The sequence below is a fragment of the Achroia grisella genome, unplaced genomic scaffold, assembly GCF_030625045.1.
Source record: "Achroia grisella isolate CSIRO2021 unplaced genomic scaffold, CSIRO_AGI_Agris_v1 utg5633, whole genome shotgun sequence".
Classification (NCBI taxonomy): Eukaryota; Metazoa; Arthropoda; class Insecta; order Lepidoptera; family Pyralidae; genus Achroia; species Achroia grisella.
In genome coordinates, this window is record NW_026712943.1 from 25,558 (window position 1) to 97,646 (window position 72,089).

Sequence of the window (72,089 nt, forward strand, 5' to 3'; positions counted from 1 at the left end):
CTGCAATGAAAATGATGCAAAAACAGCGAAAATGTGACGCAGAGGAAGTTCAGCTGGTCAGCTTAGTTATAATAATATAAAATTCTCATTTAAGAAGTAAACACTACATATAAAAAATAGAACACGTAAGTATCTCTACTTATTAAACACTACAATAGACACATACAATCTTTTATCCAATACACATGTACACAATACAACGACAAACTTTATTCAGTCAAAATAGCTTCTCGTAAAATATTCGCTACTTTTTTTGTGTTAAACGGTTCTACAAATATTTATAGAAATAATCTTTGTACGTATTTAGATACAGGCTATTTATTATTAGAGGTAACGGTTATTTTAGTATATGTAACACGATTGGAAAATATTCTGCCAGCCCGTCTTATGGTGTAAATGGAAACCGAGATCTATACACATGAAGAGCACAATGGATATCAAGACATCACGTTCCACTTCGAACGACTAAAGTGTCTTGCCAACTATGTAATTTAATTGTCATTCAAAAGACGCTTTACAAAGTAAGCTGCTTAGGGTGCAAAATAGATGGGACGTAGATACCCATGGAGACGACTTTAAACAGTTGTTACAAAACAGTAAGCTGTGTTTTGTTGTGGGTTGAATCTCAATTAGGTTGTGAAATAACAGGATATACGATGACCACACTATTTGCTTTTGCAATAGCATATGCTAGTGGCCACTGTATTCACAAATTTGAATAAACATATTGTAAACATGTCCGACGTTTATTTGAGAAGAATACGTGCTGAGTTTCTTGTCAGTTCTTCTTTTATCCGAACTGACGGTAGATTTGACATATCATAAGCGTTTGTAATAGATCTATATGAATCAAGACATTTTGAATTTGATAAGAGGCATGATATTTTAGTTTTCCGAAATAGTAACGCTTGAGTGATATGGGCATCACATGTCATCATGATTTTCGTGGTACTGTTCATATAACCACCACAGGCCGTATGGTAAAAATGTATCACTAGTATATATACTGGTAGAACCGTAAACGGATTTTTATGTAATATCTAAGCAATATAAAGATTAATAACTAAAATAATTATTGGCACTTTATTTTCGTATATTTTGATTATTTCTGTATTATTAATCATTAATGATTCTTGAAAATTTTTAGAATTTAAGTGACCAATATAATATGATTAAAAAAATATGGCATCCAAATGAGAAAGAACTAATGGCATGGCTGGTATCCCAGCACAATTGAGATGGCACAGAACAAAGCATAATATTACAATTCCAAGATTTTCAATTAAAATTAAATAATAACCGATACTACTTTATATTTACAGAAACTATATATTACTACAAAACACAAATCTTTTTAATTTATAAAAGCTAACGTCTTACATACTCAATTAAAAGAATTAGAAAGTTAAAGTATAGAATTATAGAAAAAAAAATTTATGGGATTTGACAACTTTTTAAAATATGTGTAGGTACCGCTAAAGTATATACTCAATATGTACTCATAATTCATATTGAGTATATGGGTACTATAAACTATTTATTATTCGTAATAACAGTTATTGAAACAAATAGGGGAAAAAGTTATAGGTCGAAATGGAAAAAACTGTTATGCAATGTACAATATAAGACCCCGCTTAACGTTGTTTCGGTTTAGCGCTCCTTTATGTCAACCCAGGGATTCGGAATATAATGGAAAGACGTCAAAGAAATAGTTCAAGAAACAGTATCTAGTCTTTCTAATGAGCTCAAGGAATTAATTGAGCAAGAAGAAAGCAAACATATTGATAGTAGCCATTCCGAAGAAAAGAAATAAAGATTTAACGACGTTTCGTTTAGTGCTGGAACTTATTGGAACGTATTTACCGCGTTAAGTTGGGTCTTATTGTATTGTTAGATAGTCTGCCGCGCGCACCGATAGTATACCGACATCTAACGATTATAAAAACATGATTATTTCATACCTGTCTACCATTTAAGAGTTTAAGATACGCAAAGTTGCTCGGTTTGCGATTGTAATTGTGGTACTGACCCGTAAAAAATTGCAAAACGCGATAATTTAATACGTTCATAATCAAAATTGTGAGCAACAGGGAATAACGTTAGACAGATCGCCGCGAGCGCCGGTATTATACTGACATCTAATCATTAAAAAAACACGATTATTTTCTACCTATCTACAATTTGAGAGTAGTATATGCAAAGTTGTTTACAATTGCAATTGTGAGACTGATACGTACTAAATTTCAAATTAGTATAAGTTAATCTGTTTGTAATAAAAATTGTTAGCAACATGGAACATTGTTAGGTAATGCGCCGCGTACGCCCGTTATACACTGATTCTACAAAGAAATGATTATATCGTAATTTGATTGTACCAGACTAAATAGAGGTTTATATAGTACTATTAATAGTAATTCTTAAGCAAGAATATCTAATAAAAAATTATTAAACCATATCGAATCGAATGACTAAAATTATTTTATGTACAAGTTTTATTTCTAACTATAAATAAAATAGCATCTCAATTTTGCATATGATCTCTTTTCCTCTTTGGTCATCTCGCAACTGATGGGGAATAATTACTATGTACGTTCAGAAAAAAGAAGCAAAACATACAAATGTTACCCTATATGGAGTACTTATATGTATTATAAGCAAGCAGAATTTTATCGAAACGATATTTATCTACAAAATGCTGAAGTATACAGTTATTATTAGACAATTAAATCATCGTTTCTCAGTCTCTTCGAAGAAGCAAACTCATAACAATCTAAGGACTCTTCAGTAAGAGTAATAAAAGAATAAAATATTAGTAGGTAATTCGGAAAACCATATTTCTAATGTTTAAAATAATCTACAACGAAGCAGTCACGGTTACTCTGGATTTATATCACTTTGTTTAATTCCGCTACCATTAGCATGAGTGAGACCACAAGTATTCAGGTAATGGAATTAAATCAAATAATATAATCCACTAAGTAATGAATTGGATTGCCGCAAAATAACCCCTAATTCGATAAAATATAAACCGTGAGAGCTTTAGAAGCAAGTACTTTTGATTATTTAGAAACATTTGCTTTTCCCACATCTCACAGTTTGAAAAACACTGACTAAACAAATAAACCCAAACATTAAAAATACTCAGTCTTACGTTTTATATGAGAAATATATAATCTAGACATTCTGTAATTCCTAATAAAGATCAAAATGAAAGCTTGTTATTTTAGTACAATAGATACAGAACAATCAGAAAACTAGACAAGTAAATAAACTATAATGAAATAAAAAAAAAATTAAATCGAATAATAATATTCTAACTTTAGATTAGAGATTGATAACACAATATCATACAATGGATATATACATCGTATACTTGCAAAAGCAGCATTAGTATTTCATTTTTTTATAACATAACTAAAGTAAAGACTGATGGTTGGATTTTTAAAGTTATAAAAGGACAACTGATTTTTTAAATATCCTGTATTGTTATTTTATGAATTTAACAGATAGTTACAAAATATTAACAGTGAATATGGATTTGTATGTTTTAATTCCGCATGAAATAGCTATATAGATAATTAGATAGATAATTTTATCCTATAAAAATATATTATATTATAGGATAAAATTATCATAGCTACATCGTATCTAGTCTCTGCTCTAGTTATATTATAAAATAATTTTAGTATCTAAATTAAATTACGAAAATAATTTACAAGACTTAATCTTTAACTTCAATAGGATCTAGTCTTAATAGATTCGATCCTGATTTAGTGGTGTATTACACTATTAAATATACTGATTTCTAGAGAGGTCAATCTTTAATACAGATTAAGATAATAATTTTGTTGAATCAATACGGTTTATATAACTATTCAATTCCAAAAATATATTTACAACAAACAATTTTCAGTATATTTGATAATGTAATAATTATAATCTAAAGAATACCCCTTATCATAGAACAATACGTATGATTAAATATGAATATCATACAAGCATATATTAATTAGTAATAATTACATCAATAAAACATTAAAAACTACCAAATGTCAACATATGACATGACATTAAAATTTTACAGGCTACAGCTCTGTAGATAATAATGGCTGAAAGGGAATTTCCAAGGCCGTAAAACAACTCAATAAAAAAATGACTACGAGAACCCGTAATTTAGATAAATCTGTTTAACTTTATTAAAAATCAGTGCATCGACTCCTACCGTTTGATTGTTAGTATTGTGGCTTTTTAACTTTATGATTGGTAGATGAAATTTATTGTATTGGTAAATAATAGCAAAACGAAACTAGGTCTAATTATAGATGTATTATGTAATTAAGGAATTTATATTTTATAAATCTTACACAGTATAAAGCCACTGTTTTTAAACAATTTTAGGAGATTTTGATAATCAAATATAATGTTGCTTTTAAACAATTTTAACATACCTTTTGGAGATTTACGTTATTTAGAATATCTCCTTATTTGAAGTCGATGACAGTTATTCAATAATTCCCATTTTTAGTTGTTGCGACGAGATTCTTCGGGATGGTCGATTTCTCGAAGAATTTCTTGAACTTCGGTGGAGATCTGTAAATTATTATGACAATAAATATTACTAAGAAGCACAGTAATGTATATAAAGACTATGTAAAGTCATCTGCAGTGTCTCAATTATTTCTGTTTTTATTAAAAAAAAAAACACAAGTTTCTAGTACATTCTCCTTCTGATGATTCTGCGTTCCGAATGAGTAATAGAATAAAAAAAATGTGACTATTAATAGTACTTGCTTTACGATTATTTGAATAAATATTATTTCCATTTACTCTATCATCACTCATGAGTAGAATAAAAAAATATGACTATTAAAAGTGCTTACTTTACGTTTATTTAAATAAAGATAATTTCTATTTACTTTATCATCACTCATGAGTAGAACATAAAAATATGACTATTAAAATTCTTACTCTATCAGTTTGCTTTGAACACTGTGTTATTCAGTATAAAGTACTTATTACTCATGGCATGGCATAATTAATGGTAACACATAAATTTCTAAAGGCGTCACATCATACTTTGTGACCTCCGCAGGGTTGTTCATGTCATTTACTATTTCCATCGGCAACAGTTATCTTTTTATATAATGTGAATCAAACGCTTTTTGGCATTTTAGTTACATGAAAAACATACTATATTCGTATATATTCCTATTTCCATAAAAGTATACAACAACTTACCAGTAATTCTGGGAATGACGGATCAATTATAGAAGGCTCAAGCGAGTCGATGGCTGAGTCGATTTGAGAAAACGATGTATTCAGAACTGTAAATAAAACATAATATATTTCTACAGTTGCACTCCATAATAATCGAACGAACTGGCTTTAAAATATACTTACGGTCATCATCGAAGAAGTTATCGAACATGGGAGGCTCTGGGTCATAGTTCTGTTCAGTAAACTCCGGTTTCCTGGCAGCGACTTTCTTCCTCGACACGGTTTCTTGATCTCTACCATCGCTAGAACGCTTCACACCAGGTTGTGTAGCAATCTCTGATACGTTCGTGCCTGATTGATATTGGTTTATGTCATCTGGCGGAGCAACGTACACTTGGTACCTGATGCCTGATCCGTTGGCATTCCCTGAATAATCCGATTGGTTATTTGAACCAACATTGGTAAACGTTATTGAAGCTGTACCGCTGTAATGACCAGTTGGGTTTGTTATGTTGTGTGTCAATGAGTCTATTTCGGTTTCTGCAGTGTTGTAGTAATTATTATCATTGGAAATCATGTCAGTCGGGTGACGATAGTATATGTTGCTGAAGTTCGGTAACCTAGTCTCTGTTATATCTTGGTTCGATGAAGTGGCGATCATTGTAAGTGGTGGCAGCACATCGTCAGGTTCCAATTGAGGAGTCGGCATTACATCAGTTACTGTACTACAAAATGAGGTACTAGCTTCGTTTGTATCTTCATAACTGTATGTGCTGCTTCGGCTCTTCGGCAACGGCGATATAATGCTGTATATTTTCTCTATGGCCTTCACAATCCTCTCTTTCCTTGGTGGTATGATGGATAAACGGAAGGACGGCGAGTCAAAACGTTCCGGTGAAATACTGGGCGGAATGTCGTCTATATCTGGAGACGGTAAATTGGTCACAAGATGCAGTATGACTTTCTCCAACTGCCTGGGATCCTCTACAGGGACGACTTGACTGTCATTCGTCTGAAATATGAAATGTGAAAAAGTAATTAAAAATCGAGCATTTCTACGATCTGAAATCATTCAAATAAATTAAAATATTCATATAAAAACACCAAAATATCTCACAAGTCAATTTAATTCAATTTAATTGAATTAAATAATATCAAATAGTTAAATTTAATTAACTCTCATAGTCATGAGAACACCAATAGTAAACCAATTAATCTGATTGACGGCGACAGGCTCGTCTCCTGTTATATTCAATATACTCAGCAAAGTGTACCCTTGTTAAGACATCGACTATGGACTGATAGGGTATCAGAATAGTAGTGAAGGATTTTGTTTTCGGACTACTCTAATGCTGTTGGCCGCAGCTGGCCTTTACTGCTTCATAGAGACGATAGAGGGCGAATGCAGATGGGACTACCAACCAAGGAACGACTTACAGAGTGGCTGAAGGCCAACTCCCACCTGCCGTTCACGACTTTAGTCTGAGGGCACCGCTAGGGGTTCGAGCCTCAGCTCTGGCATTCGTAATTTCGATCCCCATTTCAATTGGACGGGGGATCGATCGAAGGGGCGACCGGGGGCACCGGTGTAGAGCGTTCGGGCGCACATATAGTGAAGGTATAAAGAAACAATTTACTCACATCTTTAATCTCTTCTTCTTCTGGAGGTTCTTCATTGTTATTTACCAACAGTGTAAATTTCTTCTTCATCATTTTAATCAGATATTGGCCTTCTTTTTCATCTACCACGGTGTTGGTACAAACAAAACTGGTCACAGCTCTAGACCCTTGGTCCACGTCTAGACGGCCTCTGGTTCTCATGTAGATGAACTGTCCGGTTTTAGTCATCAGACGATAGCAGGATTCACCGAATAGACGATGTTGATCGTACACTGGAATGAAAAATGACCATAAATTATAATTATAAGAAATACCCTTCGACAATTAACACAACGTCATATAGTCCCATGGTAAGCAGAGCTTGTGCTATGGGATAACTGATATAAATACTTAATTTTTTTTTACTAAATACAAATATAATATACAAACAATCACACTCATGAATACAATCGATTGCACCATGCAAGGAATCGAACCCACGATCATCGGAAGTAAAGCGGTGTGCTAAACCGCTAGACCATCGAGGCCATCAATTAAGTAATTAGGTGGGCAAAATTAGTAAAAATTACTTTTATCTCAAAGGTTATAAGTTCGAATTTAGCTGACAACAAAAACTGTGTGTCAACTTACATTTTCTACTAACTTTCCGGTGATGGAAAACATTAATAACACACTAAATATATCGCATCAAATAGTAGCACAGCGAGAATCAGGCGTTTGTTTATCTTATTTCCAATTTTTATTTGGCGGTCTTAAAACAAAACCGTTTATTAAATCGCATACAAGATACTATACGAGTTAGTATTCTGTATTCTGAAACTCATAGTGTAATATGAATTTTATTAGTTGTGTGTGCATTATTTGAGTGAGCATTATCTGTAAAAAGCTAAAATCGTCCTTTGCAATATTGGATTCGAATAAACTCAGCAAAAAAAATATATGTACGTTATTTAACACTTAGGGAAGTATGAAAGTGGCACCGGTGTCAGAGAGGTTGAAGAGTAATCGACTACCATGGTATGGACGTGTAATGCGTAGGAATTATAAGGGCAGAGGAAGGCCGAAAAAGAGATGGATGGACTGTGTAAAAGATGATATGGTACGAAAGGAAGTAAATAACGCGATGACTGCGAACAGGGATGAATGGAAGCGAAAAACATATTACGCCGACCCCAAATAAATGGGATAAGGAAGAAGCAGATGATGTTATTTAACACTTAGGATTTCCTTAACACATAGGAAATCCTAAGTGTATTATAACGTGTCTTTACTTATTTTCTATATTATTTACATTAGTAAATAATTATGGTTGCTATGTAAAGGCGTTACTTCTAACAAAATAATTTCTCTGTCAATCCGTATAACATTTGTTTAGTATATTGACAAGCAATTATTTGTATAAATTCTTTTTGAAGGCCACGTCCGCATATGCAAACCCGCTACAATTAAAACTAAATTGTAAAACTGTCATTTTTACATGTGTAAAACAAAACATGTGTACAATGTGTAGATTGTGGAATGAACTACGTGCCGAGGTTTTCTCGAGAGACTACAGCATGGGGTTTTTCAAGAAGGGTATATTAAGGTTTCTTAAGGGTCGGCAACGCGTATGTGACACCCCTGGTGTTTCAGGCGTCCATAGGCTACGGTAACCGTTTACCATCAGATGGGCCGTATGCTTGTTTGCCACCTAAGTGGTATAAAAAAAATGTACTCTGAAATTTACTATCAGTCTCATAAAGCTTGGGGTCTACTATTACAAAACATAGTATGCCTATACTTGTAAAACATCTGTTAACACTTGAGACTCTTAACTTCATGTAGCAATACCTCATCACATCATATATAACGCGCCAGTAGTGAGGTGATAATCACCGTGCTATTATAGTGTTACCAGTGTACAGCACTGTTAGGCAATTCATTATTTATTGTTAGATTCATGCGCAAGTGTTATGATAAGGACTTGTTATAAATGACTAAGTCACTACTAACCCTGGGTTGAGGGAATATAACGACAAGCATTATTATAATTTACGTAATGGGTCTAAAGAATTCTTATATATAAAATTATCGTGTCACAATGTTAGTTACCATACTCCTCGGAAACGGATTGACCGATTTCTATGAAATTTTTTATGCATATTCAGTGGGTCTGAGAATCTGCTCTGCCACCTCTAACATTATTTTTTGGGCAAAATTTTTATTTTAATTTTTTTATTATGTGTCATTAAAAATACATACAACTTTAGCTTCTATCACCAACCCCTATTTTTTATAGCGTTATTAATTTATATGGCAAAATAACGTTTGCCGGGATAGCTAGTTATTATATATTTACATACATTTGCATGAACTGAGTCTTGTTTATCATGTGAATTTATGTAACCACTTTCTACTATTTCATTTGTTTTGCCTATCGACGAGTACGTTTGATATAATATATGCTATATAGGTATATGTAGTAGATAGGTAAGTATATAATGATGTTATCGTTAGACTGTACTAACTCACCTATCTTGCCCCTGATATATTTACTTGAAATATATAACAATATTTCTTGTTGCTAATCAGTTCTTGCGTAGGTAAATATTTAATCTATGCATGTTAGAATCAATATTAATAACCTCAAAATATCTGCAAATAGTATATTATTTATAACAATTTCTTAAAAAAAAATATTTCAAACTAATGCAGAAAACCATCTGACTAAATAAGGTACCAATATATTTTTATTTTCCCGCGTAAAAGGTAATCGCCACAGATAATTAAAATAAAAGCGGTGAGCCGCTCGATAGCTGTATAACTACCCGAGACTACAACTTCAAGATGTATTTGATACATTTTAAAAACTTAGATCACGAATTTTATATATTGATTATCATATATGAATATGACTGTACATGTTATATTCATTTAGCAGTTTCAGCTTAATTAATCATCATCAAAATTTATTTTAATATCAAATTTTAATTTAATTATGTGTATGTCGCAAAATAATACAATAAAGCATAGTAATGCTCTCTTATTTCATTAATATCGATTACACTAATTAATATAAATAGGTAGAAATTCAAAACTAGATTACGAAATGCGCAGAAGCAGAGTATAGAATTATGCCTATTTCTGTACAATTATAAGTTTTTAATACCTATACATAATTTTAATTGCAACATGATCGCATTATTTTTTGTTAGTATACACAAAAATTAAAGTCGCTTAAGCATTTCGTAACTGAGTGAGGGTTCAAAAACCTTTATACAAAAATGGATATCACGTTTAATTTGACGCCTGTGATAATTTCTTAACATCACGCATAGAAAAAATAATTAAATAAAAAATGGCCGACATCAATTATTTTAATTTGTACATTTAATTATTAAATTTAAGTAGGTACAATAGAAGCATTGTAATGCATATTAAAAATACGAGTGTCTGTCTGTTTGTTTGCTTTTCACAACTAAACGGTTGAATAGATATTTTGTTTTATCTCAAAAAATATTGACGAGCAATAGTACTAAGTAAAGGATATACCTATATATGTATAAGAGGATAAATGTTAAACGAGCAATATTTTGCATTCAGTTTTGCGGTCATTTTAATATTCGCACTGCTATTTTATGTAGAAAATGAGACCAAATCTTTTCTTTACTCAATAAAAAGAAACTAAACAATTGAAAGTTTAGGTATATTTTATTACCAAACCTTTTCATTTTTTCGTTAACATTAACGTTTTTTTGAAAAATCATACATTTTTCAAAACCTTGTACTGATAGTTAAAAATACAACAAAACCGAAATATCCTTATAGGTCACGTCAGGTCGACTTCTACGCGGTTGCCCCTGGAAACTATCATGGTAACAGGCTAACTGACGTGACTCCATCCTGCATTATATCGCCAGCATATAATACTATATTCATGCATTTAAAAATATAGATGTACCTACGCCAGCTGTCCCTAATATAAATCGCAATGCAGTTTGGTTATATTTATCATTAATAAAATTATTTATTCGCGTAAATAGACGCCATAGGAAATGATGGAGAGAATAGGATACCTACCGATGGCGCGTTTAGACACGTATGTTTCTACACAATTTCCATAGTGGATTTTGCACCAAGAAAAGTCTTACGATCAACCTCCTCACTGTGGATTTCACTTAAAGTTATTACATATACCTACGCTATCTTCACCCGGTGCGATGCTTTTGAATAATATTAAAAACTATTATTGTTCTTCAAAAACATATGTAAAAAGGTATTTTTACATTCGTTCGTCTTGCGTCTATCTATATTAATTAAATTTCACGTTGAAAAACAAACAAACAAACATTAGATACTATTATATTAATAATATGTGATTATGATAATATTATTATAGGTGATGATATGACAATCGTTTGTTTATATTCTGATCATAAATTCCCGTGTGACTGAACTATTCCCATCGGCAAGTTTATCAATACTGATTGTAGAAAATATATATAATAAAATGCAATGTTTTTATTTTTTTTGATACATCGATGTTAAAATTGTACAATGGCGGAATTATCCCAAATGAAGGATTTCTTCCACTTTACTACTCTTTCTTACAGAAGAGCATAGCCTATATGGAAGAAACCACTAACAAGTACGTTCCCAGTTCTCTGGGAATACTTTAAACCGAAACTCAACGTATTATGGATAGACAGGCCACATTGATCACTACCCTCAAATCGATTGAAACTGAAAATCAGTACAGTCAAGTAATGATTAAAAAATAAGTTCCATACACGATTTGTACTATCAATCAGTCCATCTTAAGTTACATCTAATTTCATAAAGTTGTATATATTACAGAAGTGTAATTTGTAAAAAAAAAACAATTAAACGATTTATCCATCATATTCTTATAAAATAAAATACAATTTAATTTACAATCATGCATCGCCTCGTATTTCTATATTTTTCATTCATTCTGTTCTATTATTTCGGTTCTGAGTAACAGTTGTTTAGTAGAGACTGTCATCCCAACAATGTGCATATAATTCTCTGTGTGTAGTAGTATTGTTACAAATTTGTATAATACTATAATACATATATCAGTCAATCTTAAGTTAAATCTAATTTTCTAAGTAATTTGTAACAAAATAATCAAAAATAATAAATAATCTACAATAAATCTACAATCATGCATTTCTATATTTTTTATTCGTTCTGTTCTGTTATATCGGTTCTGAGTAACAGTTGTTTGGTAGAGAATATAAATTTTCTATACATAGTAAAAAATGATAACTGCTTACTCTCTCTGAGTGCGATGATCACCCAGCGGACGTCATCCCGATGCATGAAGTTCATTGCATTCACGCCGTACACTTCGTGCGTCATGTACCCTGTCACGAGGGCAATGCGCTGCTCACATTGTATTATCTGCCCGTCGATCGAATGTCTGGTACGGTACTCCATACTGAACGATTCCATTTCACTCTCGGTTATAAAAGTGTCGCTCGCCGGACGCACGACACCTACGAACACCTGCGAATGATTACATAAAGATTTTAATACATTAAAATAAATTCAAAATGTATGGACATATTGCATTAGAATAGTGCTTTTAGGGACTGGTCTGCTCTAATCACTATGACTGATTTCCTCTTATTAATTGTTTAACCAGTTGGTTATATATTCAATATTTTTTCTATTTGAGTATTTAATTGAATTAGTGCTAATTGGTGGTTTGTATTCACACACTTCAACTTAAAAATGTAAAGTAATAATGAAATTATTTAAAAGAGCAACACGCAAGTTTCTTGCTCGTTCTTCTTGTGATGAGACAGCTTTCCGAACGAGCGGTAGATTAAAAAATGTAATGACTATTCAAAAGTGCTTCAATGTAAGTTTATTTGAATAAATGATTTTCTATTCTATTCTAATACAAAAGAATAATACAGATCATCAGTAAGGGTATGTAATACCACACACTTCACATAGGCGGCCGCTGTGGTCTAGCGGTTTAGCACACCGTTTTGCTTTCGATGGTCACGACTTCTATTCCTCGCACGGCACTAAAATTTAGTATACACGAGTATGATTGTTTGTATCGGCCAGGGTTTTCTACGTACATTAAGTATGTATTTACAAAAAAAATATCTATGTATTTGTATCAGTTGTCCCTTAACATAAGCTCTGCTTACCGTGGGACTAGATGGCGCTGGGGTGTTAATAGCCAGGGTTATTTATTTTGTAATTTTCTGTCATGTCGTTTTCTTGCCACAACTCACATAAAAAACATTGCGTGCAGTATTATTTGTTTCGTACCTTTGGATATTGATAGGAATAAAATAATCACAATTACTATAGGACGATCATTGATGACAAATGATTTCGTCAATGTTTTGAACTGGTGACTGCAGTTCTGTTTGTGTGATTTAAATAAAGAATATTAAGTATATGACAAACAGAATACGAGATGGCAAGTATCCGGCGTTGTTTTATTTTTCAGAAGCGTGAAATTTATATTTGCTCGTTTTTGTTAACTTCTGATATAAATATTACATTTACAAGCTTCAAACTTACTGATAAAATATTTAGGTATAACAGTAGCATTATTTATGTATGGAAAGTAAAGAAGAAAACCTGCGATTCGGTTAGTTTTAAAGTTATAAAAAAATCTAATTTCCTTTGTTTACCTTACCCTTTGCGTTAGTGGAATGGTAAACAAGCTGACGGTCCACCTGATGGTAAGTGGTCGCCGTCGCCTATATAAATGTACAATACAGTCATCACGTTATCATATGGCATCGGCGTTACCACTTCTGTATTACTATTCCTGAGATCTAAGATGTCATGCCGTTTATCCTATCCTTTCAACTGTTTATTCGTTGATATGTACCATACATCAACATCTGTAAATGACTCATAATTTAAGAGCCGCGCTTTTGTTGGTGAAGCACTTGCCATTTTCCATTAATCTCTTTAGTTGTTGATACGACAAGACTACAACTTTTCCTTAATCTGATTGATGCGTTTTTTTATGGATGATTATATAATGATACACCCGCCTGTGCTAACGGTTACGCTGGCAGTACCAGTGGAGATTGATAAGCATAAATTCAGATCAATTAGCCCATCTTGACAATTACTCCAAGAATTTGTCATGATTCCACTTCCACTGCTTGATACAGTCGTATCCAGTATTCTCTTTCTTCTCTTGCCTATTTTTGCTACATCGTATATCAATAATTATTATGGGTAACGATTACTTACTACGTCATTGCCACTGGAGCCAGAGTTGTCACATCGAGAACGTGCACGCCGGACCATTTGACAACAGCGATTGTATCCACGACACGCTGAATCTGCCTTCCGGAGTGAACCTTCCACGTGACACGTTATGTACTGGCTCGGCTCAGAACGCTGGCTTAATTTCTTGAATCTACAGAATTATAAAAAACAAACATAAAGTTGCGCAATTGGGATTATCTTTACAGTTCAGAAATCGTAAAATTATTAGCACCGGTACTAATACCCATTTTCGAATTGTGTATACACCTGGATGTTTTTTGTTAGGCTATTTGGGCTATTGCAGGTGCTTGGACCTGTAGCACTACGACATACTATCTATAGATCTATCGTGCTCGCCCTATTTCAGAGTACGCTACCTAGACCCATCAGTGACAAGAATTGAAGGATATTCTTAAGAGCGACGGTTTTTATCTCCTCAGGATAGAGTGTAAACTTTCCATAGGAGATATTACGTTTATGCATGAGTGGGCTACAACCACATAGGATATGTAAATATTTTATTATTTTCTTTCAAATTGATTGTCGATTGTCAAAAGAATCATGATCATCAGGAGCAACTGCTGTATATTTTCTTTAAATTATATTATTTATTTTAGGCACACTTTTGTTGTTTCCCTTGTTTTAAAGGTATTTTTACTAGCTTTCATATTGACTGTGTTTTTTTAATTACATCTATATAATATTTACCTGACCATGAATCTTCTCTTATCGCTAGCCAGTGCTTCAGCAATCTTTTGACTTGCGTTCGGCTCGTTTGGCACCAGCAGTTCTCCATTGATGCCCAGCATATGAGGCTGAGGCATAATCTGTTCCTTCATCAATTCACGATCATCTTCGTGTACGATGTTTAAAATATTGTGGCCCAATAACTCGAGCTGCATAAAATTAGAAGTAAAATAAAGTTTATTATCAAATCAAATAAAAATCAAAATATCTTGTAAGTATCTATTCTAAGGTCTATGACAGGTTCTATGATATGTCAAATGTTTATAAAATAATATATTACATCATGTACCCACATATAGGATCATTTTTGTTATTACCAATTTGATCACGGGTATATCAGTAAAGTTAAATACAATACCATGATTCTAAGTAAGTATTCAATATAAGGTGTAAGGGCATAAATAATTCTAAAAAAAAGTTTAAAATAACATTGATGTACAAGCAGATTGTTCTGGTATGGTAAATAAATATAACAAACTAGCTATCTGCCCGCGGCTTCGCCTGCCTGGTCATAGAATATATAGGTAATCGCGCGTTTAAAGATCCGTGTTCAGTAGTGGGACGTTATATATCCTAAACATTACTGACATTACAAACATTATAAACAAACTGGATATAACATGAAGATTGTTGCTCAAGATTTACGGATAGCGGAAGTTTATATGCAGAATGATCAGTTTTTCCATCCTTTAAGAGAGTTGCAGCAATTCCTGACGATGCAACTGCTAACACAATCTTCCCTGATTGTATTATCTTAGCAAGTATACACCTACCTGTGTACCCATACCCCAGTAACGCCCCTACGTCGCATTTGATTTATAGCTCCAATTTTTTTAAAATTACATGGTTTTAATTGGTATAATATTTTGTCATTTCATATACTTCTTCTCTCATGTCTATGGTAATCTAAATATAAACTACTATCACTCCTGTTTTGACGTGGCCAATTTATACGTAATTATACATTTGTAGATCGTCTAGGGGTCAACTAGGTCGATTGAGCTCATAAATTCGTAATCAAAGTTCCTAATAGAGCGCAGACTAGATTGATACGCCAGACGTTGTGATGAGCTCCCAATAAAACCATTAGGTAGATACCTACGTATATTACGAGGACTTCAGTGGCCTGGTAGTGGTTTAGTACAACGCGTCACTTCCGATAGTCGAGGCTTTGATTCAACGCAAATTTAATAATATGACTGATTGTACTCATAAAAGGATGTTAGTAGATATTTCTATATGTTGTCTTGTACCCATAAAATAAGCTCTGTTTGGCATGGGACTAGAAGGCTCTGCGTCAGTTATACAGGGTCTTTAACTTAATATTAGAAACGCGAAAGTTTGTGACTATGGATGGGTGGATGTTTGTTACACTTTTACGCAAAAACTACGGAATGGATTTTAATCAAAATTTTACAATAATATAGCTTATATATCAGAATAACACATAGGCTAACTGTAATAAGCAAACGGAGATTTAGTCCTCGCTCCCAACATTGGTATATGCAACCACGGAGACTTGGCACCTTCAATAGCAAAATTCCAAAAAATAACCTCAAAATTTAAACATATTTATTATCTGCAACCTATAGTCCGCTCCTAATACTATATACATTTAGTATCTGCAACCTACAGAGCATGCTCCTAACATTTTATGGGTACTTTTTTTACTAGTTTCTTACCTCAGTATATCCGAGATAGCGTTGCACGTTCTTTGAGGCAACAACCACTATGCCTTTGTAGGTAGTGGTGATAAGGAATCCATTCAGGTGAGCCAAAAGTGCTTGCACACAGGACGGCTTGAACTCCTTATTTGACTTATTGATAGAATCTCCAAACACTGCAACAGAAAACATATGTATGATCATGGATTTACATATACAATTGACACTCACTAATTTGTATGCAAAAGGCTCTTAGTACATGATCTGTCAATGAATTATAATAATAAAATCATTATTTTTGAAAATTAAATGTATAATATTTGTAGAGCTCACTATATACCTAAAGATCATTCAATAAAAACGAATAGATATTTATAAATATTACGAACTAATGAACGAATTCTTTCAAAATGGAAGTGTGGTTAATTTAAATGCGGTCGAAGTGGACTCAAGAGGTATATCTGAAAGGTCTTACCCTGTTAATAACTGCAGTAAGTTCTATACTAGGACGTGTCTCTAGAGTTGCACTAGCAGGCTTAGTAATTGTGTTGGACAGGGAGAGGAACACAAGCAAGAGACACCTTAAACCTACACTCTAGTCACAAGGCCCGGGAACTGCTCGGAGTTTCTCTCTTTGCTACACGATAGAATAGATAGAAGCTGCCTGTTTACCGCATACTGAATCCATGGAATGCTAAGAAGTTCGTATCTAATTGGGAAGTTCAAAATCCCGACCATTTCATATTTCGTGTTCAATTAAAGATCAAACCTACATTATTATGGATTTATACGATTTAGTCTAAATTTCATTCTGAATGGATATTACTAAATTCGATAGGATTAAAATTAAATTGAATTGAAAGAAAAAGATTGGAATACAGAAGAGACTCTGAACTTTCACAACAAAAAAAAAATTGTGTCAGTTTATACTTCTGATTAACTATCAGCTATGAACCAATTTTATCCAAGAGACGGTGATAGGTTCGCCCCTACGGTGATTGGTAAATTGCACGACTGTTTATAAAAGTTTCGTAACATTCTATCGCGTATGTTAGTATTATTTAATTTCATTAGATTTGTTAAATAGATATCTATTTTCTCGAAAATAATCTTATAAGGAGTGTTACACGGGATGGAAATTTGTGCAGACGAAGTTACGAGTAAGATCTAGTGAAAAATAACGTTATATTATTGTTAAACGTAATACAGTAACGTAGAACGAGACCTGATTAAATACATCTTAATCCTTTATCGACATTTCAGATCATTTTGTAAACTAGTACTTAAATTGTCGTAATCAACGTAGATTGTGAAGAAATGGCAATGAAATTATATCTTTGTTTATTTATACTAATTTAATGTCAATTTACGTTCTCTGGCCTCAAGCCAAAGAAAACTAATTGCTCGTATCACTTCGCTGTTCATAATTTATGTTCAAATGTGAAAATCATCCATACTAACACTATAAACACGACAGTAAACATCAGTCTGTTTGTTACCTTTTACGGCGTAAAGTACTAAGTATCAATTTTGACCTATTATAAAATAGAAATATATCGGATCATAACTAAGGATATTATATACTATTTTTATCGCGAAAACGAAAGAGAATTTTAAGTAAAATAGATGATGAAAGTTTGTATGGCCAATTGATTAAAAATAGACTTCTCGATATATAATTCTACGTAGACGAAATAGCGGGCATCGGCTAGTATCTACAAATTACGCACCAGGGTGGAAAATTATACTTCTGCTCTGTGCCGTTTCTTGTCTATGATTTTAAAATAGCTCATTTATATATAATTTCATACACATATAACTGATAATAAAAGTTATTATGTATATATTTTTATTATATCTGATTTACATTCTTTAATATAAAATGCTGTAATAAAGTAAATCTTAAAAATTAAATAACAAAAAGTTTGTAAGTAAAGATAGTATTTGTTCTATCTATTATTTTTAGTTTTTTTTTAATACATAATTTAATCGGAACGACTAAAAAACTACTGAGCCATCTGATAGCAAGTATGGACATGAATAAATGGACAGTACTACGAATATCACGTTATCATGTGATGCTTACGATACCACTCATGTGTAGCAATACCAGACAATATTTTTTTACAGCGCCATCTAGTCTCACGGTAAGCTGAGCTTGTGTTATGGGTACTAGACAACTGATATAAATACTTTAATATCGATTTTTTTTTGTAAGTATATACATAATATACATAGAAAATACCCAGACCGATACAAACAATCATACTCATGAATACAATTTCCACCCTGCGAGGAATCGCACCCCCAACCATCGGAAGTAAAGCGATGTGCTAAACCGCTAGACAACCGTGCCTGTCAGAATGTTTAAAATTTTTAAACAATAATTCATATTTGAGTTCTTATTAAAGCAATCAAGTATTGCTTTATAGTGTTCATTATTAATATATATAAATGATAAATTATAATAAAATATATTCTAGGTGATACGAAGTTCGCCGGGTCATCTAGTATCTGTACAGACTATCTATATTCTAAATTCAAAACTAGAACATGGTAGCTAGCATTGTAGTTAACCTCTTTAACCCACAGTGTTAAATATATCACTGGCCATTAAAAGCTTTAATATTCTAATCGACTATAGAATTTAAATAAAAAAAAAATAGTGTACTATTTGCATAATTGAGAACAAAAATATTTTACATACTACCTATAAATCATTAAATTAAAACAGCATATTTTAATACATGTGTATATTTTGAAATGCAACGTCACATAATTTAGGTGAGTCCTAAATTATGTGACCAACCCTTTGTCACAGAATGTCTCACTTTCTCAACCCTCTCCCTTCCCTAAAAAATGTGACGGAATTTATGGAATACTAACATATAAAACGTATATTTGCTATGTGGCGGTGTGTGAAAACCCTTACAACAAAAAGCATGGCATCACACGTGCCTACACACTGTAAGCCGGCACTCACGTTACATCGCATATACATATCACATATATGCTGTCAACAGCGATTAGCCAATTGTAAACATATTCATATTTTAAAATATTCTATTACATTATTAAACTGAATTTTCCATAAACTTGCAGAAAATGATATACTAGCGTTGGATGTCCGTAATATGTATCAGCAATTCTAATGTTATACAACTGAAGCGGAGGGTTCTGTAGAAAACTCGATTGGGTTCCGAGAAGCGGTGACGTGATTCTGCGTATAATGAAATTGTAAAGTCGTGATTAAGGAAGGAATGAACCCTATCTTTTTATGTATATATATATATATACACACTAGAATGACGACTCTTGTGATAAGCGGTAACCATTAATTTATATATATATATATATACTAGCTGTTCCCGTAGCTCCGTCCGCGTGGAATTTAACTTTATTTTTCTAAAATAAAAGTAGCCTGAGTTACTCCTTATTACACAGCTACCTGCCAAAAAAGTCCCGGCAAAATCGGTCCAGCCATTTCAGCAATTAGCCGGAACAAACAAACAGACAGACAGACAAAAATAGTAAAAAATATTATTTTGGTGTATGTACCGTATTTATATTCATATGCATGTAGTAAAAAACGGTTATTTCAATATTACAAACAGACACTCCAATTTTATTTATATGCATAGATAATGCTGTGCGCGCGACTTCGTCCGCGTAGAATAGTGACCTTGACCATACGAAGAAAATCTAAGAAGACAAAATTGTAATTAAGGAATTATGTAAATTGTACTAATTTTACATAATTTCAGCTTCATAAATGACGAATTTTCATACAGTATGTACATATGAAAATCCATCCCCTAGTTTGTTTTACTACCCTTAAGGGTAATATTATAACAAACTTTGATTATTATATTAATTTATATTTGATCAACAGTCTGAAAAATAAGTTTCAAGCTTATGGCTTTAGAAATGACGATAATTCCATATAACTTGTCATCACCCCTTTCAACCCTTTTATCAAATTTCATTTAAATCGGTTCAGTACTTTTGGCGTGAAAGCAATACAGACAGAGTTACTTTCGCATTTATAGTACTGTAAGGATATATATAATATAATATTGTATGTATACAGGGACATCATTAAAACATCACACTATCATATGACTTTCGTGATATCACTCATACGTTGCCATTCTATCGAACGTCATGCCTCTTATAATGTACATAATTTCAGTTTCACTTCAATACAGTTACATATGGGTCAACATTCAGGTTAAGAAAACTGAGAAATGAAAATATTTCTTTTTATTTTATTTTTTCGAAAATAATTAATTCTATAAACTATATCAACTATTTTATTAGCTGACTCGTGCCTACTTCGCTAAGTAATAAACATCAAGTAGCATGAAAGTCTTATGTTAATGTATAGCCTATGACACAAATACCGTAGCTTTCTATTTGTAAAATTATTTTCAAAATCTGTTCAGCAAATCCAGATATTAACCCCTACCATCTGACAAACTCACAAACTTTTCCATTTCTATTTATATTCTATTTATAATATAATAGTTTATATAAAAAACTAGGACTCGCATAGATATATCTTATTTATTGTTATCATTTAATCAATAGATGTCGATCTACAACTACACGCAGACAAAGTCGCAGGAATGACTAGTTAAATCTTTTAGTATTCTCAAGGGAATGTGTGCTTTTAAATCAAAAGAATTGCAGCATTTTATTTACGAGTTTCTCTGAAAGCAATTTAAGATACATCAATTTCTTATACAAATTATGTAGACTGATTATGTAATATTGCAGGGAATTTATTAATTAATAGTTTGTTATATTGTAAACATGTTTTTAAATATTTTATTGGCATTTACAGTAAGTTTTGTTACAAATAATATAATATTATTTTATGAAACGAATGAATCCCTTAATAATACATATAAAATTTTACATTAAATTGCAAGAAATGTTTAAAAATGGGCGTAGATAACTGAGTAAGCTATTGAGTATACAAAACATCCTTCCTAATCAATTATTGTTGCATGGGCGAAATCGAAGACAAAAAGTATTGTGAAATAGTAAGTTAAATTTATGTTATACGATAAAAGTGTTAAATATCTATGACTTCACTAAATATGTCTAATTAGCTATTATTAATTGATTTGTAAATTAATAATAGCTAATTAGTCTTCACATTTAGTGAAGTCATGGATATTTAACACTTTTATCAAATAACATAAATGAACGAATCATTGCTTAATGTAAACTTACACTAAGCAACTGTTCGCAGTTTTTTCGCACGATTGCATTCCCGCAAGTAACATTCGCCGGGACTAGAACAATGACCTGTGTCTAGATTTTAATAATTATCTAGATCACAAGAATAGACCACACCTACGCGCGAATGACTATCAATTCAATTCGCAACCCGACAGACAGATATAAACTGCATAAACTATTGTTTATGCTGGGTGAACCACACAATTTTATACTAGCTGAGACGACGACTGTGCACGTATTACGCTTATGTATATACACGTTTATATTTCAACGTTTTTGATGTTTAAGATCGCCATATCGTTCCCATATCGATTGAGGTGTTTCTTAGATTATCGAGAACAAACTTACAGACAAACAAGCAAAATTTCTAAAAAGCATTGTTCTATAACGTTAATAATGTACAGACAGCGTTTAGTTCCTTTTTTGTAATACAAAATGAATATATGTATGTGACTTAAAGCGCATAAAATATATGGTAGCTATTGAAATAAACATTACGATATATATAAATTTGTATTAATAGAATTTCAACAATGATAATAAAAATAATAATTTATTTGCATAGAAATATTTATAGAAAATATTCTAATTACTATTTAAGTGTATTTCATATTTAGTAATTTTTAATTTTATGACGACCATTTACATTTTTTTATAATTTTTATTGCCTTTGCGTGTGTTTTTCTTTTTTGCTAAGCTTCTAAAAGTAATAGCGTATGTTTAATGATGAACTCTTTCCCAAATGTTACATTATCAAAATGTGAACGGTTTTTTCAAAATTTCCGGTTATCCACTCTATATAGATATTACTTTCTATCTGTTGTATATAATAAAGACAGCTATTGCTATGTAACATAAAAAATAATATTTTCTGTTGCACTTACGGCTATTTTTCTACTATGTGAACATATACTAATTTCTCTCATATCGGTTGCAATATTACAAAGCAAGAGAGCGGATTTTGTTATGAGATTAATAAACTTCGGAACATCTGCACTGATTTTAGAATATCTTTCACTTCTAGAAAACCTTTAGTTTGAGATACATTATGCCACAGTGACATATATTCCAAAGGTTATTATGTTAATAAATACAAGAGACACAAGTTATAAACACACATGCAGACCCATAGAAGACAATTCGTTTTTTAAAGTTACAAATGTTTAATAGATTTACGATTTGTTTTGATTTCGATAAATTTACAAGCATCCAAATATAGATTTACACTTCTCTTTTCTTTTATACTTGTCTATTCCATCATAGTGTGTATTATTTATACATATAAATAAAATTGGAGTGTGTGTTTGTAACATTGAAATAACCATTTTTTACTACATGCCTATGAATATAAATTCGAAACATACACCGAAATACAAGTTTTTGAAATTTTTTATGTCTGTTTGTTACGCCTAATCCCTGAAAGGGCTGGACCTATTTTGACGGGTCTCTTTTTGGCAGGTAGCTGATGTAATAAAGAGTAACTTAGGCTACTTTTATTTTAGCCACGCGGACGAAGTCGCGGTTACAGCTAGTTATTGTTATAAAAATGACGCGACTGTATCATATTAGTATACGCCTCACTTTCCGAGCCGTGTCGCCAGCCAATACAAACATTTGTATTCATGACTATATCTGTTTGTTTGATGTTTTTCTATGTACATTATGAATGTATTTATGCAAGTCTATAAGTTGTCTACCCATACTTATATAGTTTGGGAATAGATGGCGCTGTGTAAGTTGCCCAGGGTAAAGTTGGTTGACATTTAAAGTTTTATGAAAATATTTCTGCCAGCTTGATATCTACTTAATTTGCTAGATGGTTAAGAAGATAAATTAAATGAGGTTCTTGGGAAAATAAATTTAAAAAGAATTGAAGGCCAAAAATTGGTTTATCTAGAGTTTTCTTAATCATAACTGCTTTCAGTCATACGACTGAGTGCTTGGATCATTTGTCCTCGTGTTTCTTTATTTACAGTTATAAATTCCCATACGCATAGTATTGATTTAAAAAAATATATATAGTAAATAAATAAAAACCCTGGACAATTAATACAGTGCCGTGCAACGGTAATCAGAGCTCGTGTTATGGGTGAAGAGAAGAACTGATATAAATACTTAGCTATTTTTTATAATACATACATAATATACATAGAATTTATATTCACACACTTAAACTTAAAATTCAAAATTCAAAATTAAAATATCATCTATTCATGGACATTTGGGAGGACATTTTAGCCGCTTATGAACGTCAAGTTTTTACATTATATTTTTTTCCCTACCGTCCAGTTCAGTATATAGATCCAATTAATAATCCAAAAAATAGAGAAGAACTGGCAAGAAATATAATTGAATTACTTTTTTTTTAAATCTATTTTATTTACAATGCATAGGTATTTATATAGGTGTCTATGTCTAACATTAAATGAAAATCGCGTACATGAAAACTATTGCTATGCACGCTCGTCATTCTAGTAATCGTTTAGTGAGTAATCGTAAGTTTAGTGTTTTGAATTTATTTAAGGGTAATTCCAATATATCCTTTGGTATCTTATTGTAAATTTTTATACCTATTCCCATAAAAATGTAAAGTAAGAATAAAATTATTTAAAAGAACAACACGCAAGTTTCTTGCTCTTGCTTGCTGCTTGTGCTTTTTTTAGCTTTCCGAATGAGAGGCAAGAAAGTGCGGAGCGATTAAAAAATAATGTGATGACTATTCAAAAGTGTTTCAATGTAAGTTTATTTGAATAAATGATTTCCTACTCTTTTTTTACTTTGGTCTTAAAAAAGACCCGTCAAAATCGATTTTGACGGGCCTTTTTTGCAGGTAGCTGATATAATAAGTAGTAACTTAGGCTTCTTTAATTTTAGAAAAATTTGTTTTAGAAAAATAAAAGAACATGGTCGGTATATAGTTCAGGCCGTGGGAATCTAGCTTTAGATGATCATATATAATGTAATGAATTAATATTCCAATTAAATGAGTCACACGTACTGTTCTCATCGCTACGTAAACATCGTTCAACATCATAACTTATATTTACAACAATGTTACGCTACTAATATAATAGAGATTAATAAATTAACACCCGTGCGTTAGAAGTGTGCTATAAAGTAGTGCTCCTATTAAATGATTATAGACTTATCATAAATGTATTCAAGTATAGTGTAAAAATAATGCATTAGTAATTATAATAGATATATATGTATATACCAATTGGAATGATTCACTTTATTTAAACGACTTTGAAGGATAAATTACTAGGTATATAGTTAATGTATAAATAATTTCTCGTTTGTAACATTTACAAATTGACAAATCCTTCGTTTTTTCTTTTATATATGAAAGTTAGCATATATGCTAACTAAACTATTAATTATTATTAATTAAACTATTATTATATATATATAGAAAATTGCAATGAATATTAATCGACCTGAATTTTAGGAAATTAGGTACAACAAAAAAGTTTCAACCTCTACATTCTGTATAGCGTGATGTAAATGCGTACCTACTTGCACTGCTCTACAGATTTATGTACTGGTAAATTATTTTGTTTATAGATTAATAACAACTGCCAAATACCTCTGTGTTAATTGTTAAAATTGTACTGTATTTAAATATTTAAATAAATAAAATGCTAAATTGCGCTTCACATTTAATTAGGCCGTTCCCGCCATTTTTACAATCAGGCTCTGTCAACTGCACAGAGTACGTTATGAACAATATTAATTATGCCACAGACTATATATACTACAATCCCTCCCCCAATTATTTTAAAAATTATACAAAATGTCTTTTTTTTTTTTTTTACAACAAATTACATTTTAAAACTAATACTTATAATTAACTTTTTTGTTTCTCGTGGATCTTATTGGATTACGGCCTCTATTTATAACATTGGGCACTGCTTCTGTAACTAACATATCATCAGCTCGAGTATCCTCCGCTATTTTCGTTATAGTTGTTGAATCTGATAGACCAGATATTCCTTCTCCTGGGTCTATATCTATGAGCGGTGATATTATTGTTCCCATGATTCCTTCATTGGCTACTTTTGTAGAACTCTCTTCTGGTAGGAATGATTCAACATGTGATGCTTGCGATGGATGTGTGATATGTGACGGTTTTGATGACTGTGGATTGCAGATATTTGGATCTGTTATTATCTCCTCCGGAACTACTGATTGATATACTGTCTCTGGAACTGTCTCCTCGTTTCCATTTCTGTTTGTTCCTTCTGTACTAGAGTATTCTCCATTTAAACTAACCTCGTCTGAACTTTTACGTGAAATTGGCCCTTTGTATGACAATAACTGATCCACATGTTTTCTTACATAACAATTTAAATCATGCACAAAAATAACATACATCCTAGAACCGATTTTTCGTTGTACAGTTCCCAATTTCCAAATATATTTCATACCATTTTTAAATACATGTTTCACCAATACCTTACTTCCTATCGAAAAATCTGTTCTGCGATGTCCCCCATACTGCTTACTCTGTGAGATCTGTTTAACAAAAACATTATTTTGAGCTGTGGATGCTAACGACACTACTGGAGTATTTTCAGGTAGAATAACACGTAATAAATCAAACCGACAGCGCAGTGGCCGCCCTAATAATAATTTAGCAGGTGAAAATCCGGTGGTACAGTGTGTTGAATTGCGATAATTGAACAAAAAATTGTTTAATTTTTTTACAATATCTCTTACATGCGTATTTTCTTTTAATATATTCCGTACTGCCCTTTTTATTGTTTTTACGCTATTTTCAGCCTGACCATTAGACTCTGGGTGGTATGGTGATATTGTAATATGTTTTATACCATTCAATTCACAAAAATCTTTGAACTGACTAGAACAAAAATTCATTGCATTGTCTGTCACTAACGTATGAACTAATCCGAACCTGCTAAACATCTCATCTAATTTATTTATAACTGACAAAGTGTCAGTTCCCGACATCAAAAAACACTCAATCCATTTTGAATGGGCATCGACAGCTATCAAAAATTGGTACTTATCAATTGAAAACATGTCCAAGTGAATACGTTTCCAAGGTTCTGTCGGAAATGACCACGGTGCGAGAGGCGAACGGGGAGGTGAACTACGAAAAGAGTTGCATAAGCTGCACGAACCTATTTTCTCTTCAATGTGTCTGTCAATATTAGGCCACCAAAATCTAGCCCTCGCCTCAGTTTTCGTTCGAACTACGCCGAAATGTGAACTATGCAATTCATTTAATATGCGCTCTCTAAACTTATGCGGTATTACTACTTTGTGACCTCGTAAAATACACTTATTTTCAAACGATAATTCAAAACGACACATAAAGTATGGTTTAACATCCATGTCCGACATCTTAGGAGGCCAACCCGTATTAATATAATAAGCTACTTTCTTTAAAATTACATCTAATCCCGTTTCCTTTTTTATATCCTCTACTGTTATTGGTTTTAAAATAGAATCGTCAATAAAGTTTATATAAGTCGTACGATCAATATCAAAATCTTTTTCTAAATAGTTACAGTTGTGTAATTGACTACACAACTTTAAATTAAATATGCTTATAAAATCCCGACCTAACAATGTTGGTTGATTTCCGTCAGTAGCAATAATAAATAATTTAATCAACTTAGTACACCTCTCAAAAGTGATCGGCAGAGATACGTATCCCAACGGCGATATTTTACTTCCATTATAGCAATTCAACACCACATTACACGACTTAAGGTTATATTTACTTTTAAAACACAACTCGTATATGTGAGCCGGCAGGACTGACACCGCGCTGCCGCTATCTATCTCGCATAGAACGTCGCTATGGCCTATAGACATCACCTGGCGCATCGGTTTTCCGTCCACACATTCTATACTAAATAAATCAAAATTACCTTCAACCATGTCGTCGTGATCATCCACAGTCAAGTATTTACAATTTTTAACCTTAGATTTACACATTCGTTGTAAATGACCTTTGTTATTACACTTTCGACATATGAACTCAGCATAACGACACTTTTCTTTTGTATGGTTTTTATACCCACACACTTCACAGAACACATTTTGATTAACACTATGACGAGCAGTTAAATGTAACCGGCGAAGCTCCGCCGCCGCCGCCGCTTCGGTGCGGGCGGTGCGCAGCGCGTAAACCGGTTCCTCCTGGAGCTGAGGACGCCGCCAGCCAGCCGCGCCGCCCGCGCTCTCTTCTGTCTGCGATGCTTGCAATGCGATCCGGGCACACCGTACATTCTGCGCTATTTCTAACGCCCTACTAAACGTTAGCGTATCAATGGATTCTGCAAATAATTTCTCTTTCTCTCTTGCGTTTTCCAATCCCAGTACAAAACGATCTCTCAAAGCGGTCTCCAGCTCTGTTTTAAATCCACAATACTGCGCTAAATGTCGCACTCGTGCCGCCCATTCAGCCAAATCTTCTCCTAACCGTTGTTTTGCCTTATAAAATTGATAACGTTCTGCAAATGTACTCTTTCTTGAAGAAAAATGAGTATCTAATTTCTCCAAGAGATATTTATATTCTTCACTTTCTAATGGCGTAGGAAAAATGATATCCCGCGCTACGCGGTATGTGTCTTCCACCAAAGCCGTTAATAATAATGCTCGCCGTTTTATTCCACTTTTATCATTCTCTTCATTAATATCATTTGCGGTGCAGTACTGAATAAAACGACTTTTGAATATGCTCCATTCCTGAGAGCGGTGGTCAAAGGTGAGGCTACCGCCGAACATTATGTTTCCGTAACCAGCCATCACATACATTAACAATATAATTTTATTAATGCAGACTAAATTACACACGTGAATTATTACTCGTCGCCAATTTGTACTGTATTTAAATATTTAAATAAATAAAATGCTAAATTGCGCTTCACATTTAATTAGGCCGTTCCCGCCATTTTTACAATCAGGCTCTGTCAACTGCACAGAGTACGTTATGAACAATATTAATTATGCCACAGACTATATATACTACAAAAATATAATAAAATATAATAGTTACTAATAGTAATTTAACAAAAACTAATTCTAACTGTTTAAACAAGGAAGTCGCTGCTTCTTTCTTTATTTACTTACTTACAGTCTTATCTTTTTTATTTATGAATTTAGGAAGTGCCTCAAATTCTTAAATGATGTAATATTTATTACGCTACATACTTTTTCAACATAGTAAACAAAGTCATCCTAAAACTGAGTCTGAAACTCTAATTTGTTTAATAGACAAACAAAATAAACAAGAAAATCCATTTAGGTACTATTATTATTATAGTAACGTTTCATATAATATCATTTCGTTCACACATATCCATGTTACGAAAGAATCTCAGTTCAGTCATCAGTTCTTCAGTTATTATGACGCCTATTTGTCACGTCAAGTCTCCGACTAAAGGTGACTTCGATAAAAGGAATGTGGATAGAGGACGACAAGAATATAGGTAGTACAAATGTCTGGAAGGATTTATGAGGAGTAGGGTTACTGCAGTAACGGGATTAGGACGTGAACAGTAACCGTTAATCCAACCCCGTAACTGTAGTATCCAATAACTGTAACAACTCGGGAGGGATTAATGACCTTGTGTTCCGACTCTACCGCAACTCGCTAAATGGAGGGACACCCCTGAAAAAATTAACGTAACAAGAATAGGTATAAAAATATTGGATGTGCAAGTGACTTCATTACAATTATAATATATGTAAAGATTATGGATGCATTTGAATCATCGTTACTAGATTCTATAAACATAATATTAAATGAATGTGTAACAACATATTGAAGTATGCTAATTAGAATGCAAAGCAATCAGCACCTGCATCCTATAACGAACGTTACCAATCATGTTGAAGAGAGTGATACGTGGTTTACAATCATCTTATTTAGTCATGTATGATTTACGTTGGTAATTGATATATGCTTGTACGCATTACAATACATAACAATTAAGTAGGTACACACTAAGGAATGTGGGAATACTAGAAAATTATCGGCAAATTGAAACGCAAAGGTAAGTAGAAGTGGTATGACGGGATATAGTGTATGATGTATTGCGCAGTTGATGTGTTGTATGCACCGGGTGCAACTCTTCTACTCTTTGAGTATAAGAGTAGGTAGTACATATTTATGACTGGATGGTAGATGTTTAGAAGTATTTAATCTACTTTCACGATAATGACAACTATTGACGTCGCTGTTGACATATGAAATGCTCATATTGCTTATTCATTTGAATCCAACATGTCTGGGAACAAGCCTACCTTTTGCGAAGTTCTCATGTTTTTGGTGCCAGCTAAATTTGTACTCGCAAAGTTATAGAGTGTAATAAAGTACTAAGCCACCAGCCAGTACTAGTTTTCTATAAATATTGTCATCATAAGAAGTTTTCCTATGAAATAAATAAGATTTTTAACTAATCAAATAATAATTAATACACTGCTTTAATTCTATTATAAAAAAATTAAGACATGAAATGTTCAGTAGTAACGAGCATTATTTGTAGTTGGGATTTTTCTATGTATATTACGTATAAAAAAGTATTTCTATCAGTTATCTAGTACACATAATATTATTATTATAGTCTTTTTATCTTTTCTTTCTTTTCTTTTATTAATTTAAAAGAAGGTAATACCCATACGGGCCTTAGCCATGTCTGGGAGAGGTTGTGCTGTGTGAAGATATTATTGAGGAGGTCAAGAATTTTCGAGTTACGCGACAGGTATTTAGTACTGTGGCTTTTAGTAAGAGATGTGTTTTACATGGGTGAATATTTAATGTTTGCAAACTATTTTATTATTATTATTATGTAACGTAAACATAGGCGAATAAACCATTTGATATTAATAAAAAAGTAGTTTTAAACAAAGTATTACATATAAGTGAAGACAGTAATGTACTGTGTGAATGACAAGATAGGGAGTAAATAATGATTACGAACACGGATGAATAGAAGAGAAAAACACATTTGGCCAACCTCAAATGAATGGGATAAGTGAATAGTAGACGATGAGCTGGAAATCTATATTATCATGTTGATAACAATGCGATTTCACCTGGCATAAGGAAGAAGCAAATAATGAGTATCACAAAGCAGGACTTACCGTACTGATGAGCACGTAAATAATGTGCAGTCAATCTGAGGACGCCGGTTTTCTCAATCTTGCGACTGGCAGCGACTACCGGGGGCACCATCGACGCCAACTCCGATATTGACTGGTTGAGTTTGTCGCGTCTCTGCTTCTCAGCTTTGTTGCGAATCTCCCTCGGGTTATCTCTGAAATGGAATTGCAATGTTAGTTTGTACATTTAATTAAACGGTCTCAGTGGTCTAGTTTAACACATCGTCTTACTTCCGATGGTCGCTGGTTCGATTACTCGTATAAAAATTTTAATTCATGACTTGTTGGTATCAGTCTGTTTGTTTACTATATTTGTATTTACATGGTGGTTTGAATTGTCCAGGGTTTATTATTTATTATATTTTCGTGATAATGGAATAGCGCTCCCGCTTGCGGTAACGAATCATGAGGTCCGATCAGAACCCATGGTGATAATTTCACCAAGAATCATCATCATATGTATAATATATATAACGTTCCATCATTATATATATATAATGAAGGTTTTCATCTATGCCAGGAAGAATATAGACAGTTTCAAAAGAGTTAGTGATTGCACCAATAAAAGCTTACGTAACAATAACAAACTGATTTTACCTAAATGTCGTTTGGCTAAAGTTAGTAATTCGTTTTATGGTAATTGCGTAAGGTTTTACAATAAAATACCAGAGTCTGTAATAAATCTGCCAGAAAAAAGATTTAAATGTCAAATAAAACAGTTCCTATGCAAAAAAGCTTACTATAAAATTGAAGAATTAATGTTTTTATAGAAAAACTTTAAATCCATAACACTGACAATATTATCTGGTTACAATAATAATGAGTGCGTAGCGATTTCTATGTTGATTATCGCATGCCTCTTACTTGTTAATACTGTAGTTATTTATATAAAAAAATCTATTGAAAAGAGCAACACACAATTTCTTGCTCATTCTTCTTGTGATGAATCTGCATTCCGAATAAGCGGAAAAACTCGACTATTCAAAAGTGATTATATTAAGTTATTTGAATAAAGATTATTTCTATTTATATTTCTTTCATTAGAATGAAGTGGGCATCAAGACTAGAAGAATAACAATTTTTTTTTAGATCAAATATAGGATAAGTCCGTCTTATTTATAACGTTACGTCTTATCTATTTAATCTAAAAAAACTCATTCGAAGTAGCGGGTAACAATAAATGTTTCATACCACTATATAACATATCCGTATGTGTAGACAATATTGAAACACGTCTATTGAATCGCAGACAATATGACGTCCATCTCATCAAGGGTTGCCAAGTTACCACAGCTGGGGATACGCATCTAAATAGTTGCAGATATTATTTCAATTGTATATTAAACATTTAGCTTCAATGGTGTCATTGTATACATAATTCTTTATTGTACTTCGTTTCATTGAAAACCTGAAATGATTTCGATTCTGCTAAGAATTTGTAGTATGGGGTGCAAATATTGTAGCATTTGTAATAATAATGATTTCAGGTTGACCTCCATGCGATTCCCCCCGGGAAATTGATAAATTCTTGGTGAATTTATCACGATAAGCTAACTGACCTGACTTTATGTTTTGTTAGCGCAGGCGAATATCGATATCGATTAAAAATATATATATGAAATCCCTGGACAATTCACACAGCATCCAGGCTCTGCACTATGGGTACTAGACAAATGATACAAATACTGGGTCCGCAACAGTGCAACGATATCTAGTGCCTCAGGAGCCGACAATCTGACATATTTGCAATAGTTGTTAGGATGCTCTTTGCGCTAAACATCAGTGATGCAGCTCTTTTGCGCATTATGGCTTGAAAACCATAGCTAGCCACAATACGCTACAGAACCAAGGGAGCCCCAACAACATCCTAAACCTATTATTATATTGCACGCGAAAATTAATGCTCTATCCAAACTGAGTAATCCTATTTCAATATAGAGTCAATTCCAAAGCATTATCTTACAGCCAAATAGCCTTCGACAATTCATCAATATGGTTCTGGCAGCCAGTAGTAGCTCCTAAGATTTTAAACCTCTTGGCTTCCAACATTGTAAAGTTTAGGGAATTGGAAAATTGCACCATTCGAAAATAGAATTATTGAATGTTTATAAATAATTGCTTTTATGTAATCAAACATCTCAAACGAAGTAATTACATTGTAACCGAGTATTAAATGGCGAAACATGCCTTTTTAATCAACATAAACCTCAAATATTTGAAGTGCAAACGAATGTTGTAGCTGTGTAATATCCGTATCATTTCCGCACGATAGAGTACTACATTAAATAGAGGTGTAAATTTCAGTAGGTACCCTACTAGTTTAATTTCGAGAATTGTATTACTCAAACAAAAGTATGACTACTTTGTTTTGTTACTAAATTCCAAATCTTAGATTGTAGTGTAGCTAATTGCAATTTTTCACACGAAATCAGAATCTTATATAACTACACATCAGTTTGAAAAGTTACAGCTGAGGTTCTTGTATATTATTATAAGCATGATTTGCATTACGTAAGTGCCATGGCCGTAGTATTATAAAAATACTATTAAATAATGCTTATTCAAACATTAAATTTATTGGTATAAAGATTATATCTACTATATATATATTACATTCTATAAATTATAAAAAAAATTTGGAAACTCACATAGCGCAATCTAGTCTCATATTGAAAAGGTCAATTGCTATACATTGGAAGTAATTATTATAATCTTATGAATAATTAACATTCGGCGTCCGTCTGCTCTGGTATACGTTGGCGGTCCACCATTGAAAGATGTGAGATAAGGACAAAATCATGGGGTTTTTCAAGAAGAGTATATTAAGTTTTCTTAAGGGTCGGCAACGCGCACGTGATACCTCTGGTGTTTCAGGCGTCCATAGGCTACGGTAACCATTTACCATCAAAGTAGTAAAAAAAAATTACTCGAAAATCTTAGTTTCCATTTTCCTTACGCTGCTAGTAATTAGTTTAGCAGTTGCCATAAATAACGAATGTTTTAATTTAAATTTTATTACAGAGAATAGAATAGAACATCCTTTATTCAAATAAACTTAATGTAAGCACTTATGAATAGTCATAACAATTTTTTAATCTACTGTATACATTACGCAGTGGCGCTGCATACACTTTAGGGCGAAACAATGAACATCTATGACCATTTTGTGTTGCAGTGCATTGCAGGTAATTACAATTTTATTACTCATTCAACATACTTTATTTTTGTTGTTATTACTTTTTTGTTGCTATCTGTATGCTAAAATTACAAATTAATGATTTATTGTACTATCAATGTAGTTATATACTTTTTGTGTTCGTAATACGAAGTAAATAATGGTGCTTCTTATTGACTTGACTTTCGTTAATATCTGTACATACATAGAATATTTCGTATATATAAAACTTCTATAAAACAATTTCTAAATACGTAAGATATTTAAATCTATTGTATGTAAAAGATCTAACACTATAGACAAATAATACCTCATTAAGACAGTCTCGGTAGTCTAGTCGTTCTACACACCATCATACACCGATGACGGGTTCGATGTCGAACGATGCAAATATGTAATACTTTTAGTATATCTTACTAATATTAGAAACTCTTTCGCGCAAAAACTACTCAACGGATTTTGATGAAACTTTACAATAATATAGCTTCAGATATCTTGTAAATTGGGCGAAATATAATGAAAATGATAAGTAAGTGCGATGCAAGTGAGGTTGCGTATTGAATAATTCTATCTAATGTATTTACTTAGATTGGGACTAGATGGAGGTACGCAATATATATGAATTGCAAGCTCTGTTGTCCCGTGTACTATAAAAATATTGATGCTGCGATAGCGTATACCGTCCACCACCTCATCATAATCCATTATGTACAATATCCACATCACATATCACACATCCAAGTATCAACAATTCATATGAATTATATTGCGTAAAAAAATAAAATAAATATTACATTAATAAATACTACTAATTACTAGTATAAACTATATTTTTATAAGTAAAATGATATATGACATGAATAGATCTTATCTAATATTGTAAGTGCCAAAGTACTTTGTTACTGGTTCCTCATTTTTTTATACCAACCGTCTATTTAAATCGCGTATAATATTGGTTACTCTATACTGGTCAATCACGGTCAAAGTCGAGGACATAAACAAGCTGTTATAACGTAAACTTAAAAATTTTGTCTTTCATATAGTTAGTTTCAGTATTCTTATACTTATGTGTAGGGATCTCATTTAAACCGATGCCCTATAGTTATATTTATAGCATGTGCAGCGTAGGTTAAGACTGCAATAAATCCATGACTCATTGTACTGCGCTAAAATGATTAGTTGATCTTCTTGTTTGCTCTCAGAAGTTAATTCACGATTGTTTGAAAATGAACTCTATTAATGGAATAAGATTAGTCACATATTTATAACCTATCGGAACAAGTATTGAATGATGAAGTATTTTGTTATTGCAAACACCGAGCTGTGCTATTAGCAATTATAATAACAACTTTGGACAATTAACACAGCGTCATCTAGTTTCAAGCTAAGTAGAGCTTGTCCTATGGATTTCACGACCCGTTACATAGAATCCGATTTCCTAAATTTGATTACCATATGTGAGATGTGGATAAGGTTATGTGTAATAACTGGTAAAAATCCTTATTACATTTTTACAATACATACACACTATATACGGATGCAAATGGTTGATCCTGCGAGGAATGGAATCCGTGATCATTGGAAGGTACTGAGCTGAACCGCTAGACCATCTAGGCCAGCTGACAACTAATTTATACATCAATTCCTATAAGTTATTAAAATTAATTACTATAGGTATAACGAAACGGGAATAATTTAATTAAGCCCCCAGAACTACGAAACAATGTCTTTGTATACAGGATAGTATTGTTTGATAGACTGACGACGGAGTTGCGAGTTAGAAGTCCTAACTAACTGTTCACAATTGTTACAGGAATTCCGCTGCAGTAACCTATGTAATGAATCTGTGTTTTAACTTGTACATTTGTACATAGTTCCAATGAGCACTGACTTTGACAAAGCCTCATCTCTATTTCATATATTTCTTTACAGCAAAGGTATTTTCAACGACATATATATATTGTCCTTGGATAAGTGTGATATTGGACAACTGATATGAACATACATAATATACATAGAAAACATCCAGACCGATGCAAACAATAATACTCATGAGTAATCTACGTGCAAGGAATCGAACCCGCGGCCATCGGAAGTAGAGCGGAGTGCTAAACCACTGGTACCACCATATGGTATTAAAATGAATAGTGGTGAAATTATAGGGTACAGGGGCTCAGCTAAGTTCTATGGAATGGTACGGCATGACCACTGTCATCCATAATGTAGAACCCCTACCATAAGCATCAAGAGATGATGTGACACCCATGATGATGTTCATGTTAACGTCAGGTGGTCCATTTTAGTAGTTTGCTATTTCACATATATAAAAAAAAAGGTGACAGATCAAAAGACAAAACCATAAAAGCTTGTTTACTTAAAGTACTTTTTCCCCATAATTATTTTTAGATTAAAGTAACATAACCAATAAACTTGATGTTTCAATTAAGGAACGCTGTAAGACATACAAAAATACTAATGCATTCTATTTTCGGATCATAATTAAGTTAACCTTTGAGTAACGGCACTTGCTTATCTTAATGAAATTATCTTTCAATTGGTATAGTCCAAACTTCTAAATAAATATACAGTCTTTAATTTTAGAAAAGTAAGCAAGAACTGAGTTCTGTTGCTAATGTCACGTATTTACTCGTATTTCTCAATAACGTCGGGTTGTAATTTCGTCCATAATCTCAAATCCAAATAGAACGTATATCCTTTTTTATACTACTAATTTGCCTAACAATCAAACAGCTCATTTGATGGTAAACGGTTACCATAACATTATTCTAATTCATGACAATACCCGTACCATAAATATTAACTCAATTTAGGATTTATAAAATTAGTATAGTGTCCAAAATTGAAATCCAAAATATTGCTGTACTCCCATATAGTATTTGAGGATACTTTTTATTGGATTATGATGAGTATACGCTGTCGCAGCAACAATTTTTTATAGTACAGAGGACAACAGAGCGTGCGGCTTACCCTATAGTAAGTGATTACCGCCGCCCATATGCACCCGCTACACCAGGGGAATTAGGGTGGTGCTCCCGGCCAGAGGTGAAAACAAATGTTACCTCAATTTACCAATTATTACCTCAATTTACCAAGACTATTGAGATCTACTAAATACTCTATAATATGGTAAATTACTAGCAATACGACAATATAATAAGAATTACCCTCCTCAGCTGCAATAGTTACGGAAGAACAAGAATTATATCTTCATCTGTTAAGCCATTTACTTTGATCATAGCATAAATCAGGCATTTGCCCTATTATTATTAAAGGGACGATATTAGTCCATTGTACGCTGTCGTTTATAATACCTACATTAGCTTACTCAATTGTAATAATTATTATTTCAATAATGTTGCCAATCTTATACAAGTCATAACGATGTACTATAAAACCTATCTATTATGTTATAAACTGAGAATTTTTTTTTCTTATTAATGGGATTGCGATTGGTCTTACCTCATCTGATGGTAAATGATGGCAAGATCTAGGATGTAGCGCGCTTACTCAGAAGATATCTATTCACCATAGACTTGAAGAATCCGAAATATAAATAACATTCATTCAAATAACTTAATAAGGACACGTTGAGACAGTCATGTTTTTTATCCTACCGTTCGTTTCTAACTAAAACTCATTGGTCATCATAACAAGTCATCATCATCATTACAAGAAGAGTGAACAAGAAACTTGCGTATTGCTCTTTTAAATAAGAGTCATAGTAAATATATTCAATCAATAATGTTGCCAACCTTATACAAGTCATAACGATGTACTATAATATAAAACCTATCTATTATGTTATAAACTGAGAATTTTTTTTTCTTATTAATGGGATTGCGATTAGTCTTACCTCATCTGATGGTAAATGATGGCAAGATCTAGGATGTAGCGCGCTTACTCAGAAGATATCTATTCACCATAGACTTGAAGAATCCGAAATATAAATAACATTCATTCAAATAACTTAATAAGGACACGTTGAGACAGTCATGGTTTTTATCCTACCGTTCGTTTCTAACTAAAACTCATTGGTCATCATAACAAGTCATCATCATCATTACAAGAAGAGTGAACAAGAAACTTGAGTATTGCTCTTTTAAATAAGAGTCACAGTAAATATATTCAATAGGTTACGAGAAATATTTATCTATACGGATTCATTTCTACTATTATTATGAAGCTGTTGAGTTTTTGAGAGATGAAGAGTTTGATTAAACACGGTAATATCAGGAATTACTATTGCAAATTCAAAATGGTTTGTTCATTGCTGAATAAATCATTTATTGAGGAAGATATGGACTATATAATGTCACGTTACAACCAATAGAAGTTAAGTATTAATTAAAATAATTTAAAAAGATGGAAATTTTATTCCTTATTAATGTTTCATCTCTTAAGTGAGCAGACGAAGTTGCTCAGACCAAGTAGTCACCTTATTATCCTTTTTTTTTAAGTATTGCATGTGTGTATCGAATTGTATATTTTCCTTTCTTTATTATATAATCTGTAGTGACTGTATTCTCAGATGGAGCAGTCAGATGCATTGTCAACTGTCTGCATTGTGGTGAATACAACGTTTGACATTTCGCTGAACACAGCGTGGCAGGTGGCGAATTGACTGCAGTCTGTCGGATTAATTTAATCTGTTTTGGATGTGTTCACTGCAAGACAATTGGTAATAATAAATTGACATTTTTGTGTCGACTATATATGTTTATTATCTCGCAACGCATCTTCATTATGATCGGTTCAGGATTTTATACGCAAAAACTACTGAACCGATTATCATGAAATTTTTTACACATGTTACCAATAACATGTGTACAAAATTTGATGATGATAATATGTCCAAACGTATTAGAATGAATATAGAATATAGAACATACTTTTTATTATTTTCAGTTAGTGCTAATTGGTGGTTTGTATATTGTACACACTTAAACTTAAAAATGTAAAGTAATAATAAAATTATTTAAAAGAGCAACACGCAAGTTTCTTGCTCGTTCTTCTTGTGATGAGACAGCTTTCCGAATGAGCGGTAGATTAAAAAAATGTAATGACTATTCAAAAGTGCTTCAATGTAGTTTATTTGAATAAATGATTTTCTATTCTATTCTATTCTATTAAAATATATATTTTTTTTTTTATTCAATGCGATTGAAGCCGCGGGTCGTGCTAGTACTTTCTATAGAGAAGGATTGTAGAAAACTAATATTTTTTTTTATTTATGCACTAAAGATACGTTAAGTCAATTAAAAAACTTTATACAAACATGAGTATATACTCTATAATTATTACCTGTGCGACTGCCAGTGCCTGAAATTATAGAAGTATAGTCTTTGCAAAAGACCTTTAATAATGTTCAAACTTATAATTTCAATTAATTATGGTAGAATCTCGACCATGGACGACCACTAGGAATAAAAGAGTAAACTGTACAAAAGAAACCGGCCACCCTACTGTATAAAGTAATTTCTATACGATGACATTGAGTTCCCGCGTTCCCCACGGTTTTATAGTCTACAATTATAAACTTGCAACGTTTTAATTTCACATTTCGTTGCTAAGGAATGAATCAACGAACATTATTATCGATATAGATTTAAAAAAGATCATAAATGGCTACATGATTAAACCAATCTTTCTAGTGTTTAGAAGTATTTACTAAATTAAAATAATTGACTTGTATAATATATACATTTTTTCTTAATAAATAATTTACATAGTCATTTTGTAAATAATCTAAATTCCCCATATTGATCATAGAAAGAATGGCAGTTTAATTATAAGAATACCTTAAATTGACATTTGTTTTGTCTGTGCTGTTAGAAATGTGTGAAACAAATAATAAAGACTTAAAAAGACACATACATTTTAAGCAATTCATTTCATTTCATATATTTAATTAAGCATTAAAATCTTCAAACCATTATTGTAGTATTTTTTTAAAGTACTCAAAAAATGGAAATTCAAGTCGAGATTACAGTCCGTAGTAGATTCAAGCACTTATAGAAGTTTAATATAGAGATAAGTATGCTTACAGGTAACTAATGAAAGTACAGTACAGAGAATCGCATTGCCGGCGATGCCAAGATTTAAATATAGCATGCAATCGCCATGTTGCAGGTCAGTGGAGTCTTCAGCCAAGTCACATGGAAAAATGTTTGATCTTATTGAACGACTTATTAGCATTATCTACGACATGAAATCAATTCTTACAATGTATCATACAAGTACGAAATGCAATATCGTTTATAAATTTTATTTATCTCTACCAATATAAAGAGGTTAACAGTCTGTGATTTTGTATATTCGGGGTAAACTTAGGTATTACAGATCCGATTTTGTAAATATTTTCAGTCAGTTCAGACCATTTATTGAGGAAGGCTATAGGGTATGTAACATTGCGTTACGATCAATAGGAGTGGAGCTGCATTCAGAAATGTTGCAAAACGTGAAAAATGGGACGCAGACGAAGTTGCGAGTGTCTTAAGTGCCGTATGTTTTTGTTGAGGGGTTTGGGCTATTGTAAGTCATTTTAGACCTGTAGCACTGCGACGTACATAGGTCTATTGTGCTCGCCCTTTTTCAATGTTTGCTACACAATCCCGTCAAGGACATGATTTAAGGATATTTTTAGGAGCAATGGTTTTTATCTCATCAGGATAGAGTCTATACTTTCCAAAGATGATATTTCGTTTATGCACGAGTTACAACCACATACGTGTTTCCTCTTCAGCCTGGGAAAATCTGCCGCTTTTTGTTGAGCACAGGACCAGTTTTGCCATGTGTTTAAGTGCGCTAAAATTATACGATTTATACGCATAATTTTAGAATACTTATAAAACTACAATTACTTAAAATATATCTATTTATTTATTATTGAAAAACAGGGGCACAGTTGAAATAATAATAAATTGTATGAAATAACATTGCAGGTACCAACTAGTTAAATATAGATATATATCTAGCTAGACTTTATTTGGTTTATATAAGATAATATTAATATCATCATAAACCGGTCAAATGTTTTCATTGGTTGCATTTTACAAACTTATACATAATCAAATATTTCTCCTGTACTATATTAGTATTTAAAAAATAGATAATACTATTTTATAATTCGCAATATGGCATTTTCTACTTTGATCGACAAAAAACGAAGTTATTTTGACGGCCAAGATCTATCGGTTTAGCCATCACTTACTTCCGTTGCACTTGGTTCGATGCAAACATTTGTATTCATAATTATAATTGTTTACTAACAATTACAATTATGAATACAAATGTTTGACAGTCTGAAGGTTTTCTATGTATTAAAAATAATGTATTTCAGTATTTCTTTTAGTTGTCTGGTACCTATAAAACAAGCTCTGTAGAATTCATAAGTAACGATTATTTTAGCTTGGGACTAGAAAGCACTGTGTGAATTGTTATTATTATTAATGAATATAATAAAAAAGGAAATCAATTTAGTAGCTAATTGGTATTAAAACTACCACATGCATTCTACGAATGTATTGCACTATACTGCATTCGTAGAATGCAGACCTGTAAACGCCCAAACATAAACTTCACACGTTCAGGAAATACAACTCCACAGTGCTGCCATGAACAACGTGGGAAATGCAACACGATACAGCTAACGATTTGAATTTACAATTTCAGCAACAACTTCAATTTCATCAGAATATTATCAATATGGCAATACCAAGCTTATAACATTTTGACTGACTGAGCCACTCAGTCAAATTGTAACACCGAAATAAAGCTATTAAAATTAAACCAGTAGATTTTCGTCACATTTATATAAAATAAATCATATTATATTCTTTGCCCGCATAGTGTCAGAAATAGTTTCTTTATCTTTATTACTCAATTATTTTTACCTGATTACGAAATAAAGGTACATGTTATTTTTGTATAATACCTACATTCCATTTTATTCTTTAAAATAAAATAAATATTCAACTCACTAATATTAGAAACGCGAAAGTTTCTTCGCACCTCAGCTTCGCACGGGTGTACATGTATTATATATATAAACCTTCCTCTAGAATTCTTTGAATCTATCTATTAATCAAACCGCTTCAAAATCCATTGCGTAGTTTTAAAGATTTAAGCTTACATAGGGACGGACAGACAGTGACAGCGACTTTATTTTATACTATGTAATAACAATGATTAATCACACATAAATAGTGGACAATATGCAGATAATGCACCCGTTGCATTACTACGTCGTCGCTTCTCTTATAAAAGTTCTAAGCGTATTTATATACTATTATGTTGTACATGTAAAATGTAACAATGCCTTATGAATGCATGAATGAGAACAGATATTAAATTTAAAACTTTCATTAAAACATACCAACTGCACATTCATAAATTCTGACTTACTTAAATAATAAACGCGCCTACTGTTTTCAGCTTATTTTCAGTATATAGGACTATGTCTAGTATGTCTACATAATATAAAACGAAGTGGCTGCTGCTATCTGTTTACTTATATCTTTTACATTACTTTACAGATTGTAATTCAATTTTCAGCAATAGATAGACTGATTAAAGCTATTGGTTATAATTTAAAAAGATATGTAAATCATTAAGTGTAATGTAGACAAAGTTGCGCGAGTTAGCTAGTATATTCATTGTACACTAATATTAGATGCATCATCAATAGTAGCATCAAAAAAAGTCGTAAAACTATTTTTTAATTATTTTAATAGTTGAAGTAAAGGTAAATTTATGCTAGACCACATTTCAATTAACTTTAATTATCCCCTCATTATGTATAATTGGCCTCTAATAGGTCGCAATTAGAGTGTCTGTTAGAAAAAATACATGAAAGCTTACAATAGACTCAATTGTATTACCATTGAGAAGTAATGTAAATAAACAGTCTAACAGAAAATAAACAAGTCTATATAAGTGGAAATACTCTTGTAGAAATTGAATAAAAACGCAGTAAGTAAAGTCAAGTTAATATTAAAAATTGTTGTTGTAGAAAAGTATTAAATTGCATTTGCGAAGCGTATTTCAATATAGGCAAGGGTCGGATTTAATAAAGTATTGCGTTATTGCAAAACTGCTGTGCTGTTTATAAAATATATTGCCGTATTGATAATATTAATATAATAGTATATTTTATACTAGTATTCCAACCCGGCTGCGCTCGAGTTTTCATGATTTATAAGTTAAATAACACCTGGACAATTAAAATAGCGCCATCTAGCTCCGCGGTAAGCTAAGCAAGTGTTATGGGTACTAGACAACAGATATAAATTCTTAGATTTTTTTTTGTAAATACATAATATATATAGAAAATACCCAGATCGATACAAACAAGAATACAAATGATTGCACCGTGCGAGGAATCGAACCCGTGGCCATCGGAATTAAAGCAGTGTGCTAAACCGCAAGACCACGGAGGTCATCGTGTGTTTTTATTTTTATTTCTATGCAATACTCAAGCGAACAAGGAAGAACAAGTCCTTTGTACTGTTTATATGATAAATATAAATCCATTAGTCTTTATAGTATTATATGTTTATATAGAAGGTACTAATCGAGTGGAAATTAGATTGACGTAGTATTTATATACGACTATATACTTACTATTAAATATTGTATATGCGAAATGGCAAGGTTAGATCGTAAATACTTAAATATATATAATACTAGCTGTTCCCGCAAACGTTGTTTTGCCATACATTAAAATCTCTACTAAAAGTAGTGGTTGATGATAAAAAGGTGATAATTTCAGGTTATATGTATTTTTAATGACATTATAAAATAACACACACACACTAAAAATGAAAATAAAATAAAATAAAGTCCATAAAAAATGTTAATAGTGAACAACCCTATCGATTAGGGGTATGAAAAATAGATAGTAGCCGATGCTCAAACCAACTGAATATGAAGTTTGATAAAAATCGGTCAATTACAAAGGCGAAATAAGTAATAGTTACGGTAAATAACTATACTATTATATAATAAGCTAAAAGTTTTTGAATGTGGATGGATGTTTGTTACTTTTTCACGCAAAAACTACTGAACGTATCTTGATGAAATTTTTACAGTATATCCAATACTTCAGAAAAGGACAGACTGAACTTTAAAAATATATTATCTAAGTTTGTGAAATTTTGTTATAAATGACAAAAATGAGTGTAATGCAGACGAAGTTGGGCGGTGAGTCAATAAAAAATATAGCACTTAAATAAGTGATCATAAAAAAGGTAAATAAAATACATCTAAATAATAAATAATAAAAATAAATAAAAAATCGATAAACCAAATAAATACATCTTATCGAGATGTATTTGTTTACCGGTTCCTAAAATTGTAACGAATCGCAGAAAAAAGTTGAAAACAATAATTATACCCTACTATTTGCTTTCTTAAGCGAACAGATAGTCAAACTTCATTCTCGTGCTACAATCAGTCTTAACGACAAAATTTATTAAGACTAGTTCAGCAGTTTAGTCCTGAAAAGGTACAAAACATACAGATACTCCCTCATTTATACTATTAATTATTATAATATGGAAATTGCCCAATACGACTAAAGTAGGTACGATGCAGTAAAAGTTTGAAATATTTTGCAAAGTTTTGTAATATGATGACTTTATGCAAATAATTTGTAATTTCCAGCGACGGTGCATTTAGTGGAAACAATGTAATTATACACTTCCGTTCGTTACAAAGTACAAATGCAATTCTTGCAATTAAATGTTTATACACTTCTAGCATTGCGAAAGTATCACCTTTCATTCTGTTATTTGTAGGTAATTATAAATTACTAGCTGCGCCCGCGACTTCGTCCGCGTATAACACGCGGTCAAAGTGAAAAAATATTCAATAATCTAAACAAATGAAACCAAATAAAAAGGTTTCGTCGCTCTTATTTAAAAAATGACGATATTCCACACAAACTTATTGACTTATTTGACGACCTCGGTGGTCTAGTGGTCTAGCACACCGCTTTACGACCGATGGTCGCGGGTTCGATTCCTCGCTCGGCACAAACATTTGTATTCATGAGTATGATTGTTTGTATCGGTCTGGGTGTTTTCTATGTATAATATGTAGGTATTTAAAAAAAAAAAATCTATGTATTCGTATCAGTTATCTAGTACCCATAACACAAGCTTTAGCTAGCTTAACTTGGATCTAGATGGCGCTGTGTGAATTGTCCTGAGATTATTATTATTATTATTACTTATCTTAACTTAACTTAATCCCCAATTTTATTTTAAGGGTAACCCTTAAGGGTACAAATCTTGAAAGTCATATCAATATTTAATCAACATCTAAGTAGAGCTTGTTATATAGGTATTTGACAACTGATATATGTATATAGAACTTTTTTATTAAATACATACATAATATACATAGACAACACCCAGATAGATACATACAATCTTATTCGTGCCTGCCTGTCGATTTATATATATATAAGAGAACTAACTTTAAGACAGGCTAAGGAAACTGCAGACCTGGCTTCTAAAACTTAACTACTCGCAAACGGAGAATTTTATTGAGTCACAAAACTAAACATCCCCATTCTCACAAAATAAATAACTCCAAAGACATAAACAAACACATACAAACATGCACATACACACTTAATCTTTATTTTAATTACTGAATTACCACTAAATGCAAAAGTTTTAAATTTTGGCACTTAGATTAAAATGTAAAATTTTATATACGAGTAGATACTGTATTAGAACCGACTGCCCTAAAACATAAACTAAATAGGTAAAACATAGTCTGGCCCCTGCGATACAAGCTACGCTTAGTGCAGAGATAGTTGTAAATAAACACAACTGATCACTTTGTTTTATTGTCATAGATTAAGTTAAGATCTATATTTGTAAAGTTTTGTCCCATGTGAAATGTCTTTTTTTTTAATATATATTACTATTATGTATATTTATTATTTCTCAGCATAGCTGGTTTTGTAGAGACAAGGACGGGTTTTTTACAGTCACTTGTTCTCGTATTTTATGTTATTCAGTAGGAATGTTAGGAATTGGACTATTTAAAAATTTTCTAACTATAGAGCATGTATCTAATACTGTAGATTTCTGGAGTTCAATGAAGAATGTTTTATTAAGGTGCAATTTATTTATTTATTATTATTATCATCGTCTCACTCTCTCAGCTTTTGCTGGTTTTTCAATGTGTTTATTATTATTATTTCGTTATATATATATTATATATCTCCCTTTGATGGGGTAATAGACTGATCATTGCGGGTAAAAATCACCAAACAATGACAGTATAAATGATGAATGATGAGGATGGATAATTTTTAAGTGGAAAACAAAAATTTGCGGACTATTCTACAAGTGTTTAATGTTACAGCTTTTTGGAGAAGGATGAAAGCAAGTAGGTGAAGTTGTAATATCTTGAGGCTAGTGTGTAGGGATGCTGGGATGACACCTGTAGACGAGATAATAATTGGGACAGTTTTCACTGTTTCTACCTGCCATTGTATTTTTAGTTCTATAGCCAAATCAGTATATTTAGCAATTTTTTCGGTATGTGTTTCTAAAAGATTATGTGTATTTGGTATTGCAATATCTATAATATAAACTTTTTTATTTTTCTAATCATGTAGCGTTATATCTGGTCTGTTGTGATGTGCAGTTTTGTCTGTTATTACAGTCCTGTCCCAATACAACCTGTACCCGGGAGAGTCAAGTACTATCTGCGGGGTGTATTTATAGGAGGCTATTTTTTTTATTATTATTATTATTCATATCATAATCGAATAGGAATGTTCAGATATGACGACCGATAGAGAGCAGTGGAAGAGAATGATATACTGCGCCGATTCCAAAATAATGGGATAAAGGAAAGGCAATGATGATGATGATGAATCGAATAAGAATGTTACCATGCGAGAAATAGAACCCGCGACCATCGGAAGTAAGGCGGTGTGATAAACAGTTAGACCCAGAGGTCGTTTTATCGTATCGTCTTATCATGTACATATAGTAAGTAGGTACTTGTATCCTTGCGCTTCCGTATTACATATAACCCCTATACCCGGGGGGAAAAGGGGATTGTTAGTAATGTGGATCTTATTGCTAGCAATGTACCATGTCAGGTTGACCTCCACGCGGTTCCCCCTGGAAACCATTGTGATAAATTCTTGGTGAATTTGTCACGATGGGCTAACTGACCTGACCTCATGCTCATCTTATCATCCTCCACTCTTATTAAGTTCAAATTTAATTCTGCTCGCTTGAAATATTTTATACACTCACCTCACATAGATTTAAAGAGACGTAAATACGCTATTGTTTCTCTTGTACCTAACAATATCCTTATTCTAAATTTCTATGGCCATTATAACTAACATTTTTTTTTAAAACACAGAGGACAAACGAGCGCTCACCTCATGGTTAGTGATTACCGCCGCCCATTAGCACCCGCAACACCAGGGGAATTGCAAGTACGTTGTCGGCCTTTTAAAAAGGAATAAGCTCTTTTCTTGAAGGTTTTAATATCGTATCGGTTCGGAAATACCATTGCTGGAAGGTGATTTCACAATGTGGTTGTGCGTGGCAAAAAGTTTCTAGAAAACCGTACTGTGGAGGACGGCCATTCATCCAGATTATCAGGATGGTATTTTAGTTTCTGGTTTTCTACATTTTTATTCATATAATTGTATCAAATACGTTTCGGTACCATAAACTCTTTTTTTTAGTGGATGATAATGGAATATGAAGAACGCGTCTGCGCTAACGGTTTACGCTGGCTGGGCACCAGTGGAGAATGACAGGGTGAGGTCATGTCAGTTAGCCCATCGGGACAAATTCACCAGGAATTTATCAGGATGGCTTCCAGGGGAACCGCGTGGAGGTCAACATTACATGGTACATTGCTTGCAAATGGGGTCATCAATCATATACTAACAAACTAACTAACTGTAACTATAACTGTATTGACTCTTTGTAGCAAAATAAAACAAAATAAAAATAACTTTGCGACTGTAATCCAAGGTTGGGTAGACAGAGGTATTTCTAATCATCCTCTCCGATCGATCCCCCGTCCAATTCAAACGGGGATCGATATTACAACGGCCTGAGCCAAGGTTCGAACCCCTAGTGGTGGCCTCAGACTAAAGTCGTATCCGTCAGGCAGGAGTTGGCCTTCAGCCGCTCCATAAGTCCTTCCGCGGGTTTGGAGTGCCATCTGCACTCGCCCCTAACGTCCGGTGAAGCTGTAAAGGCCAGCTACGGCCAACAGCATTATAGTACGAAAAAAAAAATCAGTTACATTTGTGGTGTCAGCTATATGAATCATTTTTCTGAAGAGAATGTATAAATCTAATTTGACTATTGCATTAATTTGATTTGCAAAAGAGAGATATAAGTTACTTCGTTTAGAGAGGTTGGAGTGCGTCGCTAACTTACCACAGCCCTTAAATAAAATACCGTGAAATCAAATCACAAACAAAACAGTCATTTTTATATTTACTGACTTTGGTGTTAAAATCGCCGACGACAGCACTCTGTTTTTCAAAACTGTATAATGTATTTTAGTCATATTGATTTGGAAATAAAAGCCGTAGCAGTCAGATTCACAGGCTATATTTTATATACGGATATGCTTGGTGGCTCACCGCTTACTTCCGCTAGTACTGGGTTCGATTCCTTACACGGTACAAACATTTGTATTTACCTGTACAAGTGTTTGTATTGGTCTGAATGTTTTCTATGTATAATATGTATGCTTTTACATAAAAAATCTATTTGAATATTTCTATAACATATAATAATTGTACTTAGCTTGAAACTAGATGGGACTGTGTGGATTGTCCCTAGTTATATGATACAAAAATGAAGACATATTTACGAGTTCAGGTATCTTAACATAGTATAAAAAGAAGCCGTCTCGCTGTCTGTTCGTTTATATCTTTTAAATTATGCAACTAATATTAAAGCCGTTTTCAGCAATAGATAGAGTTCTTCAAGAGGAAGGTATATATATGTCTAATAACGCGTTATAGAGTAGAACAAGCCGAGAAATTATATTTAAAATGCATCCATGCGGGACGGGTTACCAGTATAATAATAATCATAATAACCTTATATGACGATAATGCACTGTAATATAACATACAGCATAGTAATGTTTTATTACCGACCGGATATCTAGGTAAGGCAGCCGTATAGAATTACATAAATTGTTGACATTATCAGATATTGAAATTTCACGTTCCATACGCAGCATACAGTGTTGTATGTCATCGTGTTACCTGTTATATAATATTTAATAATAATAATAATGCTTTACTAGTATATAACATCTAGTATAAATGAGAAATACTACATGTTTATGCATAGAAATTATTTTACCGTGCGAGGAATCGAATCTGCGACCATCGGATATAAGACTGTCTAGCGGTTACTTGATCAAAAAAATCACGTTCTAATCAATATGTCGTTTTTAAGATTTTTATTCACAAACCTACAAATAAATGAAAGAAAATATATTATACTTTTTTTTCAAATGAAGTAAAATTGTTTTCTTCATAACAATGTCAACAGACGCTCGGACTGTTTACGTTTTCAGTATATGTGTTCCAGTAATGTTATGTACCGTACAATACATATATTATGTACAACATAATACATGTATAATGTGATTTATTTAGAAGGTCACTATAATGCATTGATTTTGAATATGGTCACCTTGCACTATGTTTCAAACTTTTTATATCTACTGACTCTATGTTGTATTTATAAATCACGCCGTAATAAAATGTAGAGTAGACAGAGAGGTCCGCCTGGACATAATTATAAAACTCTAGTTTCATGCCAGTCTCAGTGTAAACATTCCGTAGGCTATCATATTAATCAACCGTGACTGAGCGGGAACACCTCTACAATTTTATTAAAAATCTAATAATAGTAAAAAACGTGTAAATTTCCCAAAAGGGCTCACAGCGAAGAGAAAAGTAGTAACAAGAATTCGTCGAAAGTGGTATACAAAAAACTGATATCAAAATAACAAAGTATAAAAAGAATGGTAGACAAGCTGCCAGTAACATCAACAATTATATAATCATGGTACAGTGGATCTAGCCGTCTCCTGACCTAGTTCAAGCACTGCTTTGTAAGCTGTTTCGGTTGTAGAGTGCGATTGGGTAGTGAAATTACAGAATAAGAGGCAGGATACCTTACATACATACGTACTTTAATGTTAGACATAGACACCTATATAAATATACATTGTAAATAAACTGAAAAAAAAATAAATTCAAATTGAGTCTCTTGCCAATTGTTCTCTTCTCAATTGGATCTATATACTGAACTGGACGGTAAGGAAAAATTATAAAATTAAAATTTGACGTTCATAAGCGGCTAAAATGTCCTACATGAATAAATATTTTTTTAATTTAAATTGTCAACGATTGCTGCCTACCATGAGGTGTCAGTTCAACAGTTTCTTTGCCATTCGAAAAACATAAAAAGCAGAAAATATCCATTCACTACCACGTTAAATATAATTAACGATAAATAAGTAATATTAGTTTAATTACAATTAATAAAAAGACGACGTCAAAACGGAACTTTGTTCGAAGTTGGTTATTTACATATTCTTGTCCATTAATTTTTTAGATAAATTTATAGAATCCTTTAAAAAAAGATATAGTATTAATAGTTTTTCAAACAAGTGTAAAAATTAGAAAACACTTTGTTTTTTAATAAAATACTACTCGTATTACTCGCAGAACTTTCCATATGTGAAAAAATTAAATTTAAAAAATATCCTGTATATAATATTTGTTTAGATTATGCATTTATTACATTTTAATGCCAATACCAACGCTATGGTAGTGCAATAAACATGCTTCCAATAGAGTAGCTGGTACGAAAAACCACGTGGGTGTTTTAGTAGCCCGATCAGATTTCACGTCGTGTCACCAAACATCACTCAGAGGATACGAAATCAAAATTTAATGTACAAGACGTACCTTTTAGGAGGCGGTGGAGGGTTGGCGTGCTGCATCTCGTTAGCAAGAGGCTGCGGCGTCGTGAGATCCGGAGACGAAAGCAGCAATGTCAAGGTTGGAGACGGCGGCATATAAGCCTGCGCGGGCGGCGCGATCTGCGGGGGCTGGGCTTCCTGGTAGTAGTTATAGTACTGATAAGGGTCGTAAGTGGGCCAATCGTGATCCATGATCGACCAGTCGGTCATAGTAATTACTGGTAATAATTACTAGTAGTATGCGCCAGATGGATGCACGCGTGCATCGGTGACCGTACCGGAGCGCACTAACGCGCAGCACTGCTTTTCCACAGCTATGCAACGCATAAACAAAATGCAATGCAAATCCTTTATCTGCCGATGCAGCATATACTCGGCCGGTGTCGTTGCATGATAAACAACACGTTGGCAGGATAACAACGTTAGCACTTTACGAAATTATATTTCATTTATTTATTAATCTACAATTACAATTTAATTGAAATGAAATAAAACGAGATTTATCGCTTAAAGGTAGTTATGTTTTAAGATAAATATATTTGTTTTATACATTAGTCATTTCTGACATGCCATAGACAACATGTGCTATTTTAGTTGTATTTTTTATATATAAAAGATTTGTTTTATATAATTATGGAATCAAATAAAATAAAAAATCATTTATTAATGTAGGAAGCTTTAAACGCTTATTATCGTAATTTTTTTGTAGTATTCAGTATACAAATTTAATTGAAAAAACTGGCAATAAAATTAACCGAATTTCTTTTTTTTTTTATTTAGTTTATTTACATTGAATACTTATATAGGTGTCTATGTCTAACATTATATGAAAATCCCGTGCATAAACAACAATTGCCATGCACGTTTGTCATAAGTAATCGTTTAGTATACCTACTTAATTGTATATTAACAATTTATTGATAGAATTCTAATTGTATTATCTTATATACCTATTCAAAATTCTCGTGTCGCAATGTTAGTTAGTATATTCCTTCGAAACTACTTGACCGATTATTACGAAATTTTATATCCATATTCAGTAGGTCTGAGGATCGGCTACTATCTATTATTCATACCCCTAAATGATAAGTGCTGTCCACCCCTAACACCTCTAATATTTATTTTTTGGTCAATATTTTTTTATTTTTAATAATGTGACATTAAAAATACATACAACCCTAAATTATCATCCTTCCCTATTTTTAATAGCAATATTAGTACTTCAACTTATAACATTTGCCGGACAGCTATTTTTTTTTTATATTGTGGCATTATAAAATACATTGTTGACCGCAAACAATGTATTTTCTCATGCCACATTATAAAAAAAAAAGTATAAATAGCCATATATTACATTTAAAAATAAAATTGTATAATTCAAATTTAGAACGTCACGCATGGAACATCGATGTTATTTTATTTAACTTTTATACATTTTTGACTTCTCGAATTCACTATTAAATTCAGTGTATATATATTCAGTCAATATTCTAAACATTTTTTACTTCAATAAAATACAGCAACTAAAACATTGCAATATTCCTCCAGCAAACATACATAGAACCCTAAATTTTCATCCTTCGCTATTTTTTATTAGCAATATATTACTTAAATTTATATTATTACAACGTTTGCTGGTAGGTATATCTAATATTATACATTCCCCACTGATATTCCAGATGCAGTAGTGATAAGTATTACCATCTGTTGACGTAGTGGTGACACATCACTAACACTTGACGGTCACATTTCGCTGGGTATATTTACTGTCGACGAATTAATTTGGTTTTTTATCAGAGTTTTCAATCACCTTTGACGGCCTCGGCGGTCTAGTGGTTTAGTACACTGCTTTAGTTCCAACGGTCACGGGTTTTATTCCTGACACGTTGCAGACATTTGTGTTGTAGACTGAATCGAATTATATGTCTAATAACTTAATTTTTAATGAAATCAAGAACGTATAATGTTATAAGATTTTTACTTAAGAAGTACGAGCTAAGTTTATTGGGTTTTCTTCTTAACTGAGGGTAACTATATAGAGTGGTAGTATATTAAAAAAGTGGGGATATAAAATTATATAAATTTTACACACTTTTTTTTTTACAATGATTTATTTCTATTCCACATTATAGCATATAACTTCTGTAATCAGATACACGATAAAAATTCTTATCTATAAAAGAGTCTCTTATATACTTATAAAATATAAAGAGTTATGTATAAAAAGTATGTAAACACATCTGTTGTGTCATCTGAATAAACTACATTCATCATAACTTCAACTACCTTCATAACTGTTAGGTCAAAACGGATGCACTTGTAACTATTAGTAGACTAGTGGAGTAGTAGATACATATAAAAATACTTTTCGATATTCAGCACAAAATGTAGAAATTAGACACTTACTTGCCTATTGGAAATTTCCACTAAAATTACGATAATAAGTTTAATAGAGGTTTACATATTACGCAACTATTGCTGTAAAAAAAATAAGTAAATGAAATGGTTATAATCACTATGATGATTAGAAAAGACTTTGTTTTTTGGGATGAAGTTCCATTAATAATAGAAATACTGGCTCTATTCCTAGGAACAATACCGAATCGACCTCCTCGCGGTCCGGTCGACAAGGTCAGGTCAGTTTTGTAGTTTACTAGCTGTACCCGCGACTTCGTCCGCGAAAATAGTGACTTTGTGCAAATAATGAAAAAAATATTTAATGATCTAACCCAATAAAAGCCAAATGAAAAAGTTTCATCTTCTAAAATGACGACACTTCCATACATAACTCTTTCAACTCCTTATAACCCCTCCATCGCATTCAAAAGTAGCCTATGTCCTTTCTCAGGGTCTAGACTAGTTAGTCTAGACCCTGACAAAGGACAAATTTGCTACATAGTTATGTAGCAAATTTCATTTAAATCGGTTCAATAGTTTTGGCGTGAAAGCGAGACAGACAGACAGAGTTACTTTCTCATTTATAATATTAGTAAGTATTTCTTCTACAAGTTACATAAAAGAAATATGATTACAAATATACTCTTCCAAGTGCATTTTCAAGCACGATACGCACGCAGCCCACTGTAAACTAATTTTACTTTGCCAATAAAATTCTATCAACTGCGAGCCATAACTTGACATAGTTTTATTACAATCTAAAAAGCTGAAATTGTAGAGATAGGTCGCGCACGGATAACATCCATCGTCATCTAAAAATATGTACAATTTACAAACAAAAATTGAAGTAGGTAATTATCACAAAATGTTAGATTAAAAACATAAAATATCACTTAAACGAGTTTAACTAAAGGTTGTTGATAAAAACAATGTTTTAGATAACCTTTCACATCGTATACGACTCTAAACTTGGTGCAAGGTGACTAAATTGTTTAATTACATTATTGCCGTTTGTCCACTGCACTCGTCCGAGATCAAGATGACGTGACGGCGAGTGTTCACCGTCATATTACGTACGACTCTAAACCTGGTATCGTTACGTAATACACCAGACCACTGCACACAATCGGGTTCAAGATATTGGACATAGAATTCAAGATACAGGAGATATAGTCCCCGGAAGGGGAGTGTTAATAATGTGAATTAATAACTCTATTGCTAGCAATAACCACGTCAGGTTGCCTTCCACGTGGTTCTCCCTGGAAACTATATAAATTCATAGTGAAATTACTACGATGGGCTAAATGACCTAACCTCATCTGATCATTCTCCCCAGGTCCCCAATAGAGTAAACCGTTTGCGCAAGCAGATGCACGATTCCATTATGATCCATAAGATAGAGTCACACAATGTACGACTCTAAATCTGCATTTCTAACTTTAAAAGATTTAATCTCGTACAAAGAAATAAAAAATCTAATAAAATCGTAATCATAAAATAAATCGTAGAGTAGGGATGCCAACCAAGGTCTAAGGGCCTTGTTTGGCATTCCTGCTCTGACCTTGATGTAATATGACTTGATACTCTAATACTTAATTAGATTAATTCCGTATATCCATTATACGAAACCGAGTTCAAAATGACATGAAAGTGATCAAGTGTCACCCCGCTTCCAATGTTCTTCGGCTCGGATGGACATCCATACTAATATTTTAAATACGAGTGTGCCTGTTTATTTGTCACCTTATAAACAAGTAAACGGCTAATCAATTCCTATTGAAAAGATAAAGATGGATTGTATGGAAGGATCTTGAATTATTATGTCAAAAGAAAGAAACGAAGTCCCGTGTAAATACTCTCACTGCTTATCGCCGTTTCGCATTCTCGGAGACGTGTCGTTGATAGAGACAGTGGACCAACGCACTAAGGTGAATAAACTTACTAACTTAGTTGCATGAAAATAAGACCAATCTGTTTACATTTATAACTTAATTAGGATGAATAGCCAAAGGTATACATGTAAATCAATCGGACTTCATCTATGTTATCGATTAGCTCTATGTACTGATCTAGAAGTTAGGACACCACTTTACTTCCGATGGTCGCGGGTTCGATTCCACGTACGTTTCAAATTCATGTGAATGTTTATTTGTAACCGAGTGTTATGTATGCATTTGAAAAAAAATTTGAAAAGTATAAGTATTTATATCAGGTATATAGTATCCATAACACAATCTCCGCCTAGCTTGGGATTAGTAGGAATTTTAGAAAACGCTGCGTGAAATGGCTTAGCTTATTATTACGTTATTATTAACTTCTTACTATAATACATAGGTGAAAACCGCTTTAAAAACAAGTATAAGAAAAAAATTAACTACATTAAAAAAATATTACGACAGTTAAAAAAATGCCTTAACGACTGTACTCTCCTATGGGGTCGACAGAAGCATTCTCATTCGTAGTGAAGGCACTTAACACAGTCCCATTACGTATATGTTTTTAGAATCCAAAGTGACAACATGGCTATATATAGAGCAGACCTTCTGATTCAGTTGTTAACGATGTTTCCATTACCGGATATTCAGAAATACTAAATTTTGAAACATAAAACTGACAGCGCCTGAAAGTTTGATATCGCCCAACGAAATGTAGACAACGCATCAAAAAGCGCTTCTGTTTTTGTCATCAACAAACAAGCGTGTCACATATCAGTTCAACCCCGAACGTGGGGTTGACAAGTGGGGTGATTCGATTTGATATGTATCAAATTATACTCGTAATTAATGTATGTATTCAGACAATTTTTTTTTTAATAAAGTTGTCTGAATTCATTTAGTGAAAAGCTGTTAATTTGGAATTAAAAACAGACATTGAAATTTAATTTGTTTATATAGATTGCGTACAGATTCTTCAAAATGAAAATATGGTAAGAAACAGATTTTGTCTAAATGTCGTTTAACTAAAGTTACTTATCCGTTTTATAGTAATTTCATTTATTTAAAAACTAGAAGTTGGTAGGTACCAAAATAGGATACGAACGTCACATAAACGTTTTGAAGTTTATAAAATTCGTTAATTAATGGGATTTATACTTTTTTTTTGTAGTTTAAAATTTTATTTTAAAGCGGTTGTCGCAAAAAGATAGAGCAATGTAAAGGTATATTGTGAGATAGCGAAGATTTTTTCTTAAATCGAAGAAAAGTTTGCATTAAAGGTGCATCGTATTAAATTAAATATATTTAGTCATATAACCATAATAATTTGATACTTATTATCAACAACATTATAAATTGCTAAAACTGAGTTTACAAGATCTCATGACACAATTTGAGATCATCAACGCATGTAATACGAACGAAATGATCACAAACGATTGATTACACTCCAAACATCATTGTCATCGAGAATAACCTGGAACTTGTAATTAAAACCAATTGGAGCGAACGAATCTTCGGCAGCCATTTTTAAGTGTTATTTTTTTACGCAATTGGAATACATACAAAAATTCAAAATTCAAAAGTCATTTATTAATGTAGGACATTTTAGCCGCTTATGAACGTTATTTTTTTTTCTCAGTCCATTTTAGTATACAGATTCAATTGAGAAGAACTGGCAAGAAAGTCAATTGACTATCTTTTTATTTTTAAATCAGTTTATTTACAATATATATACCTATGTATAACATAATCAGGTTAACGACCCAACAGATCGACAGTGGCAAGCATTGGTTATATAAGTAAATTAATTTTATGTTACACTTATATTATTACATTTTATGTATCCTGTCCACGTGAAATTTACAGCCTTTGTGTTATTCTGACATACAAGATATTATTGTTAAGTTAAAATCCATTCCTTAGTTTTATTACTTAATTGCATATCGCTAGCGATATGCAATGGCGGGGCTCCAATAGAGTATGATAAGACGAGACTGACGTCAGGTCAGTCAGCACATCATTATGGATTCACCCGGAATTAACTACGATGGTTTCCAGGAACCGCGTGGTCCTGGCCCTAACTTGGTCCCCACTGCTATCCCCACTACTAACTATCTCCGTCCCTCTCAGATAAAAGGAAACCCCCTTTATGTGAAAGGGAAAAGGATTTAGATGATTGTTCGCGAATACATTGGACGGTCTTTAATACAAACTTAATCAAAAAAATGTACCTACCTTGATGTGGATGTGCTCGGTGAATCATCATCACCAGATAGCGTGGAGACCGGTGATGACGGAGTTGGTGCTTCCACATTGTCGGGCGAGTCAGGGGGCGAAGCAGAAGCGCGGAGGTACTCTCGTGTACTGCGAATCACCCCCTGTGTTCGTATCGGGGGGTCAGGCATTGCTGCTAATTCTAGAAAATAAAAATAATGTTTTTAATTAAATTGAAGTACTTAGTATCTTATTAATATTATAAAAGGGAAGTTTGTTAAATGGATGGATGGATGTTTGCTACTCTTTCACGCCAAAACTACAGAACGGATTTTGATGAAACTATACAGTAATATGGTTTATACATGAGAATAACACAGAGGTTATAAATTTGATGCGGGTGAATCCGAGGACACAGCAAGTAGATGACACTGAAAAGAAGTATTTTTGAAGAAGGTTGTTTTACACCTACACCACCAAGGTATCCCTATGTACTAAAAAACTTGATCATCTTATCGCTCACAAAATAAAATACAAGATTATCAGGAGGATTGTTAATAATTGTTAACTTCATTGCTGGCAATTTACCATGTCAGGTCGACCTCGACGTGTTTCTCTCACGTAATATATAATAGTGATAGATTCCTGGTGAATTTGTCAAGATGGCCTAAATCAACAGACCTCGTGTTCATCTTCTCATACTCCACTGACAAAGCAGCGTAAACCGTAGGCGGGTACACCATTCCATTAAAAAAAAGTACTGGATTATCGGGGGAAAAGGGTTGATAGTTATGGAGACTAACGAACTTTTAGCTAGCAATGGACTATGTCAGGTTGACCTTCACGCGGCTCCCCATTAAAATCATCGAGATAAATTACAAGCGAATTTGTCAGGATGGGCTCACAGACCTGGCCTTATGCTTATAATAATATTCTTTATTTTACACCCTAGTACTTTTAAAATTTACAATTAATGACCGGAAACAAATATTGCAAGCAAAAAAACAAACAAAATAATGGTACCTTACGCATGCGCCGAGATATAACCTTAATCTAAAAAATATGGCGACAATTTTCAATATAACGTGCGAATTCACATTTTCTAGATCTGGTGCCTGAATATTTGCCTATCAATGTATATTATTATGAATAATTTATCAAATAGAATTCACAATTGTCTAGACCGAGACATACGCAGCTAAAGCTTAAAATACTAAATTCAAAACAAAACACCGGTTGCAAGATATGAAAAAGGTGTTTACAATAGACTAATTAAATATGTATTTAATGAGAGGAGGCATTTTTAGTAGTGGATCCCATACTAGCCATGAACCTACCTATAGGAAAACATCTTGGTCAATTTCTGAGGAATTATGAGATGTCCTGTCCTGAATTTATACTCCTCCTATGGTTTACCGCCGGCGTATGTTTAGTGGAGACGTTAAAAATGGTATCACCCATAAAAATACATATAATTAGGTACCTATATAATTATTAAGTCTTTTTCAATATCGTTGAATTTAGATAACTAGCCCTTTCAGTTAAAGAAATGATCTAAATCAGTTTAGAATTCAAAAAACATCGCGTAATATTGTTGCCGGTAATAATATGACAGATAAATACAGATGTTCAGAAGCTACACTTTAGTGAAGTCGGTTGTAAATGATGCCGGCGAGCTCCGGGAACCATAGCAACGATTGCAGTGCTGTCCTCCCCATTTTAGGATACGTCCGGAGGTCATTCACCCCCAGTGCACTCGGTTTATGCATTCCAAATTTTTTAACCACTCACCAGAAGCTAGACATATTTTTATATACCACTTATAAATTCACAATAACATAGTTGACAATACTTCTGGGATGTTACCATAAAAAGTAAATCATTTTTCATACCTCACAGCGTCTCAGGAATTTGGTCATAATTTATTCCATGGCTCTAAATTGACAAACAAAACTCGTTTCATTTATAATAAATAACTACTTATAGTCATATTAGGCACATTGTTCACATTATAATAGTTACGGTAATGGCACTAGTGTATTTTTAAAAATATTTTCATTCGAAGCAGAGCGACTTGATATTTACCAAAAACAAAACATACAATACAGACAGGTATACAAAATAATATGTATATAAACAACCGCAGCTGGCTCCCTCTATTGCATACACGCTGTATTACCTAGTCCGATTATTCCGTCGGTTTGTTATCAAATTCAAAATATTTTTCTTGTTTAAATATTTGATGATTAGATTTATTATATCGTTAGGTATAATTATATAGGTTAAACACTACTATATAAAAACATAATAGACATGTAATAATAAAATATTCTTGGTTTTAAAGCATGCTCGAATTTTAAAACAAGTATAGCCTAATTGTTTACTGAAGATAACGCTAGATGGCGCTTAACATTTGTTTACCGTAAATACACCAGATGGCACTAGAAGTAAAAAGCAAGTTTTAAATTATGTTACTAACAAACTTTGTTCTAGAATCATTCCGCTGTTCTCCTATTATTTATTTTACTGTATTTATATATTTTATATATACAATAATAGTATATAAGGGATGAAAGAATGAAGTGAAGTCACTTAGCTCATCGTTGTGTATTCACAAGGTATCTATATTATCTGTTGTCTAGGGGGGCTGTCTAGAGGTCAACATGAGTATATTAGATGACTACATTTAGTGGCCTCAATTCTAGCACAATGGGCTACTAAATTCCCCCTTTATAAAACATGGGGAACTATTTGAATTAAATTTGTTTATAAATGTCCTTTGTATTTTATACAATAAAATTGTAACATTATTTTTGCTCTGCTTCTGCTCCCATATTTGACAATTTGTAAGAATTGCCATTGTGGTATGTCTAATGAAGTATATTTTTTTTAATGCATAAATAGGAGGAGGAAATGTATTGTTAGTAATGTGGACTCATGACCCCATTACGAGCAGGTCAACCTGACATGGTGTCAGGTTGACCTGCACGCGGTTCCCCCTGGAAACCACCGTGATAAATTCCTGGTGAATTAATTGAACCCACGATGGGCTAACTGACCTGACCTGACTCATCTTATCGTGCTCCACTGGTGCCCCGCCAGCGTAAACCGTCAGCGCAGGCGGGTGCACCATTCCATTATCATATATAAAAAAAATGCATAAGTAGGTAATCATAGAATAGGATACCCTCCGGCGCTAATAGTATGTACTCGTTTCTAGCAGAGTCTTAGTGAAGAATTAAGTCAGTTAGCTACATCATAACAAATCCACCTGAAATAGATTATGGTTTCCAGATGAAGATCGGCCTGATACTGTGCATTCTTAGCAATGGGTTTAATACTTATTACTAACAATCACCTTCCCTCCAAAGTGAACTTTGCGATTTTGAAAGGTTACGTAATAAGTCTTCGTGACTTAAAAACTATATTATATGTATCTTAAAAGCCGAAAGTATATCGTTACCTCATACCCTTATGACTAATATAGCCATGCCAAGCTCCCTGTTTTCTCAGAACATGTCCTAGTTTTTATACTGTCCTGGTACCTTCATAGAACAGTTTTAAAGCAGCGTCCTAGGTTTTTAAATTATAAAATTCGGTTTTAAATTTTAAAACACAAGCAAATATAAACTTTTATCCAAATATTTTTATTAAAAAATGTGATTATTGTAAATACTTGCATTTCATATCACCTATTCTTCCTACATATTAATTTAAACATTACAACTCTATTACTGCAGCTTGTTTTTAAACTTTATTGTCCTAGTTTTTCAAATTTATATCCTGGTTTTTTACAATATGGATTTTTTTTAAAGGAAGCTAATGGAATTGTGCACCCGCCTGCGCTAACGGCTTACGCTGGCGGGGCACCAGTGGAGGATGATAGGATGAACATGAGATCAGATCAGTTAGTCCAACGTGACAAATTCACCGGGAATGTATCACGATGGTTTCCAGGTGGAACCGCGTGGAGGTCGATCTGACATGATACATTGCTTGCAATGGGTTCATTAGTCCACATTACTGACAAGCCCCTTCCCCTCTACAATTAGGATTAGCAACCTTAGATTTATATCAACTTGTGTCATCAAAAATCTTATCAATCAACATTACGGTGAAATCATTAATTTACACAAGGTTTTTAGTGTTAGATTTGATGTACCTACAATCTTTAAGGTCTAAAAAAATAGAGTAGATATAAACATAAACTGCTAGGCTCTTAATTTAATGCAATTTATGATATATGTACAAGATTAATGGTATTAAATGAATGAAATATATGATATTGAACTATATACCAAATAATCAAAATATTATTACAGAATGAAACAAGCGTCTCTTAGCAATTTCGCCAACCTCGGATGATTGATGTGTCGCCTTATTTAGAATTGCACTCAGAACCCGTGTCGTTATCCACAGACCGAAATCCGATATTTCGGTTTCTAATTAAAGATCTATTTTATAATAAAACCTAGTTTCTTTTACTTATTTTATAATCGTTCGTACTTTTATTCATTACAAATTTTATAAAATGAAGGGAGTTATTTGGTCTTAATTTTTTTACTGAGACTTACGTCTAATATATAAACAATTACACCACATTATTATAATAATAATTAACACACAGTATAATGTGTAAGTCTCCTACTTACACATATTAATTAATTATTTTCCTGAATGACTCTCCGGTGAAGGAGACAGCGGTAAGAAAACCAAAAATGAATCCAATTGTTCGATTTCATATAGAAATCTGGAGAGAGTGTAGGAGAGTGTCAGTAATATGCTATTCCAGGCGGCTCGCCCTGGAAACCATCATGATAAATTCCTAGTGCATTTGTCATGATGACCCAACTGACCTGGCCTCACGTTCAAGCCATCATCATCCACTGGTGCCCCGCTAGGGTAAACTGTTATCGCAGACGAGAGCGGAATTCCATTACATCCTTAAAAAAAATAGGAACCCTCCGAAATGTGGACATGTCAAGGATATCGTGTATAAAATAACTTTAATTATTTACTAATAGGCTACACAGTGTGTAGCCCCAATCAGAGGACCATTCAGAGGATTGGTGCAAAGGATCTATGAAGCCATTGCTAGCAATGTGCCTTTTCAGGTTGATCTGAAAGCAATATTCTTTATGATTTATAAAAAAAAGTAAAACACTAGTAGTGGATACTTATTATTCTAACTATATTTTTAGTATTATTTAATTCACATAGGATTTTATATTTTTTTTTTTGCAACAACTCACAATACATAATGACTTATATTATAACATTTTATATAACTAAGAAACTAAAATTAAAATCCTTAAAAATATAATATAATAACTAAAATGTATTAGTATTATTATATACTTAGTACTATGTTTATTAAAGTTTAAACACTGGAAAATTGGATACAAAATGTGGTTATGATTTTATCATTTCTAATATCATGTATAATTAATCAGAAACCGTTGCTATATCTCACTAACTTCCTTCCTAAAGCGGTGAAGGTCCAAACATTGCAGATTTTAATCTATTGTACATTACAGAATACATAATGTTATGTACACGCCAATTAGGGTTGCTAACCATACTTTATAATTTTACATAAAGTATGCAAAAATACATTATTTTCAATTTTTACTGTGATGCATAAAACAAAATATTCATACTGGGGTACTTACCGATTTATAATTACTGAACGAAATGTTAGATGTCAATTGTGAGTTGTGACATTTGTCACAGCTCTAGTATTAAACGCACACAAAATATGTTTTTTAAAGAAGTAAAAAAAAATTTAATTTTTTTTTGTCTTATCCAAACCAGTTTATACGTATTTTGTCAAAAAAAGCTGACAACCCTAACGCCAATTCGAGTTTGGTACGCAAATTAAGTAATAATAATAACTCATACAATTCACACAGCGCAATCCAGTCCCAAGCTAATCAGAGCTTGTGTTATGGGTACTAATACTAAACAACTGACGTACTTACTCGTAAATATTTTTTTTGTAAATACATAGAACACCCAGACCAATACATACAATCATACTCATGAATCAATGTTTGTATCGCGCGAGAAATTGAACTCATGACCATCGGACGTAAAGCAATGCGCTAATCCACTAGACGTGTGATTGTCAATTAGTTTTTGCTGCGTACCACTTCAAAAAAGACCTCAAACCCTCTTATTGTAGCAATCACATTAATATTACGACAAAAACCGATCTGGCGGGAAGCGAGAACGAGTGACGGGTGACGGGAGCAGTCGAATGACGAGATGTGGCAAACGCGGGGTAGCGCACGGTTCGTTAAATCAGTTTAATCAGTTAGCTACATCATAACAAATCCACCTGAAATAGACTATGGTCTCCAGATGAAGATCGGCCTGATACTGTCCATTGTTAGCAATGGGTTTAATACTTTTTACTAACAATCACCTTCCCTCCAAAGAGGACCTTGCGATTTTGAAACAATCACATTAATATTACGACAAAAACCGATCTGGCGGGAAGCGAGAATGGGTGACGGGTGACGGGGGCAGCCGAATGACGACATGTGGCAAGCGCGGGATAGCGCACGGTCGGTCAGTGTTCGGTGCTCCGTGCGTACTTTGATGATCGTTTTTTTTTTGTGGATGATAATGGAATGGTGCACCCGCCTGCGCTAACGGTTTACGCTGGCAGGGCACCAGTGGAGGATGATAAGATGAGCATGAGATCAGGTCAGTTAGCTCATCGTGACAAATTCACCAGGAATTTATCACGATGGTTTCCAGGGGGAACCGCGTGGAGGTCGACCTGACATGATACATTGCTAGCAATGGGGTTATCAATCCACATTACTAACAATCCCCTTCCCCCCTTTGATGATCGTTATAAAATAATATTTTGGAAATTGTTCTTGTTTTTACTGATAGCCGCACGTACCTTTGATGCAACTTCACTTACCCCTGGGGGTACGCGTACCGCTAATTGGGAAACACGACGCTAGACCACCACTACTAGAGGCCACTAGAGACCACTAGAGGCCGTGAAACTAACTTGTGCTTTGACCACGAATTATGTCTTATGTGGTGATGGAATAATTATTTCATTATCTAATTAGATACCGGTTGTTTTTTATGGGTCATAAGAGTATGGTCCACCTGTTTGCATTAACGGTGTAGGCTGGTGGGGAAACAGTGGAGGATGAAAGGATGAAGACGGGTCAGTTAGGCCATCATAGCTAAATCAACAGAAATTAACCATGGTTAACCATGATACCTCGATATGACGACCTCGGTGGTCTAGCGGTCTAGCACACCGCTTTACCGATTCACCGATTCACCGATGGTCGCGGGTTCGATTCCTCGCACGGCACAAACATTTATTATTCGTATTTGTTTGTATCGGTCTGTGCGGTTTCTATGTATATTATGTATGTATTTACGAAATAAAAAATTATCTATGTACTTGTATCGGTGATCTAGTAAGTACACAAGCTTTAGTTAGCTTCTGAGATTATTATTATAACACGAATCACGATGGTTTCCAGAAAACGTTGTCAGTAATGTGGACTAATAACCTCATTGCCAGCAATGTACCATGTCGGGTTGACCTCCACGCGGTACCCCTTGAAAACTATCGTGATAAATTCTTGGTGAATATGTCACGATGGGCTAACTGACCTGACCTCATACTCATCTTATCATCCTCCACTGGTGCCCCGCCAGCGTAAATCGTTAGACAGCACACCCTCCATTATCATCTATAAAAAAAATACAACACACTGGTAGAAATGGTAGAAATTACCAATAATCCTTACCATCTTAAACATTAGGCGATAAACACGACATGTATGCCAAAAAAAAAAAATAATAAATATCTATGCGAACCTTTGAAGAGTAAGTTAGTGATAATAATAGGTCTTCAATAATATCCTTCGTTTTTTTTAAAGTATACTGTTTTAAACTTGACGCGGTCATTATTTATACGTATAATTAGTAAAAATCACGGGATCTCACCAAGTTTTATATTTATTTGCTGAGTTCCCGATATTTCGGTAGTGTTTCAACCACCATGATCACGGGTAAACTGAAGAGCAACGGGTAGATGGAAAATGAAATCTTTTTATGGGCATATGCGTCTACCTTCACACGTCTTCGTTTGTTGCTACTACTGGAACTCGCTCGATATTCATCTCTGCAAACTGTACTCACAGTATCTTTTTTAAAGTAGTAACAGGGCTACTATAATACTCATATGTTACACAGAAAAGGGCTATGCACAGCAAAGGTTTAAAGTAAAATTTCTACCAGACACCAGAATGACCCATTCTCGTATTTATTGTGACATAGAAATTTTCTACAATGGCTAAATTACTTTATTAAATCTACGGTAAATACAGAAATATCAAACGTAAAATATTTTCCCGAGAATATTTTTTAATGACATTAAGAATAATAATCTGGAAACAATTTGGAATCTGTTGATTTTTTAGTAGAAGCATCTTTCTTACTGTCCTTCTAACACCCAATCGATAACATACAGACTCGTTATTATTATATGTCGTATATAAGCTCATTATGGTAATTCATTAATTACTAATTAATTAATTTGTTGAGACATAATTAGCAGATACACGTGTCCGGACTGAGGACTCGTTATTTTAATGTTGTCAAAAAAACTTTTACAATGTTTAATTGTAATATTTGAATGAACAAAAACGTGAGATATTTTATTAAAAATAATATTTAAATCATAATCTATACATCTATACATATAAATAAAATTGGAGTGTCTGTTTGTACTATTGAAATAATCATTTTTTACATGCATATGAATATAAATACGGTATATATACACCAAAAAAACATTTTTTACAAATTTGGTCTGTCTGGTCAGTCGGTCTGTCCGGCTAATCTCTGAAATGACTGGACTGATTTTGACGGGACTTTTTTTAGCAGATAGCTGATGTAATAAGAAATAATTTAGGCATCTTTTATTTTAGAAAAATAAAATAATATTATACGCGGACGAAGTCGCGGTAACAGCTAGTAATACATTTATCTTTACATCTGTTATCTTATCAGGGTAAATAAATATTTCAAATTGTAATATTCAACAATAAATGAACAAAAACGTGAGACATTTTACTAAAAAAAATATTTGATTTATAGTAGGTAATATATCTTTACGCATGTTATCTTTGGTAGGGTAATAAAAATACTTCTAAAACTCCAAGACAATTCACACAGAGCTATATGAAACTAAGCTAATTGTAAGCCATACTTGTGTTATGAGTACCTACTAGAAAACTGAAAGTTAACCTTCAGTTTTCTAGTACTTATATATATAAGTGTGTAAATTAGACATGTACATTTCAATTTGTAAATTACACCAGTACATATAACCTTTGATATTCATAAACCTTTATAAACAATCACACTCATGAATACATGTCTATTGCGAGGCATCGAATCCATGACAATCGGAAGTAAAGCGTGCCATACCGCTAGACCACCGAGGTCGTCTGTTTTAATTTATTATTGTTATTTCCGTCATATTAGAAGCAATCAAATATACCACACATTTTGTTTCTGCCAGCTAAATTTGAACTCACGACCTTTGTGGTATAAGCCGAGTTAGTAAACTCTCTTTTCTAAATTGTAAACTAAATAACTAATCTATATTGTAAACTAAACGCATACAAAATAATTGTTACTAGAGCGGGAACGCAACTACTATTTTAATAAAAAGTAAATACTAGTAAAAATGTGTATTTTTCCCAAAAGGGCTCACAGCGAGAAGGTAACAAAACAAATAGTTAGTCAAAAGTGACATAAAAAATAGATATCAAAAATATGAAGTTTATAAAAGGAATGGTAGACAAGCTGCTAGCAACAATAATAATAATAATATTCTTAAGACAATTCACATAGCGCCATCTAGTTCCAAGTTAAGCTACCTTAAGCTTGTGTTATGGGTACTAGATAACTGATAAGTACATAGATATTTATATTTCGTAAGTACATACCTAATATATATAGAAAACAGCCAGACTGACACAAAGAATCATACTCGTGAATACAAATGTTTACGCCGTGCGAGGAATCGAACCCGCGTCAATCGGAAGTAAGGCGGTATGCTAAAAGACCATAATGGGTTCAAGATTTTGTTTGGGCTCCCTCGGTTCTGTAGCGCATTAGATATTTTTGCAGCATCGCGGATAGATGGCATTGAAGCAATAATGTGGAATACAACTGTATCACTGATGTATAGAATTCGAGGGAGTGTAAACAGCCTCTTAAACATCCTATCCCAACTCCAGACACTGGACATCACTGCACTGCTGGGGTCCCAGTGCTTCTGGACGTGGACATGGATGTTTATGTCCACGTCCAGAAGCACTGGGATAATTATGTAAATGAAACATCCTTGCCTTGCATTATTTGGGATCGGTGCAGTACGTCATTCCCTTCCACTGGTCTCTATCGGCCTATTATTCATATCATCATTCACATACCTTTTATTCATATCATCATTCACACAATCCACCCATCTTTTTATGGGGCGTCCTCTCTTTGCATTTATCCAAGAATTTACTAAAATAGTTTATGGTTACTATAATATTTTAATATTATATGGATAGATATTAGAATTAAATTAATAAAACAAAAGTGTACGTGCTCGTACTAATTGTATCCAGGAATTGGAGGTGGTAAAGTGTGACGGGTGGCCTTCAGAACTCGGCAGCGGTTCCAGAGTTTGAGTTCTGGCGCAATACTTGACATTGATGTCAACATTTAAGGAAATATTTAATATTGACCTTCAAAGAAAAAAGCAAGCAAGGTGAATACAGTTTTGGAGTCCGTGTGGAATCAAATGCCGGATGTTTGTTTCTTCTTTTTATGTTATTGGAATGGTAAACAAGCTCATGGCTGACCTGCTGAAAGGTAGTAGCCGACGCCGTTAGTATGAGTACCACTTTGTTTAGTTATGAAACGCACGCGGTACTCCTCGTCAAGTCTTATATTCCTTATAATTCCAAACCTTATCCTGTTTTTAAACGGAACAAACTCCCGTTTAAATAAATATACATATTTAATAAATAATAATAACCCAAAACTATGCCATCTAAGCTAAGTTAGGTAAAGCTTGTGTTATGTGTACTGGACAACTGATACAAATAATACTTAAATAATTGGGTATGTGGGTAGTTAGTAATGTAGACTAATAACCCGATTGCTAGCAATGTATAAACTGAGGTTGACCTCGTCAAATTCGTGACGAATTTACCAAGATGAGATAACTGACCGGATCTCATGCTCATCTTATCTTCATCCACTGGTGCTAGCGTAGGCGGGTGCACCATTACATTATTACAACAAAAACACTTATTGACTTTTTTTAGTTAACATAATAATAATAATAATCTCAGGACAACTCACACAGCGCCATCTAGACCCAAGTTAAGCTAGCTAGAGCTTGTGTTATGGGTACTAGATAACTGATACAAATACATAGATAATTTTCTTTCGTAAATACATTCATATTATACATAGAAAACACCCAGACCGATACAAACAATCATACTCATGAATACAAATGTTTGTGCCGTGCGAGAAATCGAACCCGCGACCATAGGACGTAAAGCGGTGTGCTGGACCGCTAGACCACCGAGATCGTCATATATAATATTTGTATATAGAAAACACCCAGACCTATAAAACTCATGAAAACTCTGCGTGTATTGTGTCCATTAATCCATACATCCATACTAACAAATTCCCTCGTATATAATATAGAAAGAAAGAAAGAAAGAAAGAAAGAAAGAAAAACATTTATTGTCAACCATTATTACATATACACATTTGACAATTGTACACTTTACACACATATATATATATACATACACATACACATATGCACACACACACTCATATACATATATAATATGAGTAAGATACAAATAAATATACCTATATCTCCACGTTAATGTATTTAGGAAATATTATAATGTACCTAAATGAATGTGGGAAAGCCAATCGTCAACTGCAATAATGATTCCAACCACATCATTAATAATGAACTAATAATGATTTCATTTCCACGTTTTTAATTGATTTTCTGCTAAAGCAAGCACTATATACACCTAATAAGCAATAGTAATAAGACTCTTGTATATTGTACATGTAATTTGTAATAAAAACCGATGTAACGTAAAATTTTATGATTATGATGTGTTAATTTGTTTATGATCAATTCGATATTAAAAGAGTTCTCAGAAAGTGTCAAGTGCAGTATTTGAAATACATTAACTATAATACTGACGACCTTGGTGGTCTAGTGCTGTAGCATACCGCCTTGTTGCCGATTGACGTGGGTTCCATTCCTCGCAATTTAAAAATCACAATACTTACATACAACCTTTCATGTCCCCTTTCAACTCTTACAACCGTTACATTTATTTATAAATAAGCAAAAGCCCAAAAAATAAGGTATAAGGTTCTAGCTTGAAAAATAACGATGCTTCCATATAATCTTTCATTTCTCCTTTTTACCTCTTAGAACACATTCTTCGCATTAAACATTAAACAGTAGTAGCCTATGTACCTTCTCTGGCTCTAAATTTGGTACTAAATTTCATTACATCGGTTTAGTAGTTTTGGCGTGAAAGCGACTAGACAAACAGACAGGGTTACTTTTGGATTTACAATATTAGTAAGGATTATACATACATACATACAGACATAGGAAAAGTTCATGAGTTTGAATGTTTGGTGTACTCTGAATTATATTTTTTATTTATTACACTTTTATACACCAATATAAAACAAAATTAAAACATCGTAATCATAATAATATTACAAACGCAAAAGTTTATAAGTATGGATGTTTGTTACTCTTTCATGCAAAATCTACTGAACAGATTTTGATGAAACTTAAAAGTAATATAGCTTATGCATCAGAATAACACATAGGCTATATTTTATATTCAAATTTTACCCGGTTGAAACCACGAGACAGCTAGTTATAAATAAAAATAATAACAAAAAGCCGCTAAGGCAATCTCTTCCAGACAACCTTTAGAAAGAGAGCACTTATAAAAAATTTACTACTATATTTTTTATAAATACGTAAATAGTGACGCATGAGTAGAGGAAATAAATTCGGAATGTAACATGAATCTTAATACAGTAAAAATTAACTTACATTTATAAATGTTTATATTAAGTTTATTTGAGTAAGGACAATTTCTAGTCTATTATTATTATATTAATTGTGGATAAATAATAGCCGCAAGCACGCTAGCGAGAAATTAAAATGATATTTCCACGATATCGCCATATAATTGAAATAAAGCAATAAAATAATCAATTTGCCTGCCATTAACCTTGCCCCTGAAATATGCGGAAGTTACGACCGTACGTACACTCTGGTAGACAATTGTAGAATTCTTGAGCCCTATTTGGGTCTAAACCCTAGATATTGCTATGTAGTCATATAGGTTACGGTAATAAGCGATTATAAAGGTATTTCAAAGCAAGTTTCATACGCCTTTGTTTAATAGATAGCTATAATAAACGTACGGACTGATGGTTATTATTTGTGTGTTTTTGTATGACATAGAATTTAGATGCTATATAGATTGTTGAATCTGATAATAGATCTTCATAATATTTATAATTTTATTTCTACAACTTATTCAATAGTTTAGTATTTTAACATATACTTCACGTACTGATGGAAACAGGTTCAATCCCGCTCAAATTAATATTTTCTTGAGTCTTTGTTGTACACACAGATTGTAGACACACGTTTCGACTTGTAAATGTAAACTTACAAGATTATTTAAAAGAGCAACACACAAGTTTGTTGCTCGTTCTTCTTGTCGTGATGAGACAGCTTTCCGAACGAGCGGTAGATAAAAAAAATTGTTATGACTATTCAAAAGTGCTTAAAATAAGTTTATTTGAATAAATGACTTTCTATTCTATTCTATTCTATTCTATAAGAAAAAAAAAAACAATAATATTGCGAATGTTAAGGGTGTTTTATCTCTAGGAAGAGATTTAAAACTAAATAATATTTTAGGATAATGTGTATATAGGATATTGTTGTAAATATATTATAAGTCAAAACTATAAGAACATACACATTTACCAAAGTAGAGACTATAGAAAATCGCTTAGATAGGTAACTCTGCTTCTATTTGAAATGCCAAGCAGCTTACTTGGAAAGAAAGTTCTTGAAAGGTAATTTACAAGGTTTTTACCTTCGCTTACCTTACCTTACCCTTACCTTTAGCCATGACACCTTACTTCAATAGCGTGAGAGGTCAAATGACAACATGGCACCCTATTTTTCGTACTATTCTAAAGTTATTAGCTGCAGCTGGCCTTTACAGTTTCCTCGAACGATAGGAGGCGTTTGCAGTTGGCACTTTAAAACCA

The 72,089-nt window shown here is 32.9% G+C and overlaps 1 protein-coding gene across 1 annotated transcript; it reads right to left on the minus strand.

The window, feature by feature from the left end:
* Positions 1-4,498: 4,498 nt before the first annotated feature.
* LOC131848571 (hypoxia-inducible factor 1-alpha-like) lies at positions 4,499-51,327 on the minus strand. The gene is made up of 10 exons (XM_059198486.1): positions 51,104-51,327; positions 30,882-31,054; positions 16,527-16,684; positions 14,806-14,993; positions 14,080-14,248; positions 12,117-12,348; positions 6,859-7,109; positions 5,401-6,229; positions 5,239-5,324; positions 4,499-4,590 (listed from the first exon to the last, which is right to left on the minus strand). The coding sequence occupies exons 1-10, from the start codon at positions 51,325-51,327 to the stop codon at positions 4,522-4,524; spliced, it is 2,379 nt and encodes a 792-aa protein (XP_059054469.1). The 3' UTR covers positions 4,499-4,521.
* Positions 51,328-72,089: the final 20,762 nt, after the last annotated feature.

Bases quoted from the DNA above. Each gene is read 5' to 3' on its own strand.
- LOC131848571 (XM_059198486.1), bottom strand. From the start codon at position 51,327: ATGACCGACTGGTCGATCATGGATCACGATTGGCCCACTTACGACCCT. The intron at 14,994-16,526 runs GTAAGAAACTAG...AATTTTATGCAG, and splicing joins GCTATCTCGGATATACTGAG to CTCGAGTTATTGGGCCACAA. The intron at 6,230-6,858 runs GTGAGTAAATTG...TTCATATTTCAG, and splicing joins AAGAAGAAGAGATTAAAGAT to ACGAATGACAGTCAAGTCGT.